The sequence below is a fragment of the Megascapheus bottae genome, chromosome 10 (genome assembly GCF_031878675.1).
Source record: "Megascapheus bottae isolate mThoBot1 chromosome 10, mThoBot2.hap1, whole genome shotgun sequence".
Classification (NCBI taxonomy): Eukaryota; Metazoa; Chordata; class Mammalia; order Rodentia; family Geomyidae; genus Megascapheus; species Megascapheus bottae.
Window position 1 is genome coordinate 55,833,111 of NC_143518.1, and position 71,006 is coordinate 55,904,116.

Consider the following 71,006-nt stretch of genomic DNA (forward strand, 5'->3'; position numbering starts at 1 on the left):
ACATTGAGACTGGCAGCTCAGACCCTGCCTGCACTCTCTGGGCCTTCATTCTCCACTCTGTTAAATGGGGATAATAGTCAAAAGATGAGATGCGAGAGATGTAAAGAGGTCTGGCATCTAATAGCACTTCTGTGAATTTTCTCCCTTGCCCACCACCTGCCAGACAACCCATTCTACTCGGCTTGTCTCCACTTTCCTGCCTTGCGGGTCCCTATTTTCTCTGCCAGCTCACATTCTAGCCCCCTAGCTGGGCTCAGCTGGAGGCTTAGCTCCTCTATAAAACTTTCCATGAATAACCCAAGCCCATAATGACATTTTCTTTCTGTATTTCTATGGCACATCCAATGCCTTGAAATGTTAAAAATTTGTTTTCGGTACTTCCAATTTGTCTCTCTCGTGTCCATGAAGCCATTATGCCCCTCCAACTAGGGCAGATGGTGGGGACGTGCCCCCCTCCCCCTTCCTTAACAGGTGAAGTACACTCTGTGCACACGGATCACGCAGCCCTTCAACCCCACTGAACCAAGGCCTCTGGCATGCCAGTCGCTGCGGGTTGAACGCTTGGAAAAAAACAGGGCCAGAATTCTAGTCTGTCTGTAGCTGGCCAGGATGACTCAAGCCCTGGATGAATAAAGCTCAGCAGGCTTGAGAAACCCCCACACCTTGGGCTCTCTCAATTCCGTTTGCTGGTTCTTCAGGCTCTGGTCAAGTCTTTCAGTGGGAGTGTGGCCTGCCTTGGAGCTGAGCTCTAGCATCTTCCCAGAGTGGTCCAGTCTTGAAGGCCCTTCAGAGGCTGAGGCCTTAGCCCCAGCAAGAGGTACACTCCCCTAAGTCCCTGCTAGTGGCCAAGATCCAAACTTTCTAAGTTACCAGGCAGTAGGCGAGCACCTACTTTCTATAGGGATGGGCTCCTGCTAACCTTTCCAGCTTCAGGGTGTATGTGGTGTCCACAAGATGGAGAACCCCACAGCCAAGCCTCTAGCCCACTGAGTATGTACCAGTACTGGGGCTTGAACTCATGCACCGAGAGCACTACTGGTGAATCATGAGTTCCTGCTTCCAGTCTTGCTTGTTAACTGGAGTCTTGTGGGCTATTCTGCCTCAGCTAGCTTCAAACCAACCTTCAGACCTCAGCCTCCTGAAGTAGCTAGGAATATCCAGTTATGAGCCATCTATGCCAGGCTGACCTTTGAGCCCCAGGACAGGATGTTCCAGAACAGCTCTCGCTATACAGTTCTGGAGGCAATGCTGGAAAGACACAAGAATTGGGGTGAGAGACAATGGAGTCTGGAGTGGCCCCCTAAGGGTGTGTGTGTTGGTCCTGGGACTTGAACTCAGGGCATGGGAGCTGTTCCTGAGCTTTTTTTGCTCAAGGTTAGCCCTGGAAGGATACTCAAGCCACAGCTCTGCTTTTGGCTCTTTGGTTTCTCCAGTTAACCAGCAGTCTTGTGGACATTCCTGCCCAGGCTGGCTTTGAACTAGGGTCAGGATTACAGGCATGAGCTACCACTGGCCAGCTTCCAATGCCATTCTTTAGGGTGACAAGTACTTGTGGCCATGGACAGATTCGAACCCACCACTGTACTCTCTAGCCCCCTGTTTGGTTTGGGAGGGCTGGCAGCACCACACAAAAGAAAAACACATAAAACACAGGGTCTTGGATGGGTGCCGTACCATGAGCTGCACCGGTCCTTTAAGGTCTGCTGCCCTCCTGGCCTTCGCAGGAGGATGGGGAAGACCCCGCTAAGGCTGTGCCCCTCTCGGCTCCCTCCTGGCCCAGCCTCGCTGGGGTCCCCTGCACGAGGAGGGCGTGGGCTCCGGATCGGCCCCACCCAGCTGGAATGTGCGCCTGATCGGCCGGGGGCGGGGTGGGGGGCGCTCCGGCCACGCAGGAGTTAACATGGCAGCGGGACTGGAGGGGGTGGCGCGGCACGCAGCCTGGGAGGCGGCGGCGGCGCGGCGCGGCGGCGGCGGCCGTGGCCGGAGTGGGCAGGGGAGGCTGGGGGCGCGGCGGGGGAGCGGGGGCGCGGGGCCCCTCGGTGCGCGGGGCTTCGCAGACGCGCGGCGCGCTCGGGAGCGCCCGGCCCTCGCCCGCCAGCCCCAGCCTTGCTGCGGGGAGGGGGTGGGGACGTCTGCGCTCCGCCGTCGTCGCCGAGTCGGCTCGGCCCGCCGCCGCGCCGCTCCGGGGAAAGTCCGCGGTGGAGAAGGCGCCCCCAGCCCGCCCCGGGCCGGAAGGGGAGCGCAGCGCTACTGCACGCGGCGGTGGACGGCGCGGCGCCCCCGCGGTGAGTGCGCGGAGCCCCCGCCGCGGCCGGGCACTGGGGAGACACCGAGGCCGCCGGGGCGGCTGCGGGGGGACGCGGCAGGCACCGGCGCCTTCGGGCGCCCAGCCTCCTGCCCCGGCCGCCCCCACTCGGCCTGACCGGGTGAGAGCTGCGTGGAGGAGGGGTGGGCCGTGGCTGGGCGGGATGGCTGCAGGGGAGAGGGGGGGCGAGCTGGAGGATGCACCGAGGTGGGGGGAGGGCGCCTGGACCCAGGCGGCAGGGGCAGGGTGTGTGTCGAGGGAGGGGGGGCTCTGGCCTTTGATCAACCCAGAAAGGCCCAAGCCACTCTCAAACTGTTCCTGGGGAGAGAGGGGCCCTGGAGAGGTGGCCGAGGGGGCAGCGAGGGCGTGACCGGTGAGTCAGGGTGGACGAGCGCCCGGGCCCCCGGGACTTCTTCCCAGGAGCCAAGGGACAAGGTGGCCTTGAGTCTGCCTCACATCTTGAGCACTGGGAGCCTGGGTCCTTCCAGACGCGTGTACGGGGTCTGAGCGCAGCCCGGGACAGGACATGGGGGGCGGCGGGGAGGAGGGGATCGGCCCGGGGGCAGCGTGGAGGCGGGCAGCAGCCCACACTCAAGGGTGGATCTGAGCCCACCACAGCAGCCAGGAGACAAGCCGGGCTGGCCAGCCACAGGTGGGCCGTCTGTCCTGCTGGCATGGCAGGGTGGCGCAGGCACAGGCTGCCTAGCCAGCCAAGAGCCAGGAGCAAGCCACCTGGCTGCAGGACCCGGCTGCATTTGGGGCCAAGCCGAACCACTGAAGAGATGATGGAGCAGGCGGGATCCTGGGGGTGGATCTAGGGGTGCTGCTGTGCTCCCCTCTGTGCCTGGCCTTCCTCCCCCACCACACAAGCAGGAAAGAAAATGTCAGCTGGGCTTTGTGCTCTGTTCTCAGGCTGCCGCAGCTCCCATCTGTTGAAGCCAACGCAGCTTCTAATTGGGCGGCTGGCAGGGTTGGAGGGGGTGGGCTGGGCACTGGCTCTGTTGCTAGAGATGAACTGGCAAACCCTTTGCTTGAAGACCCCAGGAAGTGGAAGAATGGCGTCCCCAGGTCAGGACATGAGTGGTGGCTCCTTGCCAGCCTGGTCACCATCTTCCACAGAACCAGGGGGAGAGGGAGGAGAGAGGAAAAGGCGGGGAGAGGGGGAGAGAGACAGAGACACAGAGACAGAGCAAGCTAGGTCTCTATTCATCCAGGACCATGGCAAGCTCCCTGCCCCTTTGCCCTGCCAGCCCTAGCCTGGCTCTGGCCCAGTGTTCTTTTGGGAGGAGAAGCTAGTGTTTCCTGTCTTGTCTCATCTTCAGAAGTCCCTCCACAGGAGCACTGGGTGTGGTGGAGGAAGGGCTGGGTGATGGGCACTGAGGAACCCCTCACCCAGAGGACTTCTTGCTACCATAAAAGGTGGTTTGGAGGTTTGACCCACTTTCCTGGGCAGGTACAGGTACTGTTATGGGAAAGGATGGGGACAGAAGTCAGGGCCTGCCTCTCCCAGGCTCAGTCCCCCTCCTTCCTGCCTAAGGATTCCCTGGACCTGGAATGGGACCTTGTTATTTTGGAAGGATGGAACTCAAGGCCTCATGATGCTTAGGGGACCGAGCTCTACCCAGGGTCTGGACCAAGGAGCGCCCTTAAATCCATGCATTCCTCTGACACAGCCAACTGAGTTTTTCATGCATCCCAGCTAACCTAGGAAGGCAGGCTTCCTCTCCCCAACCTCGTCTCTTCCCCCTTCACTCCTCAAGTGCAGCTCACCTCCCTTTGCCTTCATACTGCTCTGTCTCTTACCCTCCCTGTCTGCCTCCACTCCCTCCAAAACTCAGCTTCCACCATTGCCCCTCTCATACGCCACAAGCCGTGTACATATATGTGTGTGTATGTCACTGTGGGAGCATTTGCACAGGCTTTGCAGAGGATCTGAGGCCTGTGGGGCCAGGAAAATGCAGCAGCCAGGCACACAGTGTCCCCTGCATCCTGCCATTCACTCCTTTGTCCCTCCTACTCCCTACCTCCCTTTTATTTGAAGGGGAAATTAAAGCCCATTGCTTTTTAAGAAATATTCATTTTGCCAGGTGCTAGTAGCTCATGCCTGTAATCCTAACTACTCAGGGGGCTGAGATCTGAAGATTGCAGTCCAAAGCCATCCCAAGCAGGGCAGTCTATGAAACTCTTATCTCCAGTTAACCAGCAAAAAGCTGGATATAGAGGTGAGGCTCAAGCAGTGAGCATCAACCTTGAACAAAAAATGTGAAGGGACAACACCCAGGTCCTGAGTTCAGGCCCCAGTACCAGCACAAGAAAAATCAACAACCATTTATTGACGACCTACTATGTACCTCATACTATTTTAGGAGAATATAATAATGCATATCCATGTGTCAGGTGGAACTGAACTTGTATTGCTTATTGAGCCCCTCTCATGCCACCAGGCTGCTTAAGGAGCTTTACAGAAAACTATTCTTTTTAGTCCTCCTGACTGGCTCTTAAAATCTGCATCATCATTTCCTGTTTTCTTGCTGAGGAAATCAAGGCCCAGAAAAGACGGACCATTTGAAATCCCTGATAGTCTACAGTTCACTTAGCCATTGTATAAACTGTGTGAAATTTGGCAAGTTCCACAGTTCTGCTGAAGCTCACATGCTCTCCCCCTTACTTAGAATCCTGATTCTATGAGCCTTTTCCTAAGGGTTACATGGATGAACCTTCTCATCAGGGAAGCCTTCCCAGAGAAGTTGGACTTGGGAGAGCGGCAAGGGTGACAGGCAGTCTTTCTGATCTAGAGATTTGTGACAAGCTGAAGCCCACAGCCACCATTCCCCAGCTCCCACCTGCATCCAGGTAGAATAGTGAGACAGGACTGCTTTCACTCAGGGTGGGAGTGTGCTTCCTGCAAGGCAAAGGATAGGATTGGGAAGCTTTTGAGCCCTCAAGGAAGGCCAAGGTCCATGACTGGAGGCTAGAATGGGACAGAAAGTGGGCACAATGACCAAAGCTCAGAAGGGAGGAAGACAAAAAAGCAGAAGAGAAAAAAGTGGCAGCATCTGACAGGACCCACTGCAGCGTGATGTGATAAGGCCTGCTAAGAGAAACCGTATTAGAAAGGTAACCTGACCTTGTACTTCCTCAGAGGCCTAGTGACTCTGCCTGCACCGCAGAGGTTGAAGAAGCAAAAGCCTGAGTCGGTTAACTTGGTCACTTCAATCAGCCCATCCCTCCCTAGCACCTAATGTATGCTAGGCCTTGATGCTGGGGGCTATGATTGAGACCAGTCAGAGGTTCACAGTAGTACAGATACCAGAATACCCAGCAGGGGTTCAGGCAAGGCTTCCCTACGTGTAGCTGGGAGTCACTGGGCCTCAATTTCCCTACCAGTAATGTGATAATACTTTATAGAGTTATTAGAATTCAAGAAGGTATTACATGGCTGGCATATAACAAGTGCTATGCAAGTAATATTACCGCTGTGCCTTTTATTAGTCAGGAAGCCAGGCCTAGAGACAGAAGTGAAGTGAAGGCTGTAATTCAGGGCTGAGCAGTGGAGGCTGCCTGTCTGCAGACTAGGAAAGACTAGCCAAAGCATGTGGCATTTGGACCAAGGCTTGAAAAGGAGAGAGTCAGGCAGAGCTGTTGGGTCTGGGTATGTGGGTGCTGAGGGTATCTGGAGCCCAGAAAGCATGCAGGAAAAGGGGATACTGGCAGGCATGTGCTGCCGAGACTGGTCCCTTCCATCTCTGTCCCCACTACAAGTCCAGCATCCAGAACTGGGAACAGGCTGACCAGCCTGCCAACACAGCCCCTGCCTTTTGATCTAGAACAGCCAGGCTCTGGGAAAGATGCCTGGAGCAGCCCTGTTGAGCTGGGTTTCCTCGGCCTTGGCCTCCTACTCATTCTAAGTCATCACCACCCAGCCTCTGCTCAAAGCCCAGAGCTGCCATAGCCTCATCCTCTGGCTTCTGGCCCTTCTTGAGGACCCGGGGGATGCTTTGGCCTAAGGGAGGCCTTTAAGGAAGGTGAATTTAACCAGGTTTGCGTTGCAATTCAGTTTGTCTCTGTGTGTTTCTTCCTCCCACACCTTCCCTGCTGCTCGGCATTTGATGGGCTTGAATCGAGTTCCAATGTAGAGAGCAGGTAGAGAGTTCCTGGGGCAAATGCAGTTTCTCAGCTGCACCTTTCAACTTGCAGTGACACAAATGATAGTATGTGCTCAATAAATGCTGGACACGATCTAGCAACCACTAGGCCAGTGTCTTACCTATTTTATCCTTCTAGGCCCTCCTTGCCCCATTATCCCTAATGTAAACACAAAGAACCCTAACTCAGGCTTCCACATGGAAAAGAAACTGAAGAACTCTTTTTCGCTCAAGATTTTGTGTGGTGCAGGCCCGTGACCTCAGTCCTCCCTGTGCCTCCTTAGTGGCTAGGACCACAGGCCCACACCACTTTCCTTGCTTGTTTTTAAGGTAAGACCTTGCAGACTTTGCCCAGGCTTAGCTCTTGATTTCACCTTCCAAATAGCTGAATCTGAATCGGCCTGGCCAGATTTAGCCTGGCTGACTCCAGCGTGCGGCCTGTACTCTTTGGGGTCAACTTGCCCATAGTTCTAACTCTTACAAGAAGAACTTTTCCACATTAGCCTGCCATAGTCAATGGCCACTTGTCCCCTTCGGGGGGAGGGTCTTCAAAGAGGCTCTTTCTGTCTCTTCTGCCTGCAGGTCTGGGTGCTTAAAATCCAGTATTGTTTCCTTCTGTCTGAGCTCAGTGCCTCCATACATCAGAGAAGCTGAACCCTAAGAGTTAGTGTCCCTGCACAGACCGCAAGACAAGAGACTGGGGACACAGACCCTAGGGTCAGGCCAGGCTGGGGTCCTCACTGCCAATACAAGGCTCCTGATGAGATGAGGGCAGGGGGCACACATGGAAAAAAGGAAAGTGGAGTGTGAAGAAGTCAGCCTTCCTCCAACACTTTGGAAAACTGGGTCTGTCTTATCTTATCCTTCCCAGAGGAAGTAAAAAAGAGGTGGAGAGAAAAAAGCAGAAAGGCCCAATTCTTCCTTGAGGTATTCTCAACAACGCTGTGGACCAGAGTATCTGCCTTCCAAGCCTCGCTAGGGCCAAAGGCAGAGGACCGCAGAGGAACAGCTGAAAGTGTAACAGCTGCACAGGGGATGGGGAGGAGAGGAGACGGGGGAGCAGAGCACCGACCCATACCTGGCTTCTACTTCTGAACTGGGGTCCCAGTGGAAGTCTCTTCACATTCATTGTGTGGCCTAGAGAAGTTTGGGGTGGTAGGGTGAACAACTAGTCTGAGAGCACCAGCAGCCATCTCTGCCCATCGCCCTGCCTCTGCCATCACATGCAGGGTGGGACTGGAGTCTCTTCATTAGTGACCATTCATTAAGCTTTAGTGTCTGGTGGTACAGACAGCAGGACATAGCCATAAGGAGGGATTTTTTTTTAAATTGAGGATAACACAAAACACGTTTATAAAGCAAATGGCATACTGGAGAATGGTAAATGTTCCAGAGGAAAATACAGCCTCCTGTCCTGCCTGTAGGTTTTGTAATGGTGGCTACAGAGGCCTGCTAAGAAGGTGACAGCTTGAAGGGGGACAGGGGCAGCTGGGGAGGCAAGAAAGCTGGTTGGTGCAGGGGCCCCACCTGGGGGCCTGAGGAGCCTGACAGATGCTAGACTCTCAGGAACAGGAATAGAGGCCCGGATGAGGCCGGGATGTAGGTCAGACTGCAGAACTCTAGAGCCAAGAGAGGAGCCTGGTTTCCTGCGAGTGAGCTGGAGAGAAGTTGCAGAGGATCCAGATTTTTATAACCCCAAGGTTTGAGTGAGCCACACATTCCAGCACAGAGCTAAGCAGCTAGTTGGAAAGTTCTGACCAGAGGTCACAAAAATCAACCACTGGGTACCATCCGTTTGTAGAGTGTGTTCCATGAGGTTTGGGAGGAAAACACAAAGACCCAGCCTCTGTTGGTAAGGAAACCTACAGAGGAGTTGGGAGGCAGAACTCGTACTCAGGAGAAATAATGAGGGAATAATACCAGACAGTATTTAAAGCCGAGTGCTAAACTGTGTGATTTAGACTATAAATGTTATCAGAGCTGTGAGCTCTGTGTGGGAGTATATAGGGAATGCTTCCTCCGGAGCCACGGCTGGTTGGGGCCTAGCAAACCAAGTGAGGTTTGGCTCCGCAGGGGGAGAATGCAGGCAAGGGAGAGCCTGTGGCTTGTGGGGTGGGAGGGGGAGGTGGTGGTCAGACTGGAGGGGACAGCCATAATCACAGCTTTCCCTAGTGGGGGCTTTCTCACACCTACCTTAATCCCGTGGGGGTGTTAAGGAGCCCTTAAAGAGCTTGGACTTTTATCTTCAGAGGCAAAATATGGCTTTTCATTGTGGGTCCTGGGGCTTGAACTCCAGGCCTGAGCACTATCTCTGCGATTCTTTCACTCAAGGCAAGCACTCTATTCAGAAATGGCAGAAATGGCATTGTGGCTCAAGGGATATAGTCTATTGGTGATAGAAGTCTCACAGACTCTCCTGCCCAAGCCGACTTCAAACCATGATCCTTAGATCACAGCCTCCTGACTAGCTAGGATTACAGGTGTGAGCCACCAGCACCCAGCTAAATAATGGCTCTTTACTTCCATCTTCCAATGGCTTTGCCTTCTCATCCCCAGGGCCAGACCTGTGTTCTCGGACCTCCTCACTTGAGGCAGCTCCCAAGCCAGCTCTCTACTGGTCTGCACAGCCCCCCACTTGTGATTTTGCTTGCAGCCTTCAAATGGGTGCCCTTGGCCTGTTGATGCCAGGGAGCCCATTTCTCTGGAGTCTATCTGGGCTCTATTTTGTCTTCCCAGCTGGCAGCCGCCTTCTCTCCTTGCTTCCTCCCGCTGCAAGGCAGCTGTCTGGTAAGCCCCACCTATCACGTCCCTGTTAAGCTTCATCTATAGTGAACTAGAAGTAAAATCCCTCCAAAGGGAGCCAGCTCACATCTGCTCTTGGTGGGGGGGGGGGGGGAGGAAGGACGCCCACTGGAGTTCTCTTACCTACCCAGGGTGAAGATGACCCCCCCCAACACATATACACACTCAGGTCGTGTGGGCAAAGCTGTCACTACGCATTCAACAGCTCTGTGCCCTGCAGCCACGTTCACTCCACCCAAGGACCTGCGGCACCAAGCTGCAGGGCTGGTGCTGCTGACCTTGTGGTTCACAATCCAGGAGCACCTCGAGCTGGGTGGAAGTCATGATCTCTAACACAGGCATTTGAACCTCTCTGATCCTCAGTTTGCTCATGTCTAAATCTGGGTTCATAACACCCACTTCATAGGCTTGTTCAGAGCAAGAGCTAACATTTGCGAGTGCTTATGAGCCACCCAAAGGCTTTACTGTATCTATCTCATTTAATCCACACAGTCTGAAGCATATCCTCTCTCCCATCCCCACTCCCAGTCACATGGAGTAACTTTCTAGGGGACACACACAAGCAGCAAGTGATAGAATAGGAATTCTGCACCAAATCCTTTAGACTCCAGATCCCTGGTTCTCAACCACCACGTGAAACTAGCTACTCTGTCATCAGGCACCTGCTACAAAGTAGAAGCTTAGTAAATGTGAGTTCCTCTTTTCCAGAGCCGATCCTCCAGAGAATAGCTTTCCCCTGCTGTCACTTCTTTTCCAGGATCCTTTGGGACATATGCCAGAAGTAGGAATGGCAATGAGCTGCTGGTTTACACCAAAGGGAAAAAAGTTAGGGCTGAGAGGGCAAGCCATTTGCATAAAATCATAAGCCACTGGGGCTCTGATGAATTCCCAGGGCACCTTGCTCAGAATAGTACTCTTGAGTTGGCCCACCGGGTTCCAGACCCTTGGCAGAGGATATTTGCCGAGGTGAGGACAGAGGTTAGGCTGGATGGGAGGAGGGGGTGAGGCCACCATCTCCCCTAGAAGAATGAGGCTGTGTCTCCTGCACATGGCCCTTGTAGGCCCATGAGGGCTAGAGGAGGAAGGTTCTCCAAGTGTGCTTTCTAAACCTGGGTGCTGTCCTTGGTAGCAACTGTAACAACCGGAAACTCCTCTGGATTAGTGGTCAAGGTCAGAGGCAGAAAGGATGGTATCTCAACTTCATGACTGTTAAAGTGATATGTCTCTGTAAAGTGTGCAAGGATACACACACACACACACACACACACACACACACACACACACACAGTGCTCCATCTGACCTTACTTGGAAGTAGAAACAAGAACAGATGATTGTTGGTAATTTGAACATTAGGGAGCATATTGAATGGAGGGAAGGGAGCTAAGACAGGTTTCCCCAAACAGACTTCATTTCTCCCTGGAGATCCCCTTTCTGGTAGATTTGTAGACCCTCACAGCCTAAACCTGCCAACATGTGAAGTAGATGCAGACCCCAAAATCCCTCCGCCTTTCCCAGGGACAAATGCAGGAGGAGCCCAGGTCATGTGGCTTCAGGACTGAAAGTCCCTAGTCATGTGTCTCTCAAATGTGTACAGAAATGGACACTTTTCTCCTTCAAAGCAAAATGTGCATACATCATAGGCAGCATAGGGGCCCTCCTGGGTCCATGTACCAATCCTTGAAACGTGAGGAAATTAAGGTCATAGATGGAATGAAGGTGGCCAATGAGCTTCAAATAAAGATATTCTGGTGGAAGTAAAGTAAGCCCTGGGGTGGTTAGGGAGGTGTTAGTACTATAGAGCAATACCATGGGAGGGAAGACTTGACCAGCCATTGTGAGCTTTGTAGGATGGGGCCACAGACCACAGAATGCAGGCCACCTCTGGAAGTTGCCCCCTGCAGCCTCCATAAAGGAATGCAGCCTGCTGACTCATTGTTTTTAAAGTCAGTGAGACCCCTTTCAGTCTTCTAACTTCAGACTTCTAAGAATGTTTTTTTTATATTTTTTATTGTAATTAATAAAAGGGTTACATGATATTTGCCAGATAGAAGGTGCATTAATTCACATACATTGATACCCTTTCACATGTCTTGGTACCCATTACCCTCCCCCCACCCCACCCCCCCACCCCCGTCTTGGTTTTCCCCCCTTCCCTATCAAATTTCAAATAACCAAATACAAATAAATTCAATATATCAGATAACAAAGTGAGATACTGTAACAATATGAGATACCCAAGGGACAGCAAAGGAGATGAGAGAAGAATGTTGTTTTAGGCTACTAAGTTTGTCATAGTGGCCACAGGTAACTAAATATAAAGCAAAAACAGAGCAGGTAGATTAGAACTACACTTGGCCTCCTCTTGACCAACCTGGCCCCAGTCCTCCAGGGTCACTGAACAGTGACTCTGAGGAACCCAGTTTGAAATGTCTGAAATGAGCGACTTCCAGTTTGGGACAGTATTGCTCGGCTCTCCTCCGCTACCCCAAATAGCCTGGCTGATGGCCTGTGAGGGGCTAAGGGCAGACTTCCTTGAGCTGGGCTGGTGCTCTGCTGCCACTTAAGCAAATACCTTTTCTGGGCCTGCCTGGCTTCCATCACCCCAGAAAGCTGCAAGTAGGTAGGAGTAGGGGCTTTGGGATGCAGGGGGGAAGGAGAGTTGGTAGCAGAGCCCACTTCCTGCATGGAATCAGCACCCTCGTAGCCCCGTTCTCTCTCCTCTACCAGCCATTTTTGGCCTTCCCAACAGTCCCCACAGCACACCTGAGCCACCAGCCGGCCCCCAGGGCTGCCAGTGCCTGGTGTCAGTCTCCATGGCAACCCCACATTTGCCCTTCTGGTTTCTAATGACTTATTGGCATGTGTGGCAATTTGCAGAACTTGGCAGGCAGAGCCCAGGGAGCTGGGAGAAGGGGGAGGAGGCAGGACGGGGATGGGGCATGGGAAGGTCTCTGCACCGGATGGAGACACATCTACTTTCTGTCCCACCCTTCCTAGTCCTGGCTGGTTAATATCCCAATGGAGAATACTGCCTTGGGTCTGCAGCCTCCCCTCTAAGGAACCTCAGCTTTCTGCAGGCCCCTGCAAGGGAGGCAGATGAACAGACAGATGTAGTGCGCAGCTGTTCACCTGTCAGGCAGACTTGGGCAGAGCTGACAGCCGTGTTGTCTGTGGCAGGTCAGGCACTCATGTCTTCTGTCACTCTCCTGCCTGCTCCCCTGACTCTGAGAACAAGGAGGCCATTCTAGGCCCAAGATCCTGCTGCTCCGCCTCCTGGGGAGAGGAGTGAAGACAGCGTGTCCTCAGGACTTTGCAGTTTCTAGGCCTCTCAAACACTTGGAACTAAGCAGGGCAGCACTGAGGGAAATGGCAGATTATGTAGGTGCAGGGAGGGAAGGGGAGGGGGAGAACCAGCTGTGCCATCAAAGAGGAGAAGGGCAGGGACCTGACCCTTCTCCACTTTCCTCTGGCAAAGCTTCCCCAACCTCAGAACCACTTCCCAGGGCAGGCACTGGGGAGCCTCTGACTTCTGCTTCTACAGGCTTCTGCACACACAACTCTGCCTCCCTCTTTGCTCCCATCACTTGTCATGTCACCCTGTTGTGCAATTGTGGGAGGCAGCTCTGGGCTGAAAACAGCATGGTCTTTCAAGTTGGATCCTTCATGTTTAGAATCCTTGGGCCATTGATTAGCACATCTCCAACTTGGGTCATGTCTTTTACTTCACTGGGCCTCCGTTTGCCGATCTCTAAAATGGGATTCACATAGCAAGCAGGCTCACAGTGCTGTGAAAATGAAAACCCACGGATTCCTGTAAAATGCTTGGCCCATAGTAAGCTCTGATAAACAGTATTTAAAACATAGTCTTTTCCAGGTGTTGATGGCTCATGCCTGTAATCCTAGCTACTCAGGAGGCTGAGATCTGAGGATCATGGTTTGAAGCCAACCTGGCCAGAAAAGTCCATGAGACTTCCAGTTAACCTCCAGAAAACCAAGTGAAGCTACAGCTCACATGGCTAGTCTTGAGCATAAAAGCTCAGAGACAATGCCCAGGCCCTGAGTTCAAGCCATAGTGTCAGCATACACAAAGTTTTCATTGTCTACCCAAAGGCACAGGAGCAGAATGACCCAATAAAGAATTCTAGTAATCTTGATGAAATTAAAAATATTTACAAATTGTTTCTTCAGTAAGTGTTTATTGAACACCTACTGGGTAGCAAGTACCAGGCCATGTATTAGGTCTTTCCTTTTCCTTTTTAGGTTTTTGGTGTGTTGGTTTTTGGTGACATCTGTGACTGGATCTTCTGTAGCTTCCTGAGAAGTGGCAGGCCCTTGGAAAGCCCTATATCAGTTGTGTGTAGGGAGATAAAAATCACCCAAGTTCCCAAAAAGACCGAGTGTCCCAGAGCTGGGTAAGCAATGGAGGGACCCAGTCACTGCGCCACCAGGTTTTTTTGTTTGTGTATTTTTTGTGGGTTTTGCTTTTTTTTGGGGGGGGGTGCTCGTCCTGGGCCTTGAGCTTCTTTTGTTCAAGTATAGCTCTCTGCCACTTGAGCCACAACTCCATTTTTGCCTTTTTTTTTTTTTGATAGTTTACTGGAGATAAAGTTTTGCAGACTTTCCTGCCTGGGCTGGCTTCAAATCATGATCCTCCGATCTCAGCCTCCTGAGTAGTTAGGGCTACAGGTATGAGTAGAGGCTTATGGGAGCTGGTGCAAAGAGGTACCTGAGCCATCACAGCTCCCTCTCAGCTGGTACTGGGAGGTAGAAGAGACCTGGGACCTCACTTGCCTCCCATCGCTGCCCACGGTACACTGTTCTGTGAGCCTCCCCCAGACCATGTACCAGAGCTGTGCCAATAGAATGCCTGGAGTCTGAGGCCCTTTGCATTCCCACTATAGCCCATGGCCCCAGTCGTAAGGACTCAGCAATTAGGTAGGCAGGAACCTGAGGGAGGGGTGTGCCATCTGCATACTTCAAAGCAGTTGGAGTTGGCTAACTTGGGTGGATATTCTGCCTCAGTCACTCCCCCCACCCCCACTCCAGGTCTTGCCTGAGGTCACATAGCATGTTGATGCCTTGGGGCTAGAACTCCTAACTTCTGGATCTGTGCCAGATCTGTCACTTCCCTCCTACCTTCTCTCTTCATCTCACCCTGGAAGGCCATCATTTCCTTAGACCTCCTAGGATTGGACGGCATTTCTAACTCCCTCATCCTCAAGAGCGGCCCCACTCGAGGCTCCAGGGTCTTCCATACGCTTCTATTTTGCTGGTTATTTTTGAAATAGGGTCTTACTTCCTGGCTGGGCACTTGCCTATGTTAGATTTTGCAACATAGCTGTCAGGCATGTGCCACCCGGACGGGGAGGTGATCTTCATGAACTTTTCTGTCTAGGCGGCCTCAAATTGTGATCCTTTTGATTTCGGCCTCCTAACTCAATAGTTGAGGCATGAGCCACTGGTACCCAGCAGACCTTGTGCTGGGCTCATGGCGCCAGCTTTTTTTGCCTACAGAGAGCTGACCTGCTGGGCCCACACACACACACAGACACAGAGTGAGGCAGATGGGTTATGGGTGAGTTTGTACAAGCACCCAGCTTGTTCTTGAGAAGTGATGAAATGTTCCTACCATATCCACTGCTTCTCTCTCGTGGCTCTCCCATGGCTACTTCACACTTCCTCCCCAACCCTCCGCCTCCACCCTTGCTCTCAGCTGCGGACCTCACCTCCCACTTCACACACAGTCCTGGGCACAACTCCCCACCCTGTCCCACCAAACCCTCGGGCGGGCACACCTGCCTCTGTTGTACCCTCTTCTTCCTCCTGTTCCAACCCAAGAAGCCATGTTCTCACCGGTCAGCACTTCCCCACCTTGCTTCTAAATCCCTCATGCTCAAGTTTCTCCTGGTTTCAGGAAACAAACAGTAGCGAAACTCTTCCCAGAGCCTGCTGGCTGCCCACAGCCCACACTTCGTATCTCCATCTTCCTTCCCAGTCAAGTGTCTTAAGAGACTTGGCTTAACCAGAGCTTCCATTTGGGTACCGCCCACCTCTCCTCCTTCCCCTTCCCCAGCCCCACTCCAGTCTGGCTTCCTCCCCAGACCTGCTGAAGTAGCTCCCCTCCCTGTTCAAGCCAGGGGACACGTTTTAGAAGTCAGAAGCCTGACATCACTCCTTCATGACCCCTGCCTTTCCCAAGATTCTCTGACCCCATTTCCTGCCTTCCCTGGCCACTCTGATATCACCTTGCTGACTCAGTGTCCCCTTCTCTCCACCCCCCATCTTTAAAATGGGGGGTGTTCCTTCTGATGATTGGTGGTACTCTTGACTGGGGTCTCTGTCCATAGGCCATCTCAACCCACATGAGTGGCTTTTGTCACTGCCACCTGCAGAGGACCATCCAGTCTCCATCCTGTCTGTTCACTTCAGGTTGGCGTGCTCATATGCACCTGCCTAGGTAGCTAACTTAGTGAACCCTGAGGCTTGTGGGGACATCTGTCTGGAGCCAGAATCATGATTCTCCCCCTAAATCTTTGGTGCCATCTAACCCCAGCCTCATCCTCCTGCAGTGTCGCCTCTGCATAGTTGCATAAGCCATAGACAGGAGTCATTGTCCACTCTTTTAGTTCTTGACATCCAGGCCATCACTAGGTCCTATCTGTCTCTAAAATAGCACCTAGGTCTAGCCACAGCCCCCTGCCTGCCTCCACTGCTTGCTCCACCTGAGTTCAAACTGTCCTCACCTCTGCCTTCTGGGCTGGCCCTCTAATTGACTGTCCCCCCCTATTCCTCTATAGTCTGGTATCTGCACCACACCTAGAATTACTTGTTAAGATACAGATCTAACCCAAGTCACATTTTCCCACAATCTCAATGAACTACCCACCACCGCCAACCCCTTCCCCATGCTTTTTAGGGTGACACTAGAGAACTGTCCTAGGCCTGCCACATAGCACCCTGTGACCCCATGCCTCCTTCATGTTCCGCACATGGGCTTCTTCCAGTTCGTGTGTGTGTGTGCGTGTGTGTGTGCGTGTGCGTATGCGTATGCGCGCGCGTACCAATCCTGGGGCTTGAACTCCAGGCCTGGGTGCTGTTCCTTAGCCTCTTTGTGCTCAAGGCTAGCTACCACTTTGAGCCACAGCTCTACCACTTACATTTTTCTAGTGGTTAATTGGAGATAAAGAGTCTTACAAGTCTTTCCTGCCCAATCAGGCTTTGAACCATGATCCTCAGATGTCAGCCTCCTGAGTAGCTAGGATTACAAGCGTGAACTACTGGTACCTGGCTCCAGTTCCTTTTGTCTTTTTGACCTTCACACATGCTGGTCTCTGACCATTCCTCATTCTTCCCATCCCATCCTCCCCCCAAAATTTCAACCAAAGTTTAAACAACCTTTCCTTAGAAAAGCCTCTAAACCTCTGGAATTTTACCAGACTCCTGTTAAACATGCTCGTCTTTGGGCTCACCCATCATGATTCCCATTTAAATCACCATCTGAAAACTATCTCATCACAAACTGTGACCTCCTTATCTCCATGAAGGTAGACCCCTTACCTTTTAAGTTCCCTTGCACCACTGGTACCTGGCATAGTTTCAGCATTCAAGAGTATTCAGAGGAACAAGTATGGCCATTCACATTTGTAATCCCAGCTACCTGGGGAGTGTAGAGATGGGGAGGATTGCAGTTTGAGACCAAACCATGAAAAACATTAAGACCTCCATCTAGGGGCTGGGAGCCTGGCCTGATAGTAGAGTGCTTACCTAGCATGCACAAAGCCCTGGGTGCAATTCCTCAGTATCATACACACAGAAAAAGCTGGAAATGGTGCTGTGGCTCAAGTAGTAGAGTTCTAGTCTTGACAAAGCCCAAGGACAGTGCCCAGACCCCGAGTTCAAGCCCCATGACTAGCACAAAAAAATCTATAAACAAACAGGCTGGAAATGGTGGTGTATGTATGTAATCCCAGTAATATGGGAGACATAGGTAGGGAATCTGACCAAGGTAAAAAATATCTACAAGATAACTTAAGCAAAAGAGGGAGCTGTGGCTAAGTGGTAAAAGTACCTGTCCGCAAATGAAAGACCCCAAGTTCATACTCTAGTACTGCCAATATAGATACATTTTTTTCAGGAAGTCAGGTATGGTGGTCCATGCTTATAACTCAGGAGGTAGGAGAACTGTGAGTTCAAAACCAGACGAGGTTTGACCCAGATTCAAAAAACTTGAGACATGAATCTATTAATGAAAGACCTCCTTCCTTCTGATGAAAAGTCTTTAAATTGAAAAATGATCTCAAGTGAACCAATGTAACAGATATTCACAAGACAATATGTTGGAATTGAACTTTATGACTTGGGAGGGGATGGGGGAAGGAAAGTAGGAGAAAAACATGGGGAGTATCAATGTTCAAGAAGTTATGGACTCACTACCTGAGGAATGTAATTGTAGCCCCTGTAAACATCACTGAAATAGATTTTTTAAATGATCATGAAAAAAAGAGGTGCAGACCCTCTCCAGGTATGGTGTGGGTCAACCAGATGACCATGCCTTGGCAGAGGTTAGTTACATAAAGAAATTGATATCTGTGCTTTCCTTTTTTCCTGCCCTTCCTCAGTAAAGAAATAATTCATACTGAAAGTTCACTATGTGCTAGATGCTATTTAAGTGTTTCATATTAACCTCAGAGTAAATCTATGCTAACTGTAAAATCAAAAGTTGCTGTTCCATAAAAATGGATACCATTTCCAGCTGTTAAAGGAAGCTTTTGCTGTTGGCTTTTTTGCACTGGTCATAATTTCTTTTAGATTCATCCAAGGTGGCTTCAGTATGACTAGTTTGTTCCTCATTGTCACCAAGTAGTATTCTGAGCGAGAGATGTGCCTTAGACTGTAAGCATTCACCCATGGTTAATCCCATGTTACAAAGGAGAAAACTACCCAAGTCCCTTGGTTAGCAGATAGCATTTCATGGGCAGAAATAGGTACCTAAGAAATACTCATTGTAGCTGGTGGTGGCTCATGCCTGTAATCCTAATTACTCTGGAGGCTGAGATCTGAGGATCAAGGTTCAAAGCCAGCCTGGGCATAAAAAGACCTGAGACACTTATCTCCAGTTAATCTCTAGAAAATGGGAGGTGGGACTTGGCTCAAAGGTGGAGTGGGTAGCCTTGAGCTTAAGAGCTCAGGGACACCACCCAGGCCCAGGGGTAGGGAGGTAGCCTTGAGCTGAATAGCTCAAGAGACAGTGCCCAGTCCGAGTTCAAGACCCACCAAAAAAAATGTATATATTCATTATACTTAGCATAACTGTACCACAGCCTCTGTTCTTAGAACCAGCCTGGTGTTTTGCACATAGTAGGCACTCAGAATTCTTCCCAGGGAGGGTGTGGATAAAGTGGACTCTTGTCCGACTTTCCCTGCATCTGGATATAGGTAAGGGAATATATTCCTGCTAGTGTCTTCTGTAGTGACCATACTCCCAGTTCCACTTTGAATATCACGAAAGGAAAATTGGAGCAGTAAATACGATCATCTACAGGCCTGGCATTTTATTGCATAAAATGCTCAAAGCTATTGGTTCCAAATTAATGCATGCCATATTTGCATGTTATTTTGGATCTAATTTGCAGATTGCTCATTTTATCAAATGGCAGAGCAGCCTTACCAGTCCCTGCTTTCTGCCACCACTAACTACACTAACTACCCTCCCAGCAGGTCCTCAGTCAGGCTGGCTTGGAGCTGTCTGCAGAAACAATCTGAAAGTACCCACCCTAAGCTGAAAGGACTGCAGGGGTGTTTTTGCTTGTAGAAGAGGTGACAAGTTATTGCCACTCAGCAGGGGCCTCAGGAGGTTTAATTAAGGAGGATTTGTGGAGCTGCTGGAAGTCTTCAACCTCAGGTGTAGAGAGCCAAATGTGATTAAGTGACTGGAAAGAACCACAAGTTGGACTCGTCTGGCCCTGGGCACAGCGCCCAGGAAATGGGTTTGCTGAGTACCTCCTGTCACCCCCCTTTGGGGAGCTGAGGTGACAAGAGACCCAACCCCTGCTTTCAGGGACACACTGGAGGTGAGAGGGGTGCCCAAAGTAGGACTTTCAGAGAGGGTGTTTGACCTTGAAAAGAACTTAGGATTTGAGTAGATCAAGGCCTTACTGGGGGCTACCAGGCCCTGGCTCAAGGAACTGCTACTGGATATGAGTCACCCTCAAAGCCATCCAGAATAATTACTAGTGCTAGGGCGTGTGCAATAAGGTTGGTGTGTAGTCAGAGAACATGTTTACCCGCACACTGGAGCATTCTCCCTGCAGGAGGGGGGCCTACACTGAGTTTGGAAAACCTAGTTCCAGGAACATGCTTCTCCAAAAGTCAGGGAGGAAATGTTACAGGAAAACAAGTCGATGTTTAACGATGACGTTCACTAACAGTTTTAAATGAGACTTCAGAGTAATTTTGGTCTTTTGGCAGCCATTTGAGACTGTTCCCAGAACCCTGGGAATGCCTGAGCCCTCTGCCATTAGGAGAGCTGCAAAGAAAGGGCTGGAGATTCATTGTCCTAGAGAGATGGCACTGTGTTCTGGATAAGTCTCCCAAAGTCCTACCACATGTTAAAAACTTAGTCCCCAAAGTGGCAGTATTGGGAGGTGTGGAGTCTTGAAGGGAAGGGGGTGCAGGTAGTGGGATTGTAGGATCATGAGGGGAACAGTTTCTGTATCACCTACTCCCCACAGGCCCAAAGCAGTGGGCCAATCAGCCATAGGCTGAAACCTCCAAAACTGTGGGGTCCTTTTAAGTCTTTAAGTTGATTAGCTTAAGTTTTTGGTTATAGTAATGCAAGGATGACTTGCAAATGGAATGGGGAGATGGAATGGTATTTGGGGAGATAAAATGGACTGTTAGGAGTGGGGCTGGTTATTGGGGTAGTGGGAGTGATACGTCTGAATTAGGAACCATGTTCTAAGGACTCCAATGAAAGTTTGGTATCTGGGAGAACTGATCGGGAGGGAAGGATTGGAGTGGGAGATGGGCTCTAGATTAACGCTAGCGGAATCCGGAATCCGAGACTGTACAAGGTCATGAACAAGAGTGCCAAGGAGGGGTTGTCAGCCATGCAGGCAGATCCTCTCTGGAGCTCCCAAGGGCTGAAAGCTAGAAAATAAATGTGCTTGGATTGAAAAGAGCTATGAGATGAGCAGGAGAGGTTTGTGCATAGGGGCAGTAACAGACCGGGAGGGGCATTTATTTTTCTTAAAGGTGGTGAGCAGATAAGCAAGCAATAGACTGAGTTTCCTGAGGCAGTGGGGAAAGGATAAGATTGGCTTTTAAGAAGAGGAAATGGCTTTGCAAGCCAGAGGGAATGCAGGCAGAATTGGCAGGCCTGGGCAGAGGTGTGCAAGGCAGAGCGATGGGGGAGAAGGAAGTCACACCTGCCTCCCTCGTCATAAAGTCAGGCAGGGTAATCTGCTCGAAGGATGGTGCAGATGGCAGCACAGTGAGGAGCAGGATCTCAAAAGGACCTCGCAGAGTGCTAGGGCCACAGCCAGAGAGGAAGGGAAGACCATCAGATGAGGCTGCCAATCATCAGTCTAGCCGAGCTGGTCTGCCAGCTTCCAGATGTTCTTCTGCTGTGCTTTACGGGGGAATACTTTCTAATGTTTTAGCTGAGGTGTGAACCTCAGTGCCCTCAACTCAGACCCACCCAGCCTGGCCTATTCCTGTGGACAGCCCAGCTCAGAAACCCATTCCTTGGGCCTTGCTGTCTGAAGGAGTTCTCTACCTTAGAAGCCCAACAGCATTTCTCTTTGGCCTGACTTATCAATGAATGGGTTCTAAGAGTCCATTTGCCCTCCACGGCTACCTGTGTACTGTTTTCATTTTTTCTCCTCTCCTAGATCTGCCAGGAGCAGCTTAATAGCCTCTGAAAGGGTAAGGCTGGGAAGATGAATGCTGGCCCATGCGGGCTGCCTCCTGCCTCTCCATTAGGAAGGTGATGGAAGGCAGGGCGCAGAGAATGGATAATCCGAGGAAACACAAACAGACACAACAAGCAGCTCCCAGGATAATCCAAACAGCATTTCCACTTGTGCTTGAGTGTGCAGTGATGAGAGCCCCTGATAGCTCCTCTAATTAGGTCTGTCTTAGAGGATGGGGGAGGGGAGCATTTCCCAGCGTGAAGTGGGCTAAAGAGAGAGAAGCAAGAGAATAATCCAAGCCTACACGCACAAGCAGACTGAGGATCCGTCATGGCTGCCACTGTTTTGAAGACTTGGCATGTTAAATGAACCCAGATACTGGCAGGTTAACCCAGGACATAGGTTAACCAGGGAGAATGCCTGAGAAAGTTCCTTGTGCATTGGGTCTGGGCTGTGACCCAGTAGGACATGTCCTTGTGCCTACCTGTGTGCTTGTTGACATACCCCAGGTCTGTTGAGCTGATGTGGCCAGATGCCCTTTGCCACAAGAGGGCACTGTCTGGTCCTCCCGCCTTGCCCTTCCAGCACTGGCTGTTTCTCACTTTGCATTCTTGCATTCTTGGCACCAGTCATTTTATTGACCAAATGAAACATTCGGGGAGGGCAGCTGAGGCAGAGCAGGATATATAGTACCCTCAAAGGCCCCTGGAAATGAAGCATTCAGGAAATGTAGTTTCAGGTTTACCTCGTTGTATAGCTCACTGGACCTCCATTACCCCACTGGGGCTCTTGTCCTCTGCTCAGTCCCCTGAGCCAATCAGAGGGCAGCAAGGAACACAAGAAGACCAGTGTCCAACATGAAACCAAGCTGTATCCTAAGGAGGGTGGTCTCCAGTCTTCCTGGACCTAACAATGGGCTATGGTTCTCCATCTCTAAAGGATTGGGGCACATTTAATTCCATGTAACTTGTGGAGTCCCAGGTCCAGATGCTGACTAGTTATTTGACCTTGGGCAGATTATTCTTTAGCTGAAGATTAATTTTTCTTTCATAGAACAAGACTTCACTCTTGCTGCCTCACTCCAGTGCTTACAAACAGCAAATAAGAAAATGTATAAGAGAACATTTTGCATATTCTCTGTGTGTGTGTGTGTGTGTGTGTGTGTGTGTTCAATAGTGGGACTTGAACTCAAGTCCTTGTGCTGTTTTCTACACAAGGCTTGCACTCTACCTCTTGAACGACCCACTGGTTGTTTTGATGCGTAATTGGAGAGGAGTCTTGTCAATTTCCCACCCAGGCTGGCTTCAAACCCCCATCCTCAGATCTTAAGCTTCTTGAGTAGCTAGGATGCCAGGCATGAGCCATGAGTGTCTGGCTACATTTTGTAAATTCTTGCTTGCCCTGCCAGTAAAGGCTTGGGAGGGGGTGCCAGCAGGGAATGTAGAAAAGACTTTGGGGGCTGAAGTCACATGAACCTGAGTTCTATTTTTTTCTGAGTCTGAAACCTTGGAAACATTGGTGAATTTTTAGTCCTGGTCCCATCATCCATAAAGCAGATCTATGTAAAAACAGTGCCACAGAGGACAGGAGTTGGGCCTAGTGGTTGAGTGCTTGCCTAGCATTCACGAAGACCTGGGTTCGATTCCTCGGTACCACATACATAAACAACAAACCAAAAAAAAAAAAAAAACAAAAAACAGTGCCCCAGAACTGTTGGGCCAGTCGGCTGGGCGATGTTTGTAAATGTTGAAGACCTAGAGGTTGGGGACAGGGGCTGGAGCAAGCCAGGGCGGCTCAGAAGACATCCTTGCGTACATTTCCACACAGCCTGCTGTCCTGGCATTTATCTTTGGAAATGCTACCTTGTCTACACCCTCCCTAGGATCTCATCGTTAGCCATGAATCCTCAGTCTTCCAATTCTTATCCCTGTGGAGCAGCAGGCCCTTGCTGGGAAATGGAACCCAGCTTGAAGACCCAGCACTCTTAATCCATCCCAGGATCTTGCTCAGGCCCAGCTTTCCCAGCCCCCTCCCCAGCCGCTACACCTGCCAAGCTGCGGGCCACTCCATGAAGCTTTCCCAGGGAACAGGAGTCCTGAAGTGTGCTCCTGACAGAAATTCTCATTCTCTGTAAAAGAACTGCTCTTGGTCCCAGGGAGCAGCTACTTCCCACCGTCACCTCTGTGATTCTCACACTTCCTCTACGATGCAGCTGGCCACCCTCTCTAGCCCTGTCCAGGGCATCTGTCTCACATGGCTCCCAGCAGGCTGGCATTTAGGCCATTAGGGCTTAGCCAGGCAGATATCTAAGCCATTGCGTGGTCTAGCCTGGTCTGTAGATTTCCTACCTCAGAATTAGCCACGAGATGGGGTGGGGGAACAGTAAAAGTGTGGGTTCTCAGCAGCACTCCAGACTCAAGTGATTCCATTCCAGAATGTCCAGAAGTCTGTTCTAAATGAGCTCCCATGGGATTCTCATGCACATCTTGAAAATCACTGGTTTTTATTAAAGTAGAACTCACAGGATAAAGCAACCAGATCCTAAGTGGGCAACTTGAGTGACGGGGGGGGGGGGGGGGCGGGCAGTACAGTGCCCCGCCATGTGGTCACCATGCAGTTCAAGGCATGGAATGTACTCACCACCTTCACCCCGCCCCACCACTCCCTCTGCTCCCTTACGATCCTTAACTGAAGTAACCATCTGGAGACCCAGCAACCGAAATGTCACCTGGGCTTTGAGTTGTATCGGAATAGGGGACTTCAATTCACTCAGCATTGTCTACGCCGCCTAGAAGGGCCAAAAACGTCTCCATTCTTTTCTCCTGAGGCAAAACCAGGTTTGTTCAGGCCTCACCCCAAGCCCCTGGTCACCCCCTCCCCCATTGCCTTGTGGAAATCATGGATGTATGTTGTCCTTCGAACTTTGGGACACTGGAGGTTCAACAGCTGGGGAAAACCTGGGCCAGCTCTCCTGCCAGTCCCTCTCTAGACAGCTAGTGGGGATGATTATTTGTTGTGTGTGGATGCCAGAGTCCAGGCACATTCCAGATGAAATTGGCCAATCACAACTACAAATGAAAAGACAAATGAGATGGAAATTACACAGAACAAGCCGACTTCTCATGCGGAGGTTTCAGTGCAGCCATGCTGTGCTGTGCTTCCTAGTTCAGCCTCTCCTGAAGCTGAGGCTGCAGAGGGCTTTCCTGGCCCAAGGAAACACCATTTCCTTCCTACCCAGCCAAGCAGGCAAAGGAGAGAGAGAGAGAGGAAGGGAGGGGGGGAAAGGGAGGGAGACGGAGGAGACAGAAGACAGAGCAGGCAGAGGATACCAGGCAGGTACGAGACAAAACATCACAGAGGATTGTGCTATTTCAAAACAGAAAACACAAATATTTTGACACAAATTCTGTTGACCATGTGCCAGGCACCATGCCGGTCTTCAGAGCTGTAAAGAAGTACAAGACCTGTCTGTAAGGATCTCCAAGATCGGGAGGATAGGAGATGGTGGGGGCTGGGTGAACAAGAGAAGGCAAGGAGAAATGGGGACACCTCTGTGGACTGGAGAAGGAACGTCCTGGAGCAGCAGGAGAGCTGGGAGTCAGCCATATACCTGAGGAAGGAGGAGCAGGGCTATGAGGGTTTTCCTGGAGCAGTAGGTGCAAATGAGGGCAGGAGAAGCTGCTCTCCACCTGCTCTCTCTACTCTGTCCCCGGTCCCTGCTACTCAAGAGGGCAGTTGTGAGGACCCCTTGAAAAGAGATTACACAAATTCCTTTGCAGGCATCAACATTTACTCTTGGTAAAGGGTCCAGGGGTAGCCCTGGGGTTGGCAGGCAGGGAGTGACTTCAGTATCTAGTGAAGGGTAGGGACAAAACTATTGGAGTGGTAGTTTATCTTGTTAGGTAGAGAGACCACAAATACTCAGGTGTTCTCAGTCCATTCCTTTAAGGGAGTTGCAAAGTGGGAAAATGGAAATTCATTTTCGTATGGACCTGAGCTCAATACAATTTTAGTAATAATAATAATAATAGCAAACACTTATAAAGCACTTACCATGAGCCAGGCTGTTCTAAGCACTTCACACACATTAGCTCATTTGCATAGTAAGTATGCTGGAAGGGGAAAAAAACCTGCAATGCACTTCAAGGCCCAACCCAAGTGACTTTTTCTTTTTGCCAGTTGTGGGGCTAGAACTCAGGGCCTGAGCACTGTCCTTGGATTTTCTCAAGGCTAGAGCTCCACCACTTGAGCCTCAGCACCACTTCCAGCTTTTTTCTGTTTGTGTGTATCAAGTAATCAAACCCTGGTCTTCGTGCTTACTGGGCAAGCCCTCTACCACTAGGCCAAACTCCCAGCCCCCAAGTGACTTTTAAGCCCCACCCCCCCGAACCTGACACTTGGTTATGAACTGTTGACCACTCTAAGAGCTCTGATCTAGCCTCCTCCCTAAAGGGATCATGAAACAAGTCCTGGGAAGCTAGAAACACATTCAGGGGTGCTGCAAAGATTGCAGATCAACAAGCCACTCACTTTCTCCTTCCTCTTTCTGAGCCAAGATGCTCCAGCCCAGGCCCTATGCAAGGTGGGTGCCCGAGCTGGGAGAAGCCCTTGGATGAAGGATATGGCTAGTCATGGCAAGGTGGGTTGGGGGGAGGAAGGGAGCACTCTCTGGGGACTACTTTGCCCAGAGTCAGAACCTATGTGCATCACATCACTGGGGATGTTGCTGAGCTGGATTGCCACCAGAAAACCAGTTTCCATAGTGACGGAGATGCAGTAGACCCCTGTTGTTCAGGGGATGCAGAGTCCTTCATGAGACCATGGATTAGAGATCTCCAATTTCCCCCAATGAACAGCAGCAAAATATGACTGATAGTTATGCTGACAGTAGCTAGTACGAGCACAGCCATCCTGGAGCCAGTAGCATAGACTAATGGTAGAGTGCTTACCTAGAATGCATGAAGCTTTGGGTTCAATTCTTTGCTACTTGAGCCACAGCACTACTTCCAGCTCTTTCTGTGTATGTGGTACCAGAGTGCTAGCCTTGAGCAAAAAATGTCCAAGGACAGTGCTCAGGCCCCGAGTTCAAGCCCCAGGTCTGGCAAAGAAAAGAAAGTTCATCCCCAACTGGTCTTCCTGTGCCCATCTTACCACACGTGCAGCTTGCAGTAAATACTGTTTCATGTCAGATCAGGGTATGACAGCAAAGCCCATTTTATGATAAACTTGAGAGTGCCACTGCCTGCTGCTTCTTCCCAACAACTATAACTACAAGGTTATTTCCTTCTAAACATAATAGACTACCCACATCCATGTGTCTCCATGCTACCTACTCAAAACATTGAAACGAAAAAAACCCTACTAGCCCTCAGGGCCAGGTTGGAGAGAGAAGACCAAAGTGATAAGCAGTATTAAGCCTCATGTGGGAAGAGTAGTGAAAAAAGTAAAACTTCAGGGACATGCAGGGATGGCCATACTTGACAAGGGAAAGCAGATTCCTGCCACTGAGCCAGGGACCCTCAGAACTCAGTGGTATCTTGGGCAGGGGCCAAAATAGTGACACCCAAGATCTTGTACCCCATTTCACTCCATAATGGTTTCCACTTTATCTCCACAGCCTCCTAGAGAATTTACTTTCCACAGAGTCTTGACCTCACTCTGCCCCACAAAGTGCTGCTGACTTGGGGAAATGGGGACAAATGTAGGTGAAGATGAGAGAGGCAATGTGTTTAAAATGGAGATTTGCTGAAAGCTTGTGTGACAATGAGGCCACCTTTTGCCCCTTCCAGTTAGCTACTGAAAACTCCCATGGTGGGGCCCACAGGTTAACAAGCTTCCCCTAGGAACCCAGAACTCTTCAATGTCTCCCTCATAAATACAAACTCCTAAGCAAGAACTATTGGATTTTTAAGGAAAGCATCTGGTATCTTTTTAAAAGCATATGCCAAAATGAACAGAAAATAGCATCTCGAAAATAGCAAGTACAATGCAAAGATGGGAAAATTCAATCTATACCAACCACTGTGATTGCTCTCTTCTGAGATAAGAGGATATTATGCCCCCAAAATAAGAACACGGGGCATTTAGGTTGAAATATAGTTCACATACCATAAAGTGCATCCTTTAAGTGTATACAAGAAGGTGGTTGCACACCACCACAATCTAATGTTATAAAGTTTTCAATAACCTCATCCATATGTAATACTCATTCTCCACATTCTCCCAGTCTCTATGGATTCATCTTTTTGATATTTCATATAAATGGAATCATCCGATGAGTGAGGTATTGTGTCTGGCTTTTCACTTAGCATGTTTTCAAGGTTCATCCATGTTGTTAGCATGTACTATTTATTATGATAATATGCACCATATAAATGTAATATGTAATATGCACTATATGAATATACTCTAATAGTATCAGGTGATATGCATTTGGATGGTTGGGGTTGCTTTTTAGTTTTTGTTTCTTATTTTTTAAGGCAGATGTAGAAAAGAAGAATGAGCTCGTGGAAATGAGACCTTGGATATATTTAAGATACATATGCTTTGTGGTGGCTCACTTCTGTGATCCTAACAAACCCAAGGTGGAGGGAGGGGCAGGAGGATGAGAATTTGAGACAAGCTTTGCCTAGAGTTCAGATACAACTACTGCCTAACATGAGTCTCTAGGTTCTATCCCAAATACTTCCTTAGAGGAGGAGAACTTTCTATCTAAACACATTTAATGATAAAGACAACCACAAAAGTTGACTACAGTGGCACATGCCCATACTCAATGCCCTCAGAAGACTGAGGCAGGAAGATCTCTTGAGTCCAGGGGTTCAAGACCAGCCTAAAGAACAAGACCCCACCTCAAAGCAAACAAGAATAAAGGCAGGAAGATCTCGAGTCCAAGAGTTCAAGACCAAACTAGGTAGCAAGACCCCATCTCAAAGCAAACAAAGATCCAGACTATCAGGGACAAAGCAAAAGATTCCACAAGTATCTAGGAAAGTTGAAAAAAATAGGGTACAGCTGGGAGCATGGCCTAGTGGTAGAGTGCTTCCCTGGCATGCATGAAGACCCAGCTTCAGTTCCTCGGTACCACATACACATACACACACACAAAGCCAGAAGTGGTGCTGTGGCTGAAGAAGTAGAGTGCTATCCTTGAGGAATGCCCAAGGACAGTGCCCAGATCCTGAGTCCAGGCCCCAGAACTACCCCCCCCAAAAAGGGGGGTACAGCAGACTTCAATAGCATCCTTGGAAACAAGCAGACAATGGAACAGTGTCTTCAGCCATTCAGGGAAAAGTTGTTTTCAGTGTGAAGTCATGTCGAACTGTCAATTGACTATGCATGTTGAATTGAGACATATTGAAACAGGCAAATTGTCAATACATTTTTCAAAAATCAACTCAAGTATACACTACACCAAAACAAGGTGAAAAACAATGGTGATCCTGCAACCCAGAGAAAGAGGTTTAAGTTTATTACTACAGGGAAAAGCTTGGGGAAAAAATAGCTATCAAAATAGAACACTGCTGCGGGGCATGATGGCTCATGCCTGTAATCCTACCCGGGAGGCGGAGATCTGAGGATCACGGTTCAAAGCCAGCCCAGGCACTAAAGAACATGAGACTATCTCCAGTTAATCACTAGATAATGGGAAGTGGGCTGTGGCTCAAAGGGTAGGGCTGTAACCTTGAACTGAAGAGCTCAGGGGCAGTGCCCAGACCCAAAACAAAAAAAAATTTTATCTCAGTGCTTAGAACTGGAGTAGAGGAAAAGCAATTTAGATTTCCTCCTTATTTTCCTATATTTTATTATTTTTGATAATGATATATTGTGGGCCAGGTACCAGTAGCTCACACCTATAATCCTAACCACTCAGGAGACTGAGGCGGAGGATCACAGTTCAAAGTCAGCTTGGACAGCTTGAACTCTTTATAGCCAATGAACTATCAAAAAAAAAAAAAAGTAGAAGTAGAACTGTGGTTCAAGCAATACAGCAGCAGCCTTAAATAAAAAAGCTCAGGAATAGGAAGTATCCAGGCTCTGAGTTCAAGCCTCAGTACCAGAACACCCACATGAATAAAAAAATATACTATGCAATTACTGTATATGTCATATGTAGATACGGAGAGCCATTGGCAGGAGAGGGATGCAAGGAAACAAATAAGAGCGGAGCTGTGGAGCTGTGAGGTCACTGTGCTGCTTCAAAAACCATCACCCTAAGGTGACATCTCACCACCTTATGTGTGAGAAACCGTGTGCCCTCCGTGACTGAGCGTTCCCCGGAGCAGAAGCTGGGAGTTAATCATTTTGTGTCATCTATCCATCTATCATCTATCCATCCATCCCCCAGACCTGGCAGAAAACAGATATAGAATCAGCACCTGAAGGAATATACAGAGAAAGAATACAAAAGAGGAAAAACCCAATGTGGTGAGAGGGTTAGTGTTGCTCAGTGGGTAAGTATACAGACTTTGAGACCAGACTACAAAAGGTTCAAGTCCCAGCTTTACTATGTGGCCCTGGGCAGATCAGACGTATCTGTGTCTTAGTTTCCTCTTTATAAATGAAGATAAAAGCCTCACAATTGTGTAGGGCTGTGCGTATTAGAGCCACCGAGCACAAGAATCGTTCCTTGCACGTACCAGGTGGTTGCTAAGCATCAGCCTATTAGTATTTCATAAGGGAGGGGCCGGAATCAGAGCTGAGGAAGGGTGAAGTTCATTAGTGATCAAGGAACAGCATCAGCCCTTGGGCTTCTCTCAAGAGTATCCAGTCTGGGGCTGGGAGCCTGCTCTATCCATTCATTGTCCTTGACATTTAGAACTTCCACCTCAGAGCCACAGGCCTTTTTCCTGCCGATGGACTCAAGCCCAGAGTTCCTATGTGTGCCCCTAGACAACTGAAAAACCAGGGAGTTGAGGCAGATAGCCACCTCTCACACCTGGCATCCCAGCCACTCAGAAGGCTGAGATCTGGAGGATCACAGTTTAGCAAGCTTTTCTGCTTGGGCTGGCTTGAGACTCCATCTCCAAAACAGCAAAAAGCTAGGGTGTAGGTGTGCCCCAAGTGGTAGAGCACCAGCTGACAATCAGGCAAGCTGAACAAATGCAAGGCCCTGAGTTCAAGTCCCAGTATCAGAACAGAAAAAAAAAATGAAGATACTGTTCTCATCCTCAAACTCTTGACCTCCTGAGTTCAAACCTTCTTAGGTTCAAATCCCCAGCATTGGATTAGGGGGCTACATTCCCACTTGGGGGTTCTCCTAATACAGACAGCTGCTGTTTACTCGGTACCTGCTTCATGTAAAGACTAGAGATGTCAGAGTGTACAGCAACCCACCTGCAAAGTAGGCATTATTACTCTAATTGTACAGAAGAGCAGATCCAGAGCAATTAACTTGCCAGTCAAACATAACGAGACAAAAGTCACAATTTCGATCCAGTCTTCTTTGCTCTGCTTCCTCATCTAGGCCCTGAACTGCTGGGGCTAGCCTGACTGCACACAGATGGATGAGACAGGCTAGGGGTGGGGAGAGGGTGGGTGGAGAGGGCTCCCACTGCCCTCTCCCTCCCTGCCATTGGCACACACAGCCACTGTTTTGACAGGATACAAAGCTGCCTGCGACCTTTGTCTTGCTTCTCCCCAGCCTCCTATTAGCTCCCTAATTAAAGATGCTTTGAAAAGTTTCTCCCTGCTGAGTGCTGCTTGGCAACATGCCAACATGCCCACTGGGAGAATCCATTCTCAGGCACCTGGTGCCCAGGTATGTGGAGCCAGCTGGGGAAGCAAGGCGGAGGGGAGAAAGGAAGCTGCAGAGGTGCTAGCAGCGGCCATTCTCTGCCCATAGCTGGAAGGACAGGGCAGGCCAAGCAGGGGAATCACTTCCTGGCTTTAGCCAAAATTGCTCAGTCCTATTCCACTTTCCCCTGCACCTGTATCCTCAGAGCTCCCCTCAGAAGTCCCCTGAGGGTTGCCCCATCAATGCCCCCCCCACACACACACACTTCTGTGATCATCTGGTTTTGTCAGGATGGAGGAGTGTGAGGAGGTACAAGACTGTCATGCTAAAATTGAGTAATGGTGATGAGCGAGTTCGTGGTCTTCTCTGCTTCTTCCTTGTTCTGGTCTCCACCCTTTCTAAGGCCCCTCCTGCAGTCCCACACAGGTCAGAGCAGTACCAAGTCACTATCTTATTGTTTGCCTAGGTGCCCTGACCAATTGGCCGCAGATACAGCTGCTCAGGGCAGCTCAGGGCAGCGCACATTTGCCTCCTCACATTTCTGACTGTCCAAAGTCTGCTGGGGTTGACTTGGTTGCTTTCTCTGCCCCAGGTTTCACAAAGTCAAAAACCAAGGTCGTCAGCCAGGCTAGACTCAATAAGGATGCCTGGGTGATTGATTAGTGTGATTCGGCTCCTTACAGGACCCAGTGTCCTCATTTCTGTGCTGGCATCTAGTCAGGGGGCACCCTTAGTCCCTAGAGGCCTCTTCCCAGTGCTCAGCTTTCAGCATCTCAGCATCTCAGAACAAGACAACATCAAGTCCTTCCACACCCAACACCCCCTCCAAGTGAAGATTCAACTTGCACTATGGAGTCTATCAAAGCCAGGTTCCTTTTCCAAGTCTAGAAACTGACTGTCAGATGGGAAACAGCCCTCTTGTGGATACCAGTCATTCTCATCTGGTTCCTGCAGAGCCCTTATTACCATCTACCCTTTCACTTACACATGTATGTCCATAAGGAGAGACGGTAGTACATGCTTAGTGCTGGGTGCACAGTGGCTGCTGGGCTTGAGTGAAAGGATGATGGATGCTACCCTGGTTGCTGGCTGCTCAGGGGAAGTTAGGAAGTCTGGCAAAAACCCAACGATGTTTTCTAGAATACATCGTCATCTGGGCTGGTGGCCATGGGGTCAGGCAAGTCAGAATGCCTCTTTCAGCCCTGCCAGTCTCCCAGCATTCTCCCCAACCCTCAGCTACTTGTTAGATCATCAGGACCCCGGATCCTTAGACCAATCACCCCTGACCTGAACAGGGCAGAAGTCACTACCACATGGCTAGATAGAGGGTAGTTTAAGGTAGCGGCTGGGGCCTGTCCTCTGCTGGTTCAAAGCCAATCCACCTGGGACTTCAAACAATTAATTTTCCCAATCTGCAAAACGATCCACTTCTGAAGAAAAACAATTAGCCCACTGCAAATTGTAATTGTCATCTCACTCCTGATTTTAATTTGGACTAATGAGGGCTAAGTGATTCCCAGCTCCCTCCTCTCCCCACTGCCCCCACGCCCTGCGCCCTCACCTGCTAGTGGGCATTTAACCCTCAGCTGCCCACCTTCCAGCTGGGGCTGAGGGATGCATAAAGGCTGGCCCAGGGCCCAGGGCAGGTGGTACAGGAAAAGGGAGGGAAAAAACAGAGTGCCTTCTTCCCCCCTGGGGAGCTGTCTGTTTACAAGGCTCATAGGCAATCAAAGTTTTATTGAACAGAATTGACTACTGGCTGGCTCTGTGTCACAGCCAGTTACCTCTAGCTGTGCAATCTCCAGGGACCCAACTTGCAGGAGTATGTGCCTGCCTCCAGGAGCCAGGAAGTTTCTGCTTGGCCTGGCTTCTCCAACTCGCTTCTCTGAAGCTAGTCCAGAGGGCTCAATATCATATCTGCCAGCCACTAGCCATTGAGGGAGGAAAAGGGTCGTAATAGGAAGGAAAGGGTCATAATAGGAAGTGATTGGCTGAGTCTAAGCTTAACTTTAACTTGGGTTAAATTAAGGCTGGGGGTGGGGGGGATATGAGCAAGGTTACATGGGGTCAGAGTCCATCCAGACCCCACAGCCCTTCCTGCTAATTATCCTGTCCCTGGGTGCTTCTCTCTGGTGCTTTAGCTCAAGATTTGTATCCTGTGCTGCAGGATAAAGGGGAGGAATACTCCCAAGCAGTCCCCAGGTGAAGGCATTCTACTCCCGCCCCCACTTCAGCCCATTTCTGGTAGGTTGGCATGCTTCATTGAGCCATTCATTCTGCTGTAGCTGTGTACTGAGGACCATTGCCAGCTGCTGCGATACAGAGATTAATCAGGCCTATCCCTCCCTTCAGGAACCTTGCAGGCAACATTAAGGCACATAGATTCCAATCCTTGACAGTGTGCACTCTTGCTCTATGTCCTGAGTGGCAACAGGTAAGGGGATGGAGCCAGCCCCAGCTTCAGTCCCTTGCCTGTGGACGGGCATTCGACTCAGTCACTGCTGCCTTGTTAGTTATTTGAAACTGAGAATCCCTGGGGCTGAGCTTCTGGATTTGGATATTGAATTGCTCTGTGGCCTTCTGCAAATCCATCCACCTGGTGTCCTCTGTCCTGAAGTCAGAACCTAGACATACTAGCAGAGGCAGCACAGCCAGGTCAAATGCCCCTGGCCATACTACCAGAAAGTCAGTGCAGCTATTCGGCCTCTATCCCACAGAAGAATTCAGGTAAATGTCAGGAGCTGGTGTTTCATGCATTTAAGCCCCAGGACCAGTGGGAGAGGGAAAAGGAGAAGGAGGAAGGCGGGGGGAGGAGAGAGAGGAGGAAGAATGAAAGGCAAGAGGAAAGGAAGAAGATACAGATGTAATGAAAAGAGGAGCATTTATAGGAATGAACACTTCTAACAATTGAAGGGTAAGGGCGCTTGGAGTGTTGATCTTCTCCCCCGGGCCAGCCTCAATGGGCAGAGTCATTGTTCCAAGGGGGAGGGAAGTTTACATAATTCAAGTTGGCCTCTAAGGCCTGGTTTACTGGTCTGGAAGATAAGTAGTTAAGGTCTGTTTTAGGAACTATTCTTATTAAAAAGGTAAATTTCAGTTGCAATCCAGCTGTGAGAAACCAAAAGCCACATGTTGAGGTTGAATTGGGAGTCTTTATTGGAGAGCCGACATCTTCAGGTGAACTCCTGCCTCAAAGACATGCAGACCCTCTACCACACTTAACACTGTTAGAAAACAGCAGAAAAATACTAACCAGATCAACTCCAATGGAGAGCTAAAGAGGGATTCTGTGGTGACCAGAAAGCCAGGAACAGCAGACAGACACAAGCCATGGCATAATGGCACTTGAACTAGTCTGGTTCTCAATAGTGTCAGGAGCAGGGCTACAGGAAACTCAAGTCTCCCAAGTTCAAGGCACAGCACTGACAAGTCCAGTAACCTATTGTCTAACTCCCCATCCCTGCCTCTAGGAATTTGTCCGGGAGATGGGACTTCACCCTCCTCCAGCACGAAGACAAGAGGGTACCTGTTAAACACAATTTCCTGTCCACCACCTGGCCAAGATGGCACCAGTTAGACCCAGCATCCCCATTTCATTCCTTGACCCACCTTAGGTTGGAATGAAGTCTATCATTAATTCTTGGGTTCTTCTGAGTTCTAGCCACCCATCTACAATACCTCATGACCTTGGCGTGCCACTTAGGCTGAAAAGCTTAATTAATGCAGTGTTCTCCAGGATCCCTCCCTCCATTGTAGATTTCCTTTGTATTTCCCCTTTGCTCAGAAGTAGCTCCTGCCTATCAACCAAAGCAGCCTGCCACCCCTGGGAGCCTCCAGTCTCTGAAAAGTGGAGAAGGTGGCTCCAACTCCACCATGACAGGTCCGTGCAGACAAAGGTCCCTTGAGCCCAGGCCTTGTCAGGAGAAGATAGGCACGGGGAGGATGGGGGAGACGCATGAGGTGCTCGGGAAAGCTCATGGAGACTGAGGCAGCCTGGAGAAGATGCCTCCAGGAGACTCCTCCAGGCTATGTTAGGCCAGGCCGGGATGCTCAACTGTCCCTCACGCCCGAGCCCTGACCCAGCCAGATGCAGCCCAGGCCACTTCCTGACACCTCTCCAGCCCAGTCCAACAAAGTGGAAGAAGTGGGAGTTGAATCTAATCTTTCTGGTCCACTCTAGGTAGCTACTGTTCAGTGGGAACATACTGCAAGCCGCATAGGGATTCAAGTGACGTGAACCTCATAAGTATTCCAAGTATGATCAGGCGGAAAACTTGAGATACATTTTTTTGTACTCAAAATTTGGTGCCGATTTCCACGTATAGTGCCGACATGTTAGTTTGGACTTACACCTCCTGCATGTGGGGCTACCATATTGAACAGCTCTTGTCTTGGCTCTGGATGCTGCTTTCTGCTGGGTCACTGTGACCCAGCACAAAACTCAGCTGGCTCTGCTTCCCCTGGGCTTCCTTGCTGCTCTCCCACTCTGTCTTCCCCTGTAGGCTCTTTTGGGATTGGTGTGGCCTCTTTCCTCTCACCTGCCCACCTTCTACCTCTTACAGTCCATCCACCCTCTCCCTCCTGAGCCTTCCTGGAGAAAGCCTTGTTGTCACACAAGAAACCTTTAAATAGGTGAGACAAAGGTGACAAGTGTTCCTCATTTACATGCAGGTTCTATCTGGGGTTTTGGCCCTGTTGAATGGCACTTCTATCAAAACATCTCATTTGGAAATGTCAGAGTGGCTTTTGATAAGTCATCCGTCACTCTGATGCCAGCTGACAGATGGGTAACCGCGCGGTGCTATCTAATATACTGGAGAACACATCGTTTGCGACCCTGAAGTATTTTATTTATTCAATGTGGCATGGAATCTCTTGAAGGAAAGAAACAATTAACCCTGCCCAGGCCAGGTTCCCCAAGGCCCTCTTTTCCTTCTTTCTAGCTTTTTCTTGACTTCCTCCTCCTGTCCTATCCACAGTCAGAATCTTCTGGTCACTGTGGACCAGCTCTGGCCTACAGAGCTGGTCTCCTAGTACATCATTAACACAGCCAGCCACACCACCCCTGCAGGATGGGTGTGAACAATGTGGACTATGGGGGATCCCCACTTCCGAGCTGAGGTGGCTAGCCTGGGTCGTGGCTCTGGTTAGTGAAACAGCTTTATTTACTCAGGGGAGCAGCCCTCCCTTCTCAGCCATTGTTCCTGGATGTAACCATCCTCCTCCCAGCTCCTTGCTTCCAAGCTGTGCAGTGACAATACATTCCTACATGCCTACAGTGCATACTTCCTCGCATTTGAAACCCTTTGAACCGTCGTTAGGCCGGAAGAAAAGTAAGAGACAGACATACAAAGTAGATGCAAGTGACAGTTTAGATCATGTGCTTTTGACCCAAAACAAAGCACAACGGGATGCTCTGGCCCTTCCCTCCTGCCACTCTGTATCTGGAGACCCTCTTTTCTTGTCCTTTTCCCACTTTCTTCCTCAGCCCTCCCCTCCACCGCTTGTAGAGTGGAGATTTTGATCAGATGACCTAGTATGGAGGGATAGCAGGTCTCTAATAGGCCCAGGGCAGGACTGAGTTGGAGAAAGCCATCTTCGTGCTAAAGGAGCTGTTGTGGAGCTCCCAGTCAGTACATGGAGAGGGCCAGGTGACCAGTGATGACCATCATGAAGGAAAGTACACGAGTTGTAGATTAGAAGGTGCTTTGGAAGGCTGAACCCCACATTGTGATCCACACACAGCTCAATCACAGCCACGAAGACTCTCCCTCTTAACCATAGTGCACTAGTATATTGAGCCACCTTTGCAAACAGACGTTAGCTTTATGCACAAAACCCTAACAGGTTCCCAGCCACTTGGGATGCTGGTTCCTGTAACCCTGGGGTGCCCTGCCTTCCACAGGGCACAGGATTCATGGGAGAAGGCTTTGTAAGAAGTGGGGTTGCTGTAAGGTTCTAAGGTCTCCTCACTTTTGCTCCAGCCCTCCCTGCTGGGAGCAACATGAACTTACAGTATAGATGACTAATCACGGTTTAAGCTGGACATTTGGTATGTAATGACTCCTGGCTGGGACCCGAGAAAGCCATCAGCTGTCCTCTGCAGGGCCTAGCCCTTCAGGATATGGTCCCCCACTGGCTGTGGAAGCATGTGGCAACTTTACCTAAGCAGAAGTGGCTGTGCTAGGGAGCAGAGGAGACTGGATGGGGAGAAGGGCTGTTTTCAAGGTGGGCCAACAGCTTCCTTCCTCCTAATCTGCCTCCTCCACCTAAAGAGCTGGCATGCAAGGTCCTTTCTCAATTGTCCGTGGTGCCTACGAGCGGCCCCAGGACAGCAAAATACCAGTATGTGTCATCGATGGCTCAAGGCATGCACTACTCCTGTGTGAAACTGAGGAAATGGAGGCCAGGAGTGTAGGCTGTGTGGAGGGCAGACATCTTGTGTGATGTCTCCAGGGTGAGTTTTCACAGGTGGGAAAGGATTTCTTTCCCTTTGCTCCACCAGGCCCTGGCACTGAGGTGCATGGCTCTGATTTCAGAGCCTGGGCTGTGAAGTCCAGGCCATAAAGGTCTCCTTCCTGCTTATGGCCCAGGAGCCTGCTGGAGTCCTGGGTGTCAATGCCACTGCAGAACTTTCCGGACTGTCACAGGCCCTGTGCCAGCTCACTGTGTCACTAGGTACCACATGGAGCTGGTATGGGCAGTGAGACAGCCAAGCCTCTAGGTGGGCTTCTTTGCTATGTACTGATAAGACTTCACCTCCTGCACCACCCTTATTTGTATAATGGGGGTGTCGGGTTCCCACCGCAGAGCTGAGGGCTTTGGTGAGATCATGTGATGGAACCCCAAGCTGGCCCAGAAGAGCCTGGCTTTAACCTCCCCACAGCCTGTGGGAACAGAGGCTCTGGGTTCATAGTCCCAAGCTGCCATCTGTGGGCCTGCCAGCTGTGGGGAGCAGACATCACACTTGGGTTCCCCTCTGCTCGTGCTTTCCTGAAGCAGCGGGAGACGAGAAGGAAAAGGCAAAGAAACCCGGCAAATTCTCCTGTGTTCTCCCAGCTCCGAAGCTCCTGGGGGAACTGAGCTGCATAATACAATGGGATTTAATAAAATGCCTTTAACTCACGAAGTTTGTCTGCTGCCAGCTCCTTAATTAAATTGCCTAATGCCGCTTTGCGATGGCAGCACAAACTCCCATGTTTAAAGAGCACGGTGTTGCCATGGCACTCCCGCCAGGACAGGCAGGCAGGCAGGCACAGGGGATGCAGGGCAGCATATAGATGAGCAGGGAGGAGTGTATCTCACCCTCACCCATCCTCCGGGTCCCTTGCTCTGTCCTCCTGCACCCTCTTCCACCGTAGCCAGGCTCATCGGTTTTTCCTAGGAAGCAAAGAATGATGAGCATGGCTTCAGAACCAGGTCTGGAGTGATGTGGTACATGCCTCTGGTCTCATGGCCAGCCCAGGGCAAGCAGGCATCTTCCCAGCCTGCTCCCTCCTGCCTGCAGTCTCCCCTCTCCTGCTTTGGATTGGAAAGCCACGGACCAAATTGAGATTAATGAGAAATGGTTTGTTTTTTTCTGCCCTTTGTGCCAGTACTGGGGCTTGAACTCAGGGCCATGTGACAACAAGTGACCTCTAGTGGAGTCTGGGCAGCCTTCCTGTGTGTGCAGGCACAGGGTGTGTGACACAGCCCGGGCAGTTCTGCTGCAGCACTGATCTACAGCTCCAGCAGGCTTCCTCTTGCTTGGCTTTGTCACTCAAGGTCCATGCTCGGCCGCTTGAGCCACACCTTCATTTCAGCCTTTTGCTGGTTGAGTCTTATAGGCTTTTCTGCTCTGGCCAGCTTCAAACAGCAATCCTCAGATTTCAGTCTCCTGAGTGGCTACGGTTACAGACCTGAGCCACCAGTGTCCAGCAGGCTTGTTCTTCCATTCGTGTGGAGGGAGAAAGGGAGGGGACTCACTTGCTTATGGAGTTGCCATCTGTGACTCTGCAGTAAAACTGGTCGGGGACTCCCCCACACTCCCCACCTATGTTTTATTACAGACAATTTCCAACGGGCTGTAAAGTTAAAGAATTTTACCATAAGCTACCATGCACCTTCCCCCCAGATTCTACTCTTAACCTTTCACATTTGCTTTATCACTTTGCTGTTCCCCCACTCTATCCATCGATATCTTTTTTGGTGCATTTGAGAAAACTGCAGGCATCAATATGCTTAAGTATTTCAAAGTCAACAGTTCTAGATTCAATTTTTAAGATTTTTGGTTTTAGTTTTGATATTTTAAAACATTTGCAGTCAAAGAAATCCTGAATCTTTTTCGATACCACACCTGGATCGAACAGTTCAGAGATTGATTTGTTTGGTCTAGAGTAGAAGGCAATATCTATATTATTTTCAAAGATCCCCTCATGGAGTATAATGAAGCAGGTAAAATTGATTGGAATATAGCATTAATGAGTATGGAGATGAACCAATGAAATCCAAACCCACTGGAATAACATAAACCAACAAAAATGTTAAAAAAAAAAAAAAAAAAAGCTGGGTGCCAGTAACTCATACCCGTAATCCTGGCTACTCAGGATGCTGAGATCTGAGGACCTTAGTTCAAATCCAGCCTGAGCAGGAAAGTCCATGAAGCTCTTCTCTCCAATTAACCACCAAAAAAAAAGGCAGAAGTAGAGCTATAACTCAAGTGACAGAGCTATCCTTAAGCACAAAAAGCTCAGAGGCAGTACCCAGGCTGTGGGTTTAAGTTTGAGGACTGGCTGGCACGCGCACGCACGCGCACACACACACACACCACAGAAGAAATTCTCTCTTGATTCCTATTCTAAGGTGCAGCTCTGGTTGAAAACCACACTGCTAACCGGAGCATGATTGCCTTGCTATGCCCCCAGGCAGTGTACTGAGCTGTGGCTGGCTGCTACAGCCTGTCCCTAGCTCACCCAGCCAGCACCACAGCATGCCGCCTGGTCCTCTGGCACTGTCCATGTGCCCTCATGTACTAGCTTGACTCTGAACAAGTGTGTTCAACTGGCCTCATGCTTCTACTGTGAGGGTCTCACCATCTCAGCTCCCGATCCAGGAAAGAATCCTTGTCCTCCCCTGGTTCTGGCCACATCCCAGCAGTGAGGTAGACATATGTGTCTGTGGTGAGCTGGTCCTTACCATGCCCAGGCTTATGGCAGTGGAGGGAGATGGTGCTGGCAGCAGACGTGTTCAAGGTCATGGTGGCACACAGAGGGTGCTGCTGGGGCCTGAGGCAGGTGATATCAACAGGTAAGGAGGGCAGAATCCATAGTGAGGGAAAGTTTGTCGGTAATCTCCGGTGATAGTGCAGCGATGGAGGGTATTAACTGTCCTGGTGTCACTGCTGATGTGACCCATCCCTGTTGAGAGCTATATGCCAACGGATGCTCACTCGTTTACTGCAATGGGTACGGGGCTGGGAAGGTGGTCACAGGCCAGGAAGACTCGTCCCCTCCCCACTGGGGACACGCGCGTGTGCACACGCACACACACACACATCCACAGTGCTGTAAGGTGAAGCAATGTTGAGATCACCTGAAAACCCTCCCTCGGCCCCCAGAAAAGGTTCCTGCAGAGCTGAGCCCGTGGCTCAGCTGCCCTGGTCCGCTATGCTGGAAGACAAGTCGGCTGCGAAGCAGGGTAGATCATTAGGACCTTTGCTTCAGATGAACACTGGAGCTTGGGATGCCAGCCATCTCATGATCGATAGGGATTTTATTTGCTGCCTGTGTGGTTGTTTCCTGTTCCCTTCAAGCCTGCTAAGCTGCAGAGAAAGGACAGAGGAAAATTGTTCATGTTCCCTCTCCCTTAATTCTCTCCCTTAATGCAGGCAGTAGGGGGCACAGATGAGCACTGCCTTAGAGCACTTTTGCCCTTTGCCCGCGGGGCTTGGCTGGCTCCCCTCAGAATCATCTAACAGCAGAGAAGTGTTTCTGGAACACAGTGCTATTTTGACGATACTGTTTAAAGAGTGTCTTGCTGTGTATCCCAAGCTAGCCTTGAAGTTGCAATCCTCCTTCGTCTGTTTCCCCAGTGCTGGGATTACAGGTAGGACATGGACATGCTAGACATGTTCCCACACACACCACACACACATCTGCCCTGAGAATCATGCTTTAAAAAAAAAAAAATGCTTTAAGCAGGGCTTGGTGGCTCATGCCTGTAATCCTAGCACCTCAGCAGGCTGAGATCTAAGGATCAAGGTTCAAAGCCAGCCTGGGCACAAAAGGACCCGAGACTCTTATCTCCAATTAACCTCTAGAAAATGGAAGTGGGGCTTGGCTCAAGGGTAGGGTGGTAGCCTTGAGCTGAAGAGCTCAGAGACAGCTCCCAGGCTGAGTTCAAGCCCCACAACCCACCAAAAAAATTTAAAAATTTAAAAATACTTTTTAAAAACATGGTACCAGTGGCTCACATTCAAGAGGCCGAGACTCAATGATCATGGTTCAAAGCCAGCTAGATCAGGAAGTCCATAAGACTCCTCTCCCCAAAGCTAGAAGCAGATGGGATGCAAATGGTAGAGTACCAGTTTTGAGTGAAAAAGCTTCATGAGTGCACCCAGGCCCCTAGTTCAAATCCCAGTACTGGCATCAAAATGAAAAACCAAAATTATGTCATCCAAGCCTTTTTTCTTATAGATCAGAAAAACTAGGGTCAAGTTGACAGCAAGATGAGTTCCTAGCAAACAGAACAGGAAAACCTAGGATGCATAAACGATCTCCAACCATGAAAATTGAGCTCCGTTCCAGGATGTGACTGGACTTTAAACTGGTCCTGGGAATATGCCAGATCCTTGCTGCTCACCTCCCAGATGGCTCTTGAATCTCTTTACAGATTTTCTCCACTAAACACGAGCCTAGGTAGTGTAGGGACAGAACTCATGCCCTAAGTACCCGCATGTTTTCATTTGACCTGTGCATCTCTAAAGAAGATGGCAGTCCTAACTCCATTTCCAGAGGAAAACACCAGGGGATCATGAAGGATGAACACCTTCCATGAGTTTACGTGGGTAGTTAGGGCAGTGTAGGGACCAGAATCCAGATCTTTGTTACGAACTTCTCAGGGCTGAGGTACAAAAGTACCACAAGCTTAGGACCTCAAAAAATTATTTTTGTTCTAAGGCAGTAAGAGGTTTGAACCCAGAGCCTTGCATTTGCTTGCTCAGTTCTGCTCTACCACGTGAACCACACTACCATAGGCATGTGGCACTAGCAACTGGCTTCAACCACCCACTGTCTCATCATTCTGGAAGCTAGAAACCCAAACACAAAGTATACAGGGCTATCCTTGCCTCCGCTAGCTTCTGCTGGTGACTCCACGGGTGGCGTGCCTTGAGACACAGTGACACTTCAGTGTGTCTTCTCATGGCATTTTCCTTCTCTCACAAGAGCCAGGAGCATCCTGACTGAAGCTCTTCCCTACTGATCTCATCTCTACTTAACTTCCTCTGAGAACACCCCGTTTTCTGTCATTGCGTATGTGCGTGTGCACACACCAATACTGGAGCTTAAACCCACGGCTTTTGAGCTTTCATTTGGCTTTTTCACTCAAGGCCAGCACTGAGTCACTGCTCCACTAAGACTATTTTCAAATAAGATCCTGTTCACAAGGAACCAGAGTTAGGACTTCGGGAACCTTGGAAGGACACAGCCTTTGACCATGTGTCCCTTGCCTCCTGTTCACTTGTCTCCTCGTGCCTTCCTCCCCATCCTCTGTCACCGAGGGCAAGGCCCTCAGCTCCTGCAGTGTAGCCTAGGAAGTGGCTAGAGCTCTATTTTCTGCTCTTTCCCCAAGTTACTACCAGCTACTGAAGTGGAATCATGAAATATAGGTGGGCCTTTTGTCGGGCCTTTTGTCTTTTTTTATTCCCAGACAGTAAAAATCATTAAGGCTTGCTCTTAATTAGTTTAATTTAAGCTTCTAAATATTGATTTAGCCTATACTCCTTTGTACTTGCTGTAGTCACTGAATTATGCTTTTTTTTTTTTAAAGTCACAGAAGGAAGCATTTCTCTCCACCATGCCTAGAGCTTAGGGAACCCCTGATCCTCTCCCCACACTGCACCATGTCCCAGAAGGCAAGGCTGGGTGTGGGGAAAGGGAGTAGAGGCAGCTTGGGGAAGGCCTTCCTGTGAGGAAGGGCTAGGAGTTTAGGCCAGGGCCCAGTTCTGTTCTGTTGGCTGAGGAAGCTCAGTGGGGGGGGGGGGGAATCAACTGGTATTCTCTACCGTCCATTCCAGGCTTGCAGGAGAAGGAGAACTCGCCAGGCACTGGGGAAACAGGAGAGTGAGAACTTGGGGTCTAGAAACAGATCCAGGCTCTACTAGCTAAATGTTCTTTGGATAAAGACCCCAACCTCTCCCATCAGTGAAGTGGGGTTCTGTTTCCACATTTCAGCCTCTCCTACCAGGCACATGCACAAGGCCAAGCTCTATTGGTGGCTATGTTATCATCCTCATCTTCCAATGGGAAGAGAAGGACTGGGCATGAAAGAATATTGTGTCCTCCAGCCTTGGCCTTACTATTTGTTTGCTGTATGCCTTGGACAAGTCACTTAGTAAGTTTCTATTAAAATAGGGTCATTCAGGGCCGGGAGTTTGGTCTAGTGGTTAAAGTGCTTGCCTAGCATGCACAAAGACCCGGGTTCGATTCCTTGGTATCACATACATAGAAAAAGCCGAAGTGGTGCTGAGGCTCAAGTGGTAGAGCTCTGGCCTTGAGAAAGTCCAAGGACAGTGCTCAAACCCTGAGCTCAAAAGCCCAGGACTGGCAAAAAAAAAAAAATAGGGTCATTCACATCCATGAGTATTAGAGAGCTCTGTCTTAGGTATGCTGCTGTAAGAATATGGGAGAAGAAAGAATGTTCTTTAAAAAGAACAGAAATTTATTGCTCATAATTCTAGAGCCTAGGAAGTTCAAGATCAAAGTTCCAGCATCCACTGAGGCCTGCTGACTGAACTGGGTCCCTGAAGCAAGGAACTCTGTCTGCAGTGGCAAAGTCCAGCAGAGAGAAGGCCCCAACTCCCTCCCTTCCACCTTCCCACGACAGCACCAATGCATTCATCTCATCGGTCTTGACAGAATTTTGTTGTGATAGTCTTAGGATTTAAACTCAGAGCCTCAGACTTGTTAGGCAGGCACTCTACCACTTGAGCTATGCTCCTAGCTGTTTTCCCTTTCTCTTTCCAGTCCAGTCTGGACTGAGATCCTCTTCACAGTTCCACATTTACCTGGGATCACCAGCGTGAACCACCACATCCAGCTTCTTTTGTTAGGATAGGGATCTCACTAGCTTTTTGCCTCCACTGGCTTTGAACCATGTTCCTCCTGCTCTCTTCCAGTACCTGAGGTTATACACTTGAACCAATCATCTGATCCAATCATCATCAACATTGATGACGATTGAAGCCTGGAGCCAAGATGGCGTCACCTGTCCCCTGTGGCTGCCCTCTGCCTACACAATCCTCTCCAGCCCGTTGACTCACATCCTACACTTTGTCCCAGACCTGTGCCCCTGGTACCTCCTGCCAACATCAAATGCCTTCCGTCACCTGACCTGCTGACCCAACCAGCACTTCCCAAGAATATTTCTAAACTTCATAGAAGTGCAATTTGCATATTATCAACTTTTAGTGCACAATTCAATGATGCTTAACAAATTTCCTCTAAATTATTTGCCCAACTTCCTTTTTTTTTTTTTTTTTTTTTTGCCAGTTGGGGCTTGGACTCAGGGCCTGAGCACTGTCCTTGGGTTTTCTCAAGGCTAGAGCTCTACCACTTGAGCCTCAGCACCACTTCTGGCTTTTTTCTATGTATGTGGTACCGAGGAATCGAACCTGGGTCTTTGTGCATGCTAGGCAAGCACTCTACCACTAGGCCAAACTCCCACCCCCCCAACTTCCTTCTTGAGACAGAATTCCACTCTACTCAGGTGGGCTTTGTGGGTTTGGGTTTTTTTTTTTTTTAATACTCTAGAGGGCTTTGGTTTGCCTTGAACCTGTGAATCCACCACACCTGTACCACCTCGTTAATTTTATCCCAGTTCCCTCGTAAAGTGCCTAGCACACAGCCAGAGCTCTAGTAATGCTCCTGAGATAAAGACATTCCCTGTAGACTAGATATATGATGAACATCGGCAGTCCCAATACCCAGGAGAGGTAGAGGCAGGAGGAGGGCAGGTTCAAGGTCAGAGCTACGTAAGAATTCCAGACTAGCTCGAACTACAAGTGAAGACACTGGGAGGTGGTTAGTGTGTCTGTGGACATAGCTCAAGGAGTAGAGTGCCTACTTAGCAAGCAGGAGAGCCTGAGTTCAAATCTAAGTATAACAAAAGCAACTGACAAAGGGCTTTCCTTCTGTCTGGGACAGAGGATGTGAGGTAGGTGCTGAAATACCTCAGTCTAATCTGTCAACACTAACAGCCTGAGTCTCAGGCTTTTTAGTTGAGCGCATCTGTGCGCCACTGTCTGAGCTTACAGGACTGCCTTTGAGGTTCCTGACGCCTCTCAAGGGTCTGGCCAACCTCAAGGTTCCAGGGCCCACCCTCAAGGCCCTGATCCTGGAGAGCTGGGATGCAAACTGGGAGGCTGCATTTCAAACTCATTTTCTTGCACTGCCAATACTGCTGCTCCAGGGGCAGCTCTAGCCCAATCCCTTGCTTGGTAGATAAGGAAGCCAAATCCTGGAGAAGGACTGGGGCCATAATCCACCCTCTCCCTAATGCTATCCTAAGCTCTGCCCCGCCTCTGCTTCCCCTTTGGTTTTAGGGTAGTGGGGTGAGGGGTAAAGACTGGAGATAAAGAGTGGGGGGAACTAAGAGGTGGGCCATAAAGAAGGGCCAGGTGGGGTAAAGCCAGGGTAGCTTGGCAAGGACTGGCAGGTCATCCTTACTGCAGTTACGGGGCAGGAAGAAGCACCTCCCCAAGCCTCCCAGCCGCAGCCATTTGTCTCTACAGCCTACCTAAGACAACTGACAGAGGTGAAGGCAACCACAGCCAGCCGGACCGGAGCTCCTTCAGCTGCATGATTTATCTCAGCCCTACCTGGCCAACCTGCTGAGAGCCCTGTCTCCTTTCCTCCTCACCTCATCAATTTTCATTCCGATTTCATTTTCCCTTGCCACTAGAGGAGCTTTGGCCTTTCTGTGTTTAACTAGCCTGTTCCCCACTCACTCTGCCTCTCTGTGGAGTGGGGAGCTGGCTCATCCCGCTGTGCACAGGGGTCTTTCCCACAGTACCACAGGAGAGAAACCCAGAACTCCTCTCAAGCACAGCTCAAATTCTCCTTGTTTGGGCTTCCTAGACAGCACCTCTACCATGAATCCCCTGTCCTGCCCTGCCCTGCCCTTCAGCAGCTTACAGAGAAGAGAAATACAGGATTTACATTATACGGGAGGCTTTCTTTTGCCAGTCCTCAGGTTTGAACTCAGGGCCTGGGTGCTGTCCCTGAAGACTTTTCACTCAAGACAAGCGTCTACCACTTGAACTACAGCTCCACATCTGGCTTTTTGTAAAGAGTCAGATTTTTCTTGCCTGGGCTGGCTTTGAACCACAACCTTCAGATCCCAGCCTCCTAAGAAAGGATTAGAAACTTGAGCTACCAGCACCCAAAAGGAAGCAAGTTCTTATAAGGCTAGAAGAGGGAGGAAAGTAGACACTGGGGCTCAGAAGAACTTCACAGAGAAGTTCCCCAGGTCCCCAAGAGAAGAAAAGTCCTGGCCAGCACCTCCATGTGCAAAGCCAAGGGACAGGAAAGAGTGAGAATCACTCGTGTCTCTGCAGCAATCCCTGTCAGGAATGTCTCAGGATATTGGGGTATCCCATAAGGACACCCTTTGCAGAAAGAGGTTCCATTGTAAGGAAGCCAAGGAAGAAAGCCTCGTGGGTAGGCCTTCTACCCACATTTTATCCCTAATACATTACTCCCCTTCATTCTGATTGGTCAGAGTATATGCCCCTTCCCCCGCCAATCTTGCATGATTGGCTAGTTTGTAAGGGGTTGATCCAAGCAATCAGCCCAAACCAGGACATCTGATTAAAGCAGGAACTCAGATAAACAACTGCTACTCAGCTGATGGGCTTCTACTTCAACTACAAGTCGGCACCTAGAAAAACAATTCTTATAACAGAATGTGGCATAATTGTAAGATGGCAACAACCCTCAAAATAACTGTGTATGTAAAGCAACCCCTTTGACAGTAAAGATACTGACCCATCTCCCCGCCCCTGCTCTTGCCCCTTGCTTACCCATTGTGGCTAAGGAGCTTCCTGAGGCCCTAGTTACAAGAGGCCAGGTGGAGGTGGGGGGGGCTTAAAGAATACCACAGTGTGCCTGACACCCCATCTGGCCCCAGAGAGGGAGCTTGGACGCTCCTGGACTAGCAGTTGATGGAGCTAGTGGCTGTGGTCAGGGTAGAGGCTATGAGAAGCCATCTTGCTGGATGTATAGGACCCTTCTGCAAGTGGCCATGGTGACCGGTTTGCCTCAGCCAGGAGCAGCTGCAGCTGGTTTATGGGTAATACTCTGGTGGGCATCTGTGAGCTCCAGGTGAGCTGAGTCAGAGCCAAGACCTGGAAACCAGGTGTCCCCGCTGGAAGCCCCAGGGAATACTTTTCGTGACTTCCTAGGTGGCCTCTGTGGCAGGACTCCCAGCAAGATGATGGCGTGGATCACCTAAAGTGTACAAGCCAGGGCATGGCTCCGCCCGGGAGGCGAGTCTCCATCAAATCAAGGTGAATGAAAACGAAAAGAAACTCCAGGAACTTTCTGATACTTTCTGGTACTTTCTGGTCGTCTCCCCTACCTCCAATAGATGAGGAAGAATTCCAAACAAGGACGCTCCAGACCACAAGGCCAGCCAGTAACAGATGGCATTCTGGTGCAGGGACTACGCATGCCCATACTGTGCCCTTAGCCTGAACTCTTAGGAGATGAGTGGATCCACAAGATTTCTTGAGGAACCCAAGTTCCAGAAAGTGGTGGAAGATCAACTTCATATCCTGTGCTCTTGTCAGGCAGAAATGAGTGGATGTAGAAGAGCCCACTTCTCCAAGGGCCACTGGCTAGGAAGGGCTAAAGTGGCTATGGTAGGGGCCAGGGGTCTGTGTCCAGGGAAGATGGGCTCTGGGGTAAGGTTTGCTGCTCTCGGGAGATAGGAGGAGCAAAGAAGCCCCCTGGCTACTGAGCAGTGAGAAACCAGCCTCTTTCCCCTACTTTGTCTTGTGCTCTGAGATCCTACCGTGTGCCAGCCTGCTGGAAGAGCTGGAAGCCTGTGTCTCTCTCCTGCCCCTGACAAGTGCCGTCTGCAGGGAAAATCAAGTGACTAAATTGTCAGGCTGTGGAAGGGAGGTGACAGGAGTGGGCTGCAAGGGTCAGAGTAGAGGGAGCACTGAGAAGAGGTGGGCTCAGCCTGGCTGCCCTCTCTGTGCCCAGTCAGACAGGCTCCACTCCCCTGCAACCTGCTTTGGTGCAGTTCAATCAGATAGAAATCGCTGTGTGTCCTACCCACTGGCACCTTCCATCCTAATTAAGAAATAACAAGGTCAGCTCTTTTCCAAGCATGGAGTTCTCATACCCTCTGCCTGGCCAGTTGGGAGAGCTGGTAATATAGAGATTCCTGCCTGGCAATAAGTCTCTTTTGTCCCAGTGAGCCTTCTCTCCCAGCCCAGGAAAGGGTCTTACTGAAACCCTGGCCCTGGGCAATCTAGAGAGGTGAAAAGTGCAAAGCTGGGCAAAGGCAGCCTTACCCTCCACCCATGCCATCCTGGAGGTTAGGTGATCTCTTGCACAAGAATAAGGCTAGACTGATGGATGAAATGGGATCTATTCTGATTCTCATGTTCCAGCTGGGGGACCTCAGTCTGGCCCCTTAGCCTCCTGAGCATGCTTCCTGCCTAAAAGGCCTGCTTCCCAGGGTTGTGGGGAGAGTGGCCGGTAAATAGATACCTGGGCACACAGACGGCCTCAGGAGATCATGTCTTTCCCCCAAGACTTAGTCGTCATCCCTGTGGCACTCAACTCATGAGAAACATGGTTGAAATTATTGTTTTATCTGTGCCTTTTCATCCAAGACCCAAAGTGAACAGGAACAAGTGTTTCCTGTGCCTGTACACAGCATGGGGAGGGGTAAAGTGAGTGGTAAACCCTCCCCCAAACAGCACTTGAGCTAGCCATGCAGGGGGCTGAGATCTGAGGAAGGTGGTCTGAAACCAGCCCTGGTAAAACATTTTGTGAGCTTATTTCCAGTGAACCATCAAAAAGTCAATAGTGGAAGTATGGTTCAAGTGGTAAAGGACCAGCCTCGAGTACAGAAGCTAGTCAAAAACAAGAGGCCCTGAGTTTAAGCTGCAGTACTGGCACAAAAAAAGAAAAGAAAACAAAATCACTCAAGGCTGGGAAACCTGGCTCATGGCTCATGTACCTACTAAGTACAAGGCCTTGACTTCAACCCCAGCGCCACCCCACTCCTCAAAAAACTTAGTCTAGCTGTATATGACACACGGACATCTCCTATTCTATTTTACTTCTTTTCTTTAATGCACGCCAGTCTAGCTTGGTGGCACATGCCAGTTCGCTCAGCCCTCGGGAAGGTGAAGTGGGAGAATTTGAGGCCAGCCTGGGCTCCATAGCCAGACATATTTAAAATTAAAACAAAACCCAGCCTGTGTAAATTGTTTTCCTGGCCCATAATGGATTGTGTTCCCAGCTCACAACAGACCTCCAGGGCTGCCAGGAATGTGCCCTGCCCTGGGCACTCTCTGGCTATTTCTGGGCATCCAGAATTTGGTAACCAGTTTATAGCCAGGGGGGCTCCTGGCCCAGTGGGGCAGGCAGACTCAGTGCATCATGAGAAAGGGGCTGCTCAAGGCCTCAGGACAGCTGTAGGGTGACTGCCCGCCTCTAGGGGCCAAGCAAGTATCACAGCAGAGGGGCATTAGAGATGGGGCTTTATGGCTGAAGAAGAGTTCAATTGTCTGTTGCAGACAATTAATTGCTAGGATCCTCTAGGGTGAGCAGGAGAGCCCCCAAAGAGGCCATTGGAAGAGTCGAGGCCAGGAATGGAAAGGGAAAGCATGTTTGGGAGAAAGTAGGAGGTAAGAAATGGCTACTCAGGAGGTTGAGATCTGAGGATCAAGGTTCAAAGCCAGCCCAGGCACAAAAGGACCTGAGACTCATTTCTAGTTAACCTCTAGAAAACAAAAAATGGGGCTTGACTCAAGGGTAGAGCAGTAGCCTTGAGCTGAAGAGCTCAGAGACAACACCCAGGCCGAGTTCAAGCCCCATGACCCACAAAAAGAAGAAGAAGAAGAAGAAGAAGAAGAAGAAGAAGAAGAAGAAGAAGAAGAAGAAGAAGAAGAAGAAGAAGAAGAAGAAGAAAAAAGAAAAGAAAAGAAAGTACATGAGGGCAGGGGGTTTGGTCTAGTGGTAACTCTACCACTAGCTTGCACGAAGACCTGGGTTCGATTCCTTGGTACCACATACTTAGAAAAAGCCAGAAGTGGTGTTGAGGCTCAAGTGGTAGAGCTCTAGCCTTGAGAAAAATCTAAGGACAGTGCTCAGGCCCTGAGCTTAAGCCCAGGACTGGAAAAAAAAAAAGTACATGAACATGACCTTGGGCAAAATACTTCACCTCAAGAGCCTCAAACACCTTGGGTGTGGAATGACAGCAGGTGAGGTCTAGACAATGCCCCCATCCCCATCACACTGGCCTTCTGTCTTCATCGCTCATATTTTAGAGTTGTTTTATATTGTTGAGGTATAAGATGTACACAGGAGAGTGTAAATGCCAAACAACCCCATCCTCCCCCCATTGCTAGATTAAGATATAATCCCAGCACTCCAGAAGGTTCCTCTGGACCCCTTCCAGGTCAGAATGCAGCCCCTCCCACACACATTAGCCACTGCCCTGCCGTCTGTCTCTGTAATCAATTTCATCTTTGAAACCCAGAATTCCCTTTCCTGGGTCTCTGCTAAAACTCTGGCATTAGGGAACCTTAAATTCACTGAATGCATTCTCTTTCTTCTCATGTGTAACCAGTGATCTTCAAGGTCACGTATTTTGCCCAAGGTCACACAGGGAAAGAGAGCCAAGTTCCAACCCTGATCTCCAGGCCTAGATTGCTCTCAGCTCCACCGTTACACTTTTACAGAGGTATAAGTTAGACCTAGACTTCAGGATCTGGGAGAGTAAGCACGGAGGTCTCTCCTGCGCTGAGGTTCTGACTGTGTGTGTTTAAAGGAGAGGTGGAGCGAGGAGCTGCAGAGCAAGTGCACAGGTGCCCGGCAGGCCTCCCTCCTCCCCTGCGCCCCTCCCACCCAGCGCTTATCTGCGGCAGGAGGCTGGAGTTTATCAGAGCTACGCTCATTTATGCTGCACATCTGTCTCCACAGCTCAAGGGGACCTGCCACCAACAGAGCCAAGGCCAGGCAGTCGATCACCCACTGCCTGCCAGCCATCCTCCCTCTGGACCCTCAGCTCCCAGGGGCTGGGCAGAGCTTGAGGAAAGGAGGGAGACTCTGCTGTACCAACTGCCTCCTCCATCCCAACACCAGGTAGGTGTCAATGCCAGGGGAGGAGGGACAGGGCCAGAGGGGGGATAATAGGACAGTCCCCCAAGCACTGCCTTTAGAATTTTGCAAAGGGTCTTCGTTTAAGAGGAGTTGTGGGAACCCATTTCACACCTGCTTAATCCTGAGGTGCTTCCCTGAAGAAGAGAATGGCTGGCACCTGGCTCCGCTTCCCCACTGAGGGTTCCAGCCTGCATCACTACCCAGGTGCGAGGCTGGCTCTGTCCCTGTAGTTCTAGGCCCACCCCACTCACAGAGAAACATTGTTCTGCAGGGAAGAATTCTAGACAAGAGAGGGGGGATGCTAGACAAGTCAAGACAGGGGTCTTAGCCTGTAATCTAAGTTACTCATGAGGCTGAGAACTAAGGATCAAGGTTCAGATTCAGCCTGGGCAGACAAAGCCATGAAAATCCTAGCTTCAGTTATCCAGCAAAAAGCCAGAAATGGAGGTTTGGGTCAAATGGTAGAGTGCCAGCCTTGAGCTGAGCACCAAGCTAGAGTATGATGCACTGATTTCAAGCCCCAGTACTGGCCAATGGGAGAAAGGGAATTTGATGGGCTGAGCAGGTGACGGGCAGGTTAGATTTGCTAAAGTCTCTGGTCCATTCCTGAAAGTCTTTGGCCTAGCCAGTTGGCACTCTGCCCCTGTATTGGTTCACCAGTGCCTGGGTTGGTGAGGCAGGCTGGCAGAGTTGAATCTTTTCCTCACCACACAAGCTGACAGACCAGTTAACTCTTCTGATCTTCAGTTGTTTCCCAGGAAAAATGAAATTAGCCAGAAACCAGTGGCTCACATCTGTAATGTAATCCTGGCTGCTCTGGAGGCTGGGATCTGAGAATCCCAGTTTGAAGCCAGCCCAGGCAAGAAAGCCCATGAGGCTCTTATCTCTGACTAACCACCAAAAAGCCAGAAGTAGAGCTGTCGTTCAAGTGATAGAGCACTAGCCTTGAACAAAAAGAGAGAGAGAGAGAGAGAGAGAGAGAGAGAGAGAGAGAGAGAGAGAGAGAGAGAGAGAGAGAGACATGGAGGGAGGGAAAGAGAAAAGGAAGGGAGGAAAAGAAAGAGGGGGGGTATCAATGTGTGAGAAGTAATGCACCCACTACCTGACAAATGTAACTGTAACCCCTCTATACATGACCCGGACAATAAAATAAAATGGGAAAAAGAAGGAAAAAATACTCAAAGGCAGTGCCTGGGACCTGATCAAGCCCTAGGACATAGCACCAAATAAATAAAACCCACAGCAACCTAAAAAGGAAGGAAGGAAGGAAGGAAGGAAGGAAGGAAGGAAGGAAGGAAGGAAGGAAGGAAGGAGGGAAGGTTAAGTAATCCTTTAGTTGCCTTCCCACTGGGGTGCTGGGAGGATCCACAACCATGTGCACATTCTGTACATTTGCCATTTGTTTTCACTCACGACCACCCTCTGCCTGCTCACATCTACGCTGGGTGCTCCGGGGAAATAGAAGACAAGGCCTCTTGCTACAAGGAGCTTGCAATCCATTTGGGAAAATTGTACACATGGTCGTCTGAACTCCTGATCATTTAGGAGATTAGAGATACTGGAAAAAGAAAAGAAAAAAACAATTTGCTGTCTCTGCAGCCACCATCCTGGCACACACAAGTAAGCCATGTGCAAGGCAGCCTTAACTGGTAGCACAAGGCGAGTGGGCAGCTCTGAGCTCCCTCCTGTGTGCTTGGCAGCAAGCCAAGACTCCTCTGAGCCTTCACCCTGCTTGGAGCCCGAGGCGTGGGAGCCTGAGTCCTTAGCGGCTGCCTCTCTGGGTCCTCTAGGAGCCCAGCCCTCAGCCCCTGGCCCAGGAGCTGTGGGCTTCCTGTGCCCACCCAGCCCAGCCAGAGCAAGCCAGGGGCAGGGAGCCACCTGGACTGCAGACTTGGGGGTGGGGCTCAGTGGCTTCTGGAGCCCCTGGTACAGTTGAGCACTGGCTCAGCCACTTAGAGCAAAAGCACCCGAGGAGGAAGAAGCCAAGTGATGGAAGCAGCCCACAGGTCAGAGACAGGGACAGGGACAAAACAGGCCCTCCTGAAGAAGCCCTTTTCACCTCTCACCTTCCTCTGCCACCCCCGACTTGTGAACTGAACCCCTCATCCACTGGAGTCCAGTCTATATAGCTAGCTGAAGGGAGACCATATTATCTATTTTGGCTCAAAGTCCTCCACCTTCACATTGGGTCCCAGGTGAGTAAGCCTAGTGGGGGGGCTTGTGAGTCCTGTTGTCTGCTGCCCACCCTCCCCTCCAAAAACCCTGAAGCTGGAGAACATCCCGACCCTAAGAGATGCCTGGAAGCTAATGTTTATTGAGCTCCTTCTGTATGCAACACTGAGCTCCTTTCAGCCTAACCAGCCTTATTTTGCTAATAGGGAAACAGGTGCTTGACAAGTAAAGTGGCTTTTCCCACCAAGAGGTAGAGTCAAGTTTGGGGTCCTTGTCCATTTGCACACAGGCTTCCCCTCTCAAGGTGGGCCTAGGAGAGCATCAGAGTCCTCTGGTAGATAAGATGGGGCCATGATCCGGATCCTGATGGGGATCCCTCTAGGGCTCGGTTTGTTCTCTGCTTCCCCTTCACTCCCAATTCCCTCCCCTGCCCCACATTCGCTGTCATGAGGAGTTCTTATTCTCCCATGGACACGGATGCATGCAGGCACGCACATGTACACCTGCATTTACCCCGAGGGTTTACAGGTCAGTGCACATACTCTGGTGGGAACTCTGTGCCTTTCAGAAATCGCTGCACAGGGAGGTGGGAGATAGATGGACACAGGCACCAGGCACCGGCTCTGCTGCTCAGGAGGAGGGGCCCCACCCCTACTACTCCTCCCCATCATCCTGAGAGCAGAACAAGGGGGCCAAGAGCCCCTCTAGTCAGCTGAGACATCTGTCAGGACACTTCAGCTCCCAGCTTTCTGCAGCTCCCTGGTAAGGAGTCCAAACCCAGAGGACAAGAATGACTGACCATCCTGTGGCTCTGGAGCCCAGGACAAGCTAGGGCCAGATGGAGCAGCAAAGCAAGGTGTAGACTTAGAGACAGCACAGCCTCCAAAATTACATTGATTCCTGTGAGCTGATGTTTACCGTCTGTGTGAGTTGGGCCATATTCTTACGGGTATGCCAGTACTGGGACTTGATCTCAGGCTCTGGCTGCTGTCCTATAGCTTTTTCACTCAAGGCTGGAGTGCCACCATTTGAGCCACTGATACACCCCTGGCTTTCTGTTGATTCATGGAAGATAAGAGTCTTACGGATTTTCCTGCCAGGACTAAAAATAATCCTCAGATCTCAGCCTCCTGAGCAGCTAGGATTACAGGTATGAGCTGCTAATGCCTTAGCCTCTTCCAGCCCTACTTCTTTGCAGAGTGGAGGTGTAACTGCTTATCTTAGAGGCCTGTGAAAGAAGCCCTTCAGAGTCCTGGTTGATGATAGATAAATGTTCTTGCCTTCTCTGAAACCTGTGATTGAAAACTCTACCAGGAATCAGATTTCCACTCAGGAGACAGGCGAGGCCTGAAGAGAGAACATAGGGTCTTCGGCTGTAGGCCAAGGCTGGCCCAAGCTCCAGGGCAACACAGCCTGGTCATGGGGCCTGAGAGGAAAGCTGGGTTGGTTACTCACACTCAGGAGGGAGGAAACAGCAGTGGTTTGGGTTCAGATTAGGGGGAGTTCCTACAGGAAAAGCCCTGGGGCCACAGATGTCCTACAATACAAACCACACACCTGCCCTGGGCTACCCCCTGGTGGCACCTCAGCAAGCCAGAGCTCCCACTGGAGAACACTCTACCCACTTGCTGTGACAGAGGAAATGTGGCTGTGTAAGAGCCCAGAGCCAGACCCTTAGGCTGCAGGGGAGGAGGCAGACGTGACGTTGGAGGTGAGTGAACTTGAGTCTTGAAGAACAAGTAGGAATTGTCTGGGCAACAATGAAGGATGGCACGTCAAGGTGACTTCAGAAGATCTGTACCGGATGGGTGTGTGAGGGTGGGTGGAGGCGAAGGCGAGAAGTAGTCAGGCCAGATTACTAAAGGTCTTACCTGTGCAGCTGAGAATCTGAACCCAGGGCTCTGAATCCTGCCTACCTTTTCTGGGAAGCACAGACAGCTGATTGAAAAAGGAAAGCCTGTACTTGATTGGCTAGGAGGCTAGCCATCCCACAGGGCAAATGTGGGAGCTGGGAACCCCTGTTCTTCAACCCCAGAGTCTCAGGGAGTCCAGAGCATATTTTAGAAACTGCTCTTGTTTCCACTACTGCCTTCCCACCCACATCACCAGAAGGATGGCCACACACTACCATTTATCTTCCATTTTCCCAGTGAGCCACAGAGGGATGGAGGAAAGAACTGGAAAGGTCAGAGAATCTATCCTGCATCTCTCTGGAATAATTGCAGCCTGCTCACTCTCTTTCCCTCCCAAACTCATGCCGCTTCCTCCCAGTACTCTTCTAGGGAGATTCACCTGCTTTAGAAAAGGAGACTTAACCCTAAGGACTACAAAACAAAGCCCAAGAGGCCTGGCCCTGGCCCAGGCCAGCCCCTCTGCGGCTCCAATGGCTTCTTGAGTTGCAGGGAGGGGGATTTGAACCTGCTTCCCGGCTATTTCCCTAACTCTGTCCTTTCCTTCCAGGTCATGGTAGACTGTGATGATGAATGAGCAGGACCAGCACATGGCACAGGATGAGGAGGAATGAACGCCCTGGGAAGGGGGATTCGCATGCACTGCCAGCGCTGCTGACCCTCAGCCTGCAGACCACGAAGAGCAGAAGGACCCTGGATGCTTAATTGTGGAGGGTCCCCTTCCCCCACAGCTCCACCATGAGGCTCCTGGTGGCCCCCCTGTTCCTAGCTTGGGTGGCTGGTGCCACGGCCGCTGTGCCTGTGGTGCCCTGGCGTGTGCCCTGTCCCCCGCAGTGCACCTGCCAGATCCGGCCCTGGTATACGCCCCGCTCTTCCTACAGAGAGGCCACCACCGTGGACTGCAATGACCTATTCCTGACAGCCGTGCCCCCGGCACTACCTGCGGGGACACAGACTCTGCTACTGCAGAGTAACAGCATCGTCCGTGTGGACCAGAGCGAGCTGGCCTACCTGACCAACCTCACGGAACTGGACTTGTCTCAGAACAGCTTCTCCGATGCCCGAGATTGTGACTTCCGGGCCCTCCCCCAGCTGCTGAGCCTGCACCTGGAGGAGAACCAGCTGAGCCGGCTGGAGGACCACAGCTTCGCGGGCCTGGCCAGTCTGCAGGAACTCTATCTCAACCACAACCAGCTCTACCGCATCGCCCCCAGGGCCTTCGCTGGCCTCGGCAACCTGCTGCGGCTGCACCTCAACTCCAACCTGCTGAGGGCCATTGACAGCCGCTGGTTCGAGATGCTGCCCAACTTGGAGATCCTGATGATTGGCGGCAACAAGGTGGACGCCATCCTTGACATGAACTTCCGGCCCCTGGCCAACCTGCGCAGCCTGGTGCTAGCGGGCATGAGCCTGAGGGAGATCTCCGATTATGCCCTGGAGGGGCTGCAGACCCTGGAGAGCCTGTCTTTCTATGACAACCAGCTAGCCAGGGTGCCCAGGCGGGCGCTGGAGCAGGTGCCCGGGCTCAAGTTCCTAGACTTGAACAAGAACCCGCTACAGCGAGTGGGGCCAGGAGACTTCGCCAACATGCTCCACCTCAAGGAGCTGGGGCTTAACAACATGGAGGAGCTGGTCTCCATCGACAAGTTCGCCCTGGTGAACCTCCCCGAGCTGACCAAGCTGGACATTGCCAACAACCCCCGGCTGTCCTTCATCCACCCCCGAGCCTTCCATCACCTGCCCCAGATGGAGACGCTCATGCTCAACAACAACGCGCTCACGGCCTTGCACCAGCAGACCGTGGCCGCCCTGCCCAACCTGCAGGAGGTGGGTCTCCATGGCAACCCCATCCGCTGCGACTGTGTCATCCGCTGGGCCAATGCCACGGGCACCCGGGTCCGCTTCATCGAGCCACAGTCCACCCTGTGTGCCGAGCCCCCAGATCTGCAGCGTCGCCCAGTGCGCGAGGTGCCCTTCCGGGAGATGACAGGTGACTGCCTGCCCCTCATCTCCCCCCGCAGCTTCCCCTCCTACCTCCAGGTAGCCAGCGGGGGCAGCGCCGCCCTGCACTGCCGGGCCCTGGCCGAACCCGAACCCGAGATCTACTGGGTCACCCCAGCTGGGGTTCGACTGACACCTGCGCATGTAAGCAGACGGTACCGAGTGTACCCAGAGGGGACCCTGGAGCTGCGGAGGGTGACAGCGGACGAGGCCGGGCTCTATACCTGTGTGGCCCACAACCTGGTGGGGGCCGACTCGAAGACAGTCACTGTGGTGGTTGGCCACACGTCCTTCCAGCCGGCCAGGGACGAGGGCCGGGGCCTGGAGCTCCGAGTGCAGGAGACTCACCCCTATCGCATCCTGCTGGCTTGGGTCCCCCCACCCAATGTAGTGTCCACCAACCTCACCTGGTCCAGCGCCTCTTCCCCCCGGGGCCGGGGAGCCGAGGCCCTGGCCCGACTGCCGCAGGGCGTCCGCAGCTACAACATGACCCGCCTCCTGCAGGCCACAGAGTACTGGGCCTGCCTGCAAGTGGCCTTTGCTGATGCCCACACCCAGTTGGCCTGCGTGTGGGCCAGGACTAAAGAGGCTTCTCCTTGCCACAGAGCCCCAGGGGTCCCGCCCGGGCTCATAGCCATGCTAGCTTTCGCTGTCCTCCTGCTGGCAGCTGGGCTTGCCGCCCACCTTGGCACAGGCCAGGCCAGGCAGAGGGTAGGTGGGCAGCCTCTCCTTCCAGCCTGGGCTTTCTGGGGCTGGACTACCCCCTCAGTCCGAGTGGTCTCTGCACCCCTTGTCCTGCTGTGGAACCCAGGGAGGCAGCTGTCCAGATCCTCAGAAGGGGAAAAGCTGTCCCCTCCCCTTTAGCATTCCTGAAGCTTGGTCAGTACTCAGCGATACAGAAAGAATGAGGAAAACTGGTTTTGTTTTTTGTTTTTTCATTTTTGTTTTTTACCAAAAGGGAAGTGACCTGAGCCAGGAAAGTGGACAGACTCACATGCTTCAGGCCCAGCAGCTGGACCAAGACAGACAGGGCTCTGCCCTCCAGGAGGATACCTCCTGAAGTTGTTCTTACATCCTGTGGGTCCGCTGCTACCATTCTGAGGAAAATCTCCAAGGAACTGGAAAGGCTCTGGCTGGAGTCTCCCACCTCCCCATTAATATCTGTGCCCAGGGTCTGCTGGGCCTCTGGCTGTCCTCTGCCTGTGTCCCCAGGCCCTTGGCCTACAGGATGCATACCCCACTCCTCTTCCCTTTCTTTGTACAGTCTCAGTTGCTTGCTCATTCCCCTCCTGGGCAAGGGCTGAAAAGAGGTCTCTCCTTCCCATCTTTGGGGAACCCAACCCCAAAGTGGAAGTGACCTCAGCTGCATCTGATGGACATTTGGGGAGAGGGTGCCCAGGAATGCCTCATCTCTGCAGCCTGTGATCTCGGAAGCTGACTTTCTATAAGGCAATTTTGTACCTTTGTGGAGAAATGTGTCACCTGCCCCCAACCCAATTCACTCTTTTCTCCTGTTTTGTAAAAAATAAAAATAAACAATAATAATACAACAATGATAAGGAGGGGGAAAGGAAACTAAAGAAAAAAGAGTCCTTTGCATACTAAGTGTCAGGACAGACCTCTGGGCCATGGATCTCTTTAGAGCCTGGAAGGGCAGCGGCAGGGGGGGGGGGCGGGGGGTGCACTGAGCAGGGGTAAGAGGCAGGAGAGGGGAACCACTGGACAGCCTGCACTTTTTGAGTTGAATTTTCGTCTCTGGATTGGCTCCAACCCCCACAGCTGTGAGCAGCAGAACTAGGAGAAGTGAGACTATGTGCAAGAGAGGCTGAGAACCCGCCAAGAGGGAGGGAGAAAGGAGAATGCAGGAGGCCAGGAGCAGAGTTGGAGAGAAAAATGGAGACAACCCTGGAGATGCAGAGGGCGAAGAAATTTCCATCACCCAGCACAGTTCCCCTTCTCCTGCTCTGATAAGCAATTAACATGCCAATACATAGGAAGCCCTTCTCAGTCTATTTCTAATTAAACCAACCCAAGAGGCAGAGTCATGCAGAGAATTGAAAATCAAGACAGTAAGAACTTTGGCTCCCTGGGGGCGGGGAGGGGAGGAGCTGGGGTGATGGAGGGCTTGAGGAAGGGAGGGCTATGAGATCCCGAAATTGCTGCATTTCTTTCCTTTCTAGCTTGATACAATTTTCACTGAGCCTGGTTTGCGTTGGAGATTTTCTCCTCTTTTTAATGGATTGACTTCTGTTGACCAAGTGTGAAGAGTGTGGGGAGCCTCTGGCCTGTTTCTGAGAAATAGATTTCCTGAGACTAGCAAAAAGCCACACACGACCTACCGCGTTTCAAAATGCACATAAAAAATTGGTTGGAAGTAGATTCTAAGCCTCGACCAAGAGTTCAAATGTTTGCACAGGTGGATGTTAGAACAGAGCCCAGGCTCGAGGCCCCATGGACATCAAATGAGAGAGCTGGAGAGCAGGCTCCTCTGACCCTTTGCAAGGCTGATTTTATCATTATCATCACCAGTGTCTGTGTGTCTGTATCTGTGTTTGTGTGTACGTGTGCTGTGCATGCATGCACATATAGGTACATGCATGTGTGGGTGAGTGTGATCCTGGGGCTTGAACTCAGGGTCTGGGTGCTGTCCTTTAGTGTTTTTCACTCAAGGCTAGCACTCTACCACTTGAGCCACAGCTCCACTTCCAGCTTTTTGCTGGTCAACTGGAAATAAGAGTCTCACAGGCTAGGTACCAGTAGCTCACATCTGTAATCTTAGCTATTCAAGAGGCTGAGACCTGAGGATCACGGTTCAAAGCCAGCCCCAGCAGGAAAATCCATGAGACTCTTATTTCCAATTAACCATCAGAAAACCAGACGTAAAGCTATGGCTCACGAGGAAGAGTGCCAGCCTCTAATGAAAAGCTAAGGGACAGAGCCCAGGTCCTGAGCCCAAGGATTGGCAAATGAAAGGAAAAAAAAAAAAAAGACAGAGGAGGAGGAGGAAAAGGAGAAGAGGGGGAGGGGGAAGGGAGGAGAGGAGAGGGGAGAGGAAGGGAGGGAGGGAGGAAGGGAAAGGAGAAAAAAGTCTCATAGACTTTCCTGCCCAGGCTGGCTCCAAACCTCCTATCTCAGCTTACTGTGTAATTAGGATTACAGGTGTGAGCCACCAGTGCTCAGATAAGCCTAAGCTTAAAAAGCTTCCTTCCTCCTGGACAGAAGTTCTGCAAGGGCAGAACTTGTTAAACACACATGGACACATGGCCAGTTCTCATCTGTGAGAGCTGGACTGTGCCAGAGAATTTGTATCTTCTCCCAGATTTTCAGATGAGGGTTGCTAGTCTAGGCACCAGCCTGCAGCAGCTACAACTTTTCACAAGCTTTGACTTTTTTTGTTTTTGTTTTTGTTCTTCTTCCTCTTCTTCCTCCTCCTCCTCTTCTTCTTCTTCTTCTTCTTCTTCTTCTTCTTCTTCTTCTTCTTCTTCTTCTTCTTCTTCTCTGCTTGAACTCAGGGCCTGAGTACTGTCCTTGAGCATTCTCAAGGCCAGCACTCTACCACTTGAGCCACAGCATCACTTCCAGTTTTTTCTGTGTATGTGTTACCCAAGACTTGAACCCAGGGCTTTGTGTATGCTAGGCAAGCACTCTACCGCTAGGCCATGCTTCTGGCCCAAGCCTTGGCTCTCTTACAGCAGAAGAGATGGGACAGGAAAGCTGCTAGTGCCCTCTTTTCTGTAATGAGAAATGATGTTGCAGATATAGCCAGTGAGAAGAGGGAAGAAAAGGTATTTTGTGGGTTGCTGGGTCCAGGCATAGCTAGAAATAGAGCAAATTCAATGAGCAAGTAGCCCAGAACCAGACACGAGGCCCCGCGAGGAAAGTGGGATCCTGTCCTGCCCTCACCATGGCGTCCAGTCAACACAGACCGAGTGGGCATTTGCTGCCTTAGCTTTCACACTAGACTGCACATGTGGTACACTAAAGCTGCCATGTTTACAACAAAGTATGACTAAGCTGGATTTCTTCAGTATATTTAAGATTGCTGCTTTTCCCTTAAATCCTAAACAGAAAATCATATTTATTTCTGCTTGATTTTTTTTTTTTTTTTTTTGCCAGTCCTGGGCTTGAGCTCAGGGCCTGAGCACTGTCCTTGGACTTTCTCAAGGCTAGAGCTCTACCACTTGAGCCTCAGCACCACTTCCGGCTTTTTTTTTTCTATGTATGTGGTACCAAGGAATCAAACCCGGGTCTTCGCGCATGCTAGGCAAGCACTTTAACCACTAGGCCAAACTCCCGGCCTCTGCTTGAATTTTAACCTGCTACTTAGGGCCTATCAGCTTCCATCTGTTGAGGTGATTTCAAAGCCAGACCAATGGTTAAGCATATCCATTTTCCCTCTCTGTTGCCTGTCTCTGGAAAATTCCATTCTGCTCTTGATGTCCTCAGCCACAGCTGCAATGGCAGAGCTGACTGAGTTAGGACATAGTTCTGTGGCTCATGACTGCACCCTTCTTGCCAACCTTCTCGCAACATGTCTGGCTGCCCAGCCAGCAACTAACTCCCTATTTGGGGGGGGGGTGTTAGTCTATTTAGACTTTCCTGCAGTTCACATTGCTGCATTTCACCTGCAGGGCCTGTCCAGGAAGACTTTGGCTGGGCCAAAAATATGGAGTGAGTTTGTGGCATCACAGAAGTAGATGAGACAACTATAGGGAGCCCACTGGGACTTTCTAAGACGTGTGTGTGTGTGTGTGTGTGTGTGTGTGTGTGTGTGTGTGTGTGTGTGTGTGTGTGTGTGTGCGCAATGTGCATTGCATGAGTAGCTAGGATTACAGGCCTGAGCCACTGGTCTCCGGCCACACTGAACGCTTGCTGTGTGGCTGCCATGCTAGCTTGTGTGGCAAGGGTTGATTTCCCTAGTACCATTTCATTTCCTTCACCTTATGCTGTGTAGCATACTCTAATCTTCATCTTCTAGATATAGATGTTAGTGTTCAGAAAGGTTAAATGATGGCTCCACAGTCCTGCAGCCAGTAGGAGGTTGAGCCAAGATTTAAACGCTGATTCTAAAAGCTCTGTCTTCACCATTCTACTATATTCAAATTCATATGCTCTAAAAATATGTCAAAAGTTATTTTTCTTCTTCTCAAGAACATGAAAACTTCTCAAATCTGTATGCCTTAGAGAGCTTGCTGGGCAGTCACTTTTATTTTTAGATACTTCCCTCTCAAAAAAAACCTCAGGATAATTTGTGCCTCTATTGTCAGGACTTGTGTTTTTCTAACCCCTTGAATGGTATTATCTTGAGAACCACAGCAGATGATTCTTTGAGACCTGCAATCTAGAAAAGTGTGGCCATGACCTTCTCACTCCCTGTATTCTCCAGCTCTAAAACTCTTGTCTGAAGCTTCTGATCACTCCCTCACCGTGAAGAGTTTTGTGTTTTTCATTTTTTTCTGGCCAGAATCAAGACCAGAACAACACTGCCCAGGGGCTTCCTTTGGTTATGAGATCAGAGGTGAGAGGGAGGCCCTGAGCCAGGTCATAACCCCACCTCTACATGCCACGCACCCCACCTCAGTGCTTTGTCAGCTTTCCAGACCTCTTTATGGCAGCAATTGAAAAATAAGGCCCAAGTGGCTTCCTTGTAGCCAGTGGCCTGCAGCACTCTTGTTCCACAGCTCCCTCCTGAGCCCCTCCCCTTTCACCTCCAAAGGCGCTGCCCCTGCTCTTTGTGGACCCTACCTTTACCCAAACCTGGGCTGCTCTCCATTCCTTACCATCCCCCACTCCACCTTCAACACTGCTGAACCCCAAAAAGAGCCCTGGTTCTTCTTGGAGGCTCACGCCTGCAGTCCTAGCTACTCAGGAGGCTGAGATCTGAGGATTGTGGTTCACAGCCAGTCTGGGCAGAAAAGCCTCTAAAACTGAAACCCAGAAGTGGATCTGTGGCTCAGGTGATGGAGTGCCAACCCTTGAACAAAAAAGCTCAGGACAGCACCCAAGCCCTGAGGTCAAGCCCTGGGCATGTGCATGTGCACACACACACACATAAATACCTGTTAGTCTATATGTAAAAATGAAATTTTTTGGAGAGAGTGCACTTGGATTTAATAAGAGTCTGATATGGGTGCAAACTGAGAAAGGTCAGGAATTATAGCATTAAAGGTCCCAGAGTTTTACTCACAACTGAAGGATCTGAGATTGCGTTGCCAAGGGAAACAGCTACCCACAACTTGAGAGCCTGTCTAGGAGAAATGGATTAGTGAACAGCTACCATTACTGCACCAAAATAGTATTCAGACCTACATAGGTCCACATGCCCTTTACAATGAGGACTACGAAGTAAACTCACAGTGTTTCCATTTGCAAAACAAGGGATCCTCCATGGGCTTTTAACTCTCTGTCTAAGGTTCAAGCTTGCAGCCCTTCAAAGCGATGATGAGCTCGCTGCTTCCCCATATCAGCTGCACCCAGCCCCCCTGCCAGAGACCCCCCATTAGGGCTCCCTCTGCCAATCACCCACATCCACCTGACCAGTAGGTGCCCGGGGAGGGCAGAGGAGTCTTCCAAGTGCCCTAGGAAACCTAGCCTAAAAGCCCCTCTCCTCTTCAGATTTGGGGAAATTAGAATCACCCATACTCTTTCTTAGTGTGCCCTTCTTCAACTCCCCCCATGGCTCGGAAACCCTCCCCCATGGGTAGGTGTGTGATCTCTGTGCACACAGGTACATACACGTGCTTACACAAACACACAACTTCCTAAATGTCATAGCAGCTCTACTCCAGTACTTGATTCTCCACACCATCTGCCAGAAGCTATTTTAAGCACTTAATAAAACTGTTTTAGAGTAGCTCCTGGGGTGATCTGCCCTTTGCTTCCCCAGGGCAAGAGCAACTGGGCTCCAGATGGAGTTAAGTGTTTCTATGCAGCAAAAAGAAGACGGAATCAACTGAGGGCTACTCAGACTCCCCCCCCTCCAGTGACCTCCCCATAGACCAAGTGTGCACCTCTGGACTGACCCTGCAGGAGAAGCAGGGGAGAAAAGAACATTCAGGTCTGGACCAAGGCACAGATCTTGGATTCAGATCCTTGCTCTGTCTGATCTTTACTCCATTTCCTGTTCCGTTGAGCTAATACACAATCTCTCCCTTCATCAATGAGGTTCTTTGACTTGTGCCGGCATCTCAGGCAGAGGGAGGTCTTCCCAGACCCCCTGTGCACGTTCCCAGGGGATGGCTGCCGTTGGGGGACCAGGTGGTGAGAACTAGTGACTAAAGGCAGGCGTTTGCTGAAAGGGCTGCATGGCGAAGATATACGGAAAGCAACTGTCACATAGTAACAGTGAGGTTCAACCTTCGCCATACATTGAATCATCTGGGAGCTTTAAAACAATCCTGGTGCCCAGCACCACAGACCAATTCTCAAAGGCGCTAGGGGTGACACACAGATGTTATGATTTCTTAAAGGTTCCCAGGTGACTTCCATATGCAATCAAAGGTGAGAAAGATGACACTAAGAGCCCAATAAATTTAAAATGCCCCTCGGAGTTGCCCTGCTGCCCTTCTTCTCAGGGCCTTCCTCCTCTCTTCTTTGTCCAGGATTCCAGCCCTGGAGACAGCTGAGGGGACAGTCATCCTGGCCTTGGTGTCTACACTGGGTGTGAGTAGCACAGGCAGGGTAAGGGTTGGTTCATCCATCCAGCAGCTTAACCACTCCATCAGATGGCCCTCGACTCACCCATCTCCACAGGGGCCTTGAGGGAGGCAGGGATGCATAGAGCCCACTCCCAGCCTCAGTTTAGACAGTTATATGAAAGACATCGAAGAACAGACTAAGATCGGGGAGACTCCAGTCCCATCTCCCACAGAAATTCTCTTACGATCTTCCCATCATCTTGTCAGACCTTTAATATTTGAAGGCATGGATGGCTCACTACCCATCAGCTTCATAATTCCACCTGTTCAGTGGGGAAGCCTCCAGCCCCAAAGTCAGGTAAGAACTGTGAAATCACTTGGCAGGTGACTAGACAGACATACCTGCTTCTCATGAGTTTCTCAGTGGCTATTTGTGGCCCTTTAGCCTCTGGTGACAATTTTGTAGGACCCACAAGTGATGTTATAAATACCCAAGGGGCCTTTGGAAGAATAAAATCTCACCTTTTGCCACAAAAATAAAACCCGTCCTGCTCTTGCTGCTGGCCACTGTCTCTCAATTCTGTGAATTCCACAGCCCAGACTCCTCCCCCACGTAAGTGGATTTCTGCTCCTAGAGATTCCTTCCAGAGAAAAGAGAGGAGGCAGTGGGCAAATCCAGGGCTCATTCCCACTATGGAAGGATCATCAAGGTATCATTGGGTCCTCCTGTGAGGATCTAATCTCAGGTTCCCACAGGTTGTATTGAGAAATGAGCCAATCCAACTCAAGACTAGTCACCCATGAATAAACCAAACCCCCTTTCACCAGAACCCACAGCTTGTGGATTGTTAAGTAACTACCGCCACCCAAAATGAACATTGCATAAGCCAATTGCAAAGCAAAAATGGCGTAGCTCTCTTCACAGCATGTCGATTTTAATGTGGTCAATGTGTTTAGTATTAAGCAAGTGTTTAAACCACACCACAAGGCTACTGAAAAAAAAAAAATAAGGAGCTGGAAGAGACCACAACACAGCAGTTACCTCAAAAGTAAATGACTTGGAAATAAATAAATAAATGATTTGAGCCAGAGAGCTCTTTGGATAAATAGAACACTACAGTATTTATGCAAAACAAGAACTCTTTTGAAGAAACAGTGTGCTACCGTCAAGAACTCAACTAATTGGTTAAGGAGTCTCATGCATACTCAGTAAAAGAACTTCTCTGTGTGTCAGTCATATAGACAGTGGTGAAAAGCGGGTTAAGGGAAGGCAGGTTCAGAGCACAGGGGAAAAAAGAGCACTGCGAATATGGCTCCAGTGATCTACCTTGTAACTCATCAAGGCCCTGAGTTCGTGCGATAGATGGATAGACAGACACAGACACAGACAGACAAATAGGATGGAGGCCCAATGAAGACCAGAATAGCTGGGAATGCTTTTCCAGGAAGATGGACCAGGCTTCTTCCTGGGGAAGGCCAGAGGCCATTGTCTGTCAGCTCTACCATCGTCTGTCACCTCTATTGCTCCCCACCATATTCTAGTCAAGGCTAGGCACAGGGATCACACCTGTAATCCTGGCTGTAAACCCCGGGCAAACATTGGGAGGATCAAAGTTCCAGCCTGAGGAAAGTTAGTGAGACCTCCCTCTCAACCAAGAATCCATGTGGTATAATACATAGGAGGCTGTGGGTAGGAGGGCCAGGACCCAAGACCAGCCCAGGAAAAAAGTGCAAGGCCTTCACCACAAAAAAAGTTCAAGGCTCTGAGTTCACGCTCCAGTACCACAAAGCAAGACAGGCGGGGAAGGAGGGCTATAAAGACAAACATATGACCCCCAAATCTCAGGATGCCCTAAGTACATAGAGCATGCCCAGCACAGTGAAGAATTAAATTGCACTCTTGATGGTCAGGGTCTCAGGGTCTCAGACATGCAATGGATCACATCACTGGGGCAAGAGAAAAGGTCATGCCTGAAAAACAAATATGGCTGGAGGGAAGGAAGGAAGGAAGGAAAGAAGGAAGGAAGGAAGACAGGCAGGCCAGAGATATTTGAGCTTCTTTCTTGTCACCTGGCCTTTGGTGTCTCCCCAAAATTATAGGAAAATAAAAACAGGCAAAAAGAAAAATATGGGGTAGAGCCATACAAATGGACACAGGTCCCGAAGTTCCCCGGGAAAGCTGCCAGTAAGCTGGGGACTATAGTGTATTTTACTGGATCTGTCTTCCTCTTGCCCTGAAACACTAGCAAGGAAGAGTTTATGGTTTCTTCAAGCCCCTCCTTGACTTCCCGGCTTCTGACCAATGACTGTGCCCTGCCCTCCGCAGCCTCTCCTGCTCTACCACCTCCTCCACTTGCTGGGAGCTGGCCGTGATCTATGGAGCCACCCTGGGAGCTAGCCCTGCCTAGAGGCCCAAGCAGCTAGGTGTGACAGTGATATATCTCTCCAGGCTGGACTCTAATTGGCCATTCCCCAAGGAGTGTAGAGACATAGCAAGACAAAAATCTCCCCTATGGCCCCCTGAATCCTCTCCCACAGCTGATAAACAAGAGCATTCAGAACAGAAGAGCAATGATTCCAGGGAGAGGAAGGAAGGCAGGAATCCATCTAGAAGTGCCAGCACTCGCCCCGAGGGCCCGTGAGCGTGCATGTTCTGGGAAAAGTATTAGGGAATTTAATGTGAATACTATTGTCCTCATCACTCTAAAAACTCCAGCAGAACCCCAGTGAACCTCAATACCCACTCACTCCCCACTCCAGTGCTATTCCTAAAGGGGTGGGGGTGAGCTTGGGTCTTCACATCCATTTTACTGTTATTTATTAAGCATCTGTGAGACAGGTGTTATTTTTTTTTTTTTTGTCAGTCATGGGGCTTGAACTCTGGGTGTGGGTGTTGTCCCTGAGCTCTTCAGCTCAAGGCTACTGCCCTACCCCTTGAGCCACAGCACCACTTCCCATTTTCTACTGGTTAATTGGAGATAAGTGTCTCATCGGTCTTTAGTACCTGGTTAGCTTTGAACTGTGATCCTCAGATTACAGGCTTGAGCCACCATGACCGAAAGACAGTTGTTATCTTTAATCATTCCAACAATCCTTGTTTTTTTTTAATCTAAAGCAATATGCAAGTCCAAGTTTTTAATAATTATCATTACTCAGCACTAAGTTCATAATGTCCTCATTTAATTTGTTTTGTTTTTACTGCTGGCTAATAGATTTCATGCTTTTAGAACCGTTCTAGGTTCACAGCAATAAAACAGAAGAATTAAACCTGATGGTAAAAATCTGTAATCCTAGGACTCAGGAGGCTAAGGCAGAAGGATCATGAGTTCAAGGATAGCCTGGGCTCTATAGCAAGATTTTGTCTTAAACAAAAATATAGGCTGTAATCCTAGCTTCCCAGGAGGCTGAGATCTGAGGATCAAAATTTGAAATCAACCCCAGGCAGTAAAGTCTAAGAGGCTCTCATCTTGATTTTTTCCACTGAAAAACCAGAAGTGGAGGTATGGCTCAAGTGGTAGAGCTCTAGCTAAGAAACAGTGCCTAGGCCTTGAATTCAAACCTCGGTAGTGGCACACAAAAAGAAGGAAGTGCTTTTTGGCCCTCTGGGGATGGGAGCACTTCTCAGTAGGGAAGATGTCTTTTCTGGGGAAGGAAAAGGGGACTCAAATACACCCAAGTGAGAATGGAAAGGCAGTGAGGGAATCAGCCCAGCAACTACTCCAGATCTACTGGCTCCATCCTACAGCCCACATATACGTGCACACACACACACACACACACACACACACACACACACACACACACATGCAAGTATACCTAGCCCATAGGCTCTACTGGAGAAGACACATTTGCCCAAGATCCCTCCTCCAGCCAGGCACAGCGCTCCAGTCCCTCCTGCCACTGTACTTAGCTTCAGACACAGGACCACATGCGACTCAGACCAGACCCAGGGGAGTCGGCTGGTCTTTCCTCAAATTCTTTCCTGCTTTGAACAAAGCCCTACAGTAATTCAGCCAAGCAGGCCAGGATGGCAGAGGAATCTCTCTTGCCAAAAAAGCTAATGGGAGGTGAAATGGCATTAGTATCAGTGTAGTGTCTAGATGGGAGGTAATGATCCTGAAACCACACTCAGCTTATAGCTCTCACCGTCATCAAAAGACAGTGGCTGGGGCCGGGCTCTTGGCCTAATGGTAGAGTGTTTGCCTAGCATGCATGAAGACCCAGGTTCAATTCCTCAGTACTATATACATAGAAAAAGCCAGAAGTAGTGCTGTGGCTCAAGTGGTAGAGCACTGGGCCTAGAGAAAGCTCAAGGACAATGCTTAGGCCCTGAGCTCAAGCTCCAGGACTGGCAAAAAAAAAAAAAATACAACAACAAAAGACAGTAGCAACGTGAACCCCCTCAAGAAGGTCACTGGGCATGGGGGGTTGGCTGGGGCCCTGCTCCACTGTGACCTAGCCCAGCCAGCCAGCTCCAGATGCAATTCCCAAGCATTTCAGAGAGGACACTCAGACCCCTGCCTGGGGATCTTAGTGTCTGAGAACATTTTCTAACCACCAGAGCTCGCTAACAAGAGCACAGAGTGCCTTGTCATAATATATATTTCACACAGTGCAGACTCGCATTAAAGAGCTTCAGCTACCGAGTCAGATATGTCTGGCTTCCATTCCTGGCTCTGTCTGTCAAGTACTAATTGTGTGACTTTAAGGAAGTTATTTAAAAGTCAATTTTCTCATTGGAATTATATATAATAGGATGACATCTTGGGTTAATGCATAGAAAGTAGAGTGTCTCATAATAGCAAGCACTTGACAAATTTTAGCTGGAATTGTTATTATGAATAAAAACAAACAGAGCCAGGTGGGTTTCATCATGACTGAGGGTGGTTGAGGATGGGGCTGAACCAGTCTCTGAGGCCCCTTCCAGGTCAGAGGCTATATAAACCTATTCATTCCTTTCCCTTTTTCTTTTTCTCATTCAATACTAAAACTATTCAATGACAGAAACCACACTAGACCCTGAAGAGACAAGGGAAGAGAGCTTGCCGCTCTCCCCTTTCTCTCCCTAAGACCTATGGAATGATTCCTGTCCTCCAAACCATCCCCAGATGATCAGATTGAGTTGTTGGCATGTATCACACACACACACACACACACACACACACACACACACACACACACACACACTGCTGTACCTTATCAGCATGACAAACACCAAATCCTGCATAAATGTGTTAAGACTTGGCTATTCATTCATTCCTAGAGCTGCCTCTGATTCCCACACTGCCTGTAGGATGTCTCTGAAACCTTTCGATCTATCCATAGCAGCAAGATATCTCTGCTATAGCCTACTTCACTAGGAAGTAGGCAAAGAAACAAGTAAGTAAACACACACACACACACACACACACACACACCACCCCTACCACCACCATCACCACCACCACACAAAGGTCTTCAGGAGCCCCCTTCATATATACACACATACCATTATAAAAATAACAGGTTTAGCTGGTGGCTCACACTGGTAATCCTAACTATTCAGGAGACTGAGATCTGAGGATTGTGGTTCAAAACCAGCCCCAGGAGAAAAGTCTATAAGAGTCTTACCTCCAATTAACCAGCAAAAAGTTAGAAGTAGAAATGTGGCTCAAGTAGCAGAGCACCAGCCTTGAGCAGAAAGGCTCAGGGACAGTACCTAGGCCCTGAGTTAAAGCCCCAGGACCGGTACAAAAAGAAAGAAAGGAAGAAAGGAAGCTGGATGTGGTGGCTCACGCCTGTA

General features: G+C 50.1%; 1 protein-coding gene across 2 annotated transcripts; it reads left to right on the forward strand.

Annotated features, from left to right (window-relative positions):
* Positions 1–2,127: 2,127 nt before the first annotated feature.
* Lrrn2 (leucine rich repeat neuronal 2) lies at positions 2,128–59,146 on the forward strand. 2 transcript variants are annotated; one of them, XM_090341357.1, is made up of 3 exons: positions 2,128–2,285; positions 51,325–51,486; positions 56,137–59,146. In XM_090341357.1, the coding sequence occupies exon 3, from the start codon at positions 56,325–56,327 to the stop codon at positions 58,449–58,451; it is 2,127 nt and encodes a 708-aa protein (XP_090197483.1). In that variant the 5' UTR covers positions 2,128–2,285; positions 51,325–51,486; positions 56,137–56,324; the 3' UTR covers positions 58,452–59,146. The 2 variants fall into 2 exon arrangements, with proteins under 2 accessions (XP_090197483.1, XP_090197484.1); XM_090341358.1 differs by lacking the exon at positions 2,128–2,285 and adding an exon at positions 47,570–47,666.
* The last annotated feature ends 11,860 nt before the right edge of the window (positions 59,147–71,006 follow it).

Bases quoted from the DNA above. Each gene is read 5' to 3' on its own strand.
- Lrrn2 (XM_090341357.1), top strand. From the start codon at position 56,325: ATGAGGCTCCTGGTGGCCCCCCTGTTCCTAGCTTGGGTGGCTGGTGCC.